Source organism: Ipomoea nil, unplaced genomic scaffold (genome assembly GCF_001879475.1).
Source record: "Ipomoea nil cultivar Tokyo-kokei standard unplaced genomic scaffold, Asagao_1.1 scaffold2516, whole genome shotgun sequence".
NCBI lineage: Eukaryota > Viridiplantae > Streptophyta > Magnoliopsida > Solanales > Convolvulaceae > Ipomoea > Ipomoea nil.
In genome coordinates, this window is record NW_017618944.1 from 444,032 (window position 1) to 498,248 (window position 54,217).

At 36.3% G+C, this 54,217-nt stretch overlaps 9 protein-coding genes and 1 pseudogene across 18 annotated transcripts; 6 read left to right on the forward strand and 4 right to left on the reverse strand.

The window, feature by feature from the left end:
* Positions 1-5,089: 5,089 nt before the first annotated feature.
* LOC109153718 (chorismate mutase 1, chloroplastic) lies at positions 5,090-8,184 on the reverse strand. 2 transcript variants are annotated; one of them, XM_019301610.1, is made up of 6 exons: positions 7,788-8,184; positions 6,703-6,925; positions 6,534-6,620; positions 5,916-6,059; positions 5,701-5,793; positions 5,090-5,584 (listed from the first exon to the last, which is right to left on the reverse strand). In XM_019301610.1, exons 1-6 carry the CDS (start codon positions 7,970-7,972, stop codon positions 5,348-5,350), a joined length of 969 nt encoding a protein of 322 aa, XP_019157155.1. In that variant the 5' UTR covers positions 7,973-8,184; the 3' UTR covers positions 5,090-5,347. The 2 variants fall into 2 exon arrangements, with proteins under 2 accessions (XP_019157155.1, XP_019157156.1); XM_019301611.1 differs by lacking the exon at positions 5,090-5,584 and adding an exon at positions 5,600-5,643 and having other exon boundaries at positions 5,679-5,793.
* Positions 8,185-16,070: 7,886 nt separating this feature from the next.
* On the forward strand, positions 16,071-17,409 carry LOC109153613 (UPF0301 protein Cpha266_0885). The gene is made up of 2 exons (XM_019301467.1): positions 16,071-16,397; positions 16,481-17,409. Exons 1-2 carry the CDS (start codon positions 16,253-16,255, stop codon positions 17,206-17,208), a joined length of 873 nt encoding a protein of 290 aa, XP_019157012.1. The 5' UTR covers positions 16,071-16,252; the 3' UTR covers positions 17,209-17,409.
* Positions 17,410-19,021: 1,612 nt separating this feature from the next.
* LOC109153608 (probable mitochondrial saccharopine dehydrogenase-like oxidoreductase At5g39410) lies at positions 19,022-21,511 on the forward strand. The gene is made up of 2 exons (XM_019301459.1): positions 19,022-19,798; positions 20,708-21,511. The coding sequence occupies exons 1-2, from the start codon at positions 19,139-19,141 to the stop codon at positions 21,389-21,391; spliced, it is 1,344 nt and encodes a 447-aa protein (XP_019157004.1). The 5' UTR covers positions 19,022-19,138; the 3' UTR covers positions 21,392-21,511.
* Positions 21,512-29,121: 7,610 nt separating this feature from the next.
* LOC109153630 (probable mitochondrial saccharopine dehydrogenase-like oxidoreductase At5g39410) lies at positions 29,122-31,116 on the forward strand. Its single transcript, XM_019301484.1, has 2 exons — positions 29,122-29,814; positions 30,279-31,116. Exons 1-2 carry the CDS (start codon positions 29,140-29,142, stop codon positions 30,975-30,977), a joined length of 1,374 nt encoding a protein of 457 aa, XP_019157029.1. The 5' UTR covers positions 29,122-29,139; the 3' UTR covers positions 30,978-31,116.
* Positions 31,117-33,722: 2,606 nt separating this feature from the next.
* On the forward strand, positions 33,723-35,304 carry LOC109153669 (probable mitochondrial saccharopine dehydrogenase-like oxidoreductase At5g39410). Its single transcript, XM_019301539.1, has 2 exons — positions 33,723-34,398; positions 34,494-35,304. The coding sequence occupies exons 1-2, from the start codon at positions 33,733-33,735 to the stop codon at positions 35,187-35,189; spliced, it is 1,362 nt and encodes a 453-aa protein (XP_019157084.1). The 5' UTR covers positions 33,723-33,732; the 3' UTR covers positions 35,190-35,304.
* Positions 35,305-36,116: 812 nt separating this feature from the next.
* On the forward strand, positions 36,117-39,484 carry LOC109153672 (annotated as a pseudogene).
* A 462-nt stretch (positions 39,485-39,946) lies between these two features.
* LOC109153668 (pentatricopeptide repeat-containing protein At3g29290) lies at positions 39,947-43,660 on the reverse strand. 2 transcript variants are annotated; one of them, XM_019301538.1, is made up of 6 exons: positions 43,548-43,641; positions 43,090-43,197; positions 41,587-43,050; positions 41,085-41,349; positions 40,908-40,935; positions 39,947-40,227 (listed from the first exon to the last, which is right to left on the reverse strand). In XM_019301538.1, the coding sequence occupies exons 2-4, from the start codon at positions 43,165-43,167 to the stop codon at positions 41,176-41,178; spliced, it is 1,716 nt and encodes a 571-aa protein (XP_019157083.1). In that variant the 5' UTR covers positions 43,168-43,197; positions 43,548-43,641; the 3' UTR covers positions 39,947-40,227; positions 40,908-40,935; positions 41,085-41,175. The 2 variants fall into 2 exon arrangements, with proteins under 2 accessions (XP_019157083.1, XP_019157082.1); XM_019301537.1 differs by having other exon boundaries at positions 41,587-43,197; positions 43,548-43,660.
* LOC109153670 (EID1-like F-box protein 2) lies at positions 42,666-48,305 on the reverse strand. Of its 5 annotated transcripts, XM_019301543.1 has the most exons (4): positions 48,141-48,305; positions 47,911-48,040; positions 46,437-47,208; positions 42,666-42,700 (listed from the first exon to the last, which is right to left on the reverse strand). In XM_019301543.1, exon 3 carries the CDS (start codon positions 47,197-47,199, stop codon positions 46,444-46,446), a length of 756 nt encoding a protein of 251 aa, XP_019157088.1. In that variant the 5' UTR covers positions 47,200-47,208; positions 47,911-48,040; positions 48,141-48,305; the 3' UTR covers positions 42,666-42,700; positions 46,437-46,443. The 5 variants fall into 5 exon arrangements, 4 of the variants coding, with proteins under 4 accessions (XP_019157088.1, XP_019157085.1, XP_019157087.1 ...); XM_019301540.1 differs by lacking the exon at positions 42,666-42,700 and having other exon boundaries at positions 46,257-47,208; XM_019301542.1 differs by lacking the exon at positions 42,666-42,700 and having other exon boundaries at positions 46,257-47,208; positions 47,911-48,045.
* LOC109153671 lies at positions 43,766-46,311 on the forward strand. 2 transcript variants are annotated; one of them, XR_002049558.1, is made up of 7 exons: positions 43,766-43,858; positions 43,949-44,083; positions 45,098-45,171; positions 45,352-45,431; positions 45,505-45,656; positions 46,061-46,192; positions 46,224-46,311. XR_002049558.1 is itself a non-coding variant. In XM_019301545.1 (6 exons), the coding sequence occupies exons 1-6, from the start codon at positions 43,855-43,857 to the stop codon at positions 46,114-46,116; spliced, it is 501 nt and encodes a 166-aa protein (XP_019157090.1). In that variant the 5' UTR covers positions 43,766-43,854; the 3' UTR covers positions 46,117-46,311. The 2 variants fall into 2 exon arrangements, 1 of the variants encoding a protein (XP_019157090.1); XM_019301545.1 differs by having other exon boundaries at positions 46,061-46,311.
* Positions 48,306-51,219: 2,914 nt separating the features above from the next.
* LOC109153607 lies at positions 51,220-52,842 on the reverse strand. Of its 3 annotated transcripts, none has more exons than XM_019301457.1 (2): positions 52,711-52,842; positions 51,220-52,222 (listed from the first exon to the last, which is right to left on the reverse strand). In XM_019301457.1, the coding sequence occupies exon 2, from the start codon at positions 52,180-52,182 to the stop codon at positions 51,370-51,372; it is 813 nt and encodes a 270-aa protein (XP_019157002.1). In that variant the 5' UTR covers positions 52,183-52,222; positions 52,711-52,842; the 3' UTR covers positions 51,220-51,369. The 3 variants fall into 3 exon arrangements, with proteins under 3 accessions (XP_019157002.1, XP_019157003.1, XP_019157000.1); XM_019301458.1 differs by having other exon boundaries at positions 51,220-52,183; positions 52,711-52,841; XM_019301455.1 differs by having other exon boundaries at positions 51,220-52,410; positions 52,711-52,841.
* Positions 52,843-54,217: the final 1,375 nt, after the last annotated feature.

Sequence of the window (54,217 nt, forward strand, 5' to 3'; positions counted from 1 at the left end):
AGTAGAACTTGTTGCTCATTCAATTGCATAAGCATGTTGGCCATCATCAACTTCATCTCGGGATCTTGATCAAATGGTTGGCATTCTTGTTGAGGTTCTTGATAGAGTGGCTCTTGAGGTTCCCATTGATTATTGGCATATTCTTCCTCACTTGGTCTCATGGGATATCCTTCATCCTCAATGTCAACATCGGGTACAATAGTGACTCCCCAACGCCTAGCCAATGCCAAGGTCTCCTCATCTACTCCAAATTTCCCAACACTTGGTGAATGGATGTGATGATCATATGATGGTTGAGTGTCTTGGGGGTATGGTGTGTAATGAATGGGTGAAGGGTATGGATTTGGAGAGTAATCTTGTGGTGGGAAAGGATGTTGAGGTGGATTGTAGTCTTGTGAACATTGAGGGTATTGATCATAAAAAGCATATTGGGGATCTTGGTATTCTTGAGGATATGGATTATGGTATGGAGGTAGGGAATGATAAGGTAAGTCTTGGTAGGATTGTGGTGGGTAAGGATCTTGAAATTGAGCATCATAGTAGCTATTTTGAGGAGGGGTTTGAGTTGTACAAGGACTAATGGATAGGGCATTGTAGTGTCCTTGTTGAGGCATGTAGTCTCCATAACCCCCATAAGATTGAGAGTTATAATATCCTCCTTGGTCCATCTTGCAAAAATCTCTTTCAATCAAACCAAATGAAGTAAAAATGCGCCTACTGGGTGTCATTAGAAAAGATAAAGTAGCGCAAGAAAAAAAGGGAGAAAAAGAAAAAAAAAATGACAATATATTAAAAAAAATTGAAAAAGTTTCTAAAAATGCGCCTACTGGGTGCACTCCATGCACTCCACACACAGCATTTCACATTTGTTTTCCCTTTTCTTTCACATAGCGGGTCCCACAAAAAACATAACTTGCACGAGAAAAATTTCCCAAAAACCATCTTTCCATTTGTTAAAAACCATCTTTTTTTTTCCTATGCAAAAACTTCATAAAATGCATTGATGTAGTTGATGTAGCAAAAATAAGATGTGAGCTCGGGTGTTATATCGTCCTCAGGGGATTGGGGGATATGGCACGCAATATGCAATCACAATAAACTAGGCACTAGCATAAGGAAATCAACAAGAAGCTAAGCAAACTACAAGTTTAAGGAAATGATAAGACTAACACATATACACAAAGATAAACACAAAATAAAGAAATAGGACTCAAGCTAGGGAGCATTATCATCTAGATGCATAGCACAACCTAAGGATTGGGGAAAATCATACAACCAAGGAATAGAGGGGATGCACGTAGGAATCCTAGTCTATAAGTCACTCACGTGAGCAAATTAGCTAGGATTAGAACAAGGAATTGCCCCACTCTCGTGGTGAATCAACTCCAAGTTCTTCAAGAACACAAAGCATCTAAAACCCCCAATTTCTCCCATTTTCATAGGAAAAATCGGATTTATGCAAGGAGTGGCTTGAAATCTTGACCCAACTCTCATTGAGGCCAATAATCCTCCAAAACATGTCAATGAATGTTGTACACCAAGCATTAACAAAATACAAACACAAATCCTTCATAAACTCAAGAACCCTAGGTAGGCAAAATCCCCTTTATGCAATAATCACAAATCAAGCATCAAGATATATAATACAACCCTAACTCAAGTCCATAAACTAACTACTCATGATTAAATAACATAAAGAACACAAAAGCATAAGTAACAAACATAAATCTTGCAAAAGAAAGGGATAAAAGGAAGGAAAGCTTCTCTATTGAAAATGGATGGTAGAATCTTGAAATCCAAGTGTAGATCCTTCAATACAAGCTTGAAATATGATAAAGAACCTAAATCTACACCTAATCTAATACTAAAATATGAAAAGAAAGAGTAGAAAATAGTTAGGGTTCGAATGGGGTTCAAAACCGAGTACAAATGAGTGAAAACTCAGCTAAAATAGAGCAGAGACGGGGGCTCGACGCGTCGAGCGTAATTCTCGACGCGTCGAGAAATTACAGAATGTAAATCGCGACATTCTGCCAAGATTCGACGCGTCGAGAGTAATTCTCGACGCGTCGAGTGCTGATCTGCAACAGAACTTCGACTTGCAGGCTAATTTTGACCCTTTTGTCTTCAGAATTAGGCTTCGGTGTCTTCATGAAAGTTGTAGATCTTCAAGTCTTCTTTCAAATGGCGCAAGAATCACTTAATTTGGATATTTGTAGCTCGAGATATGGTCCAAAAACTAAGACATCGACGTACAGGTCAGGAATTGCATTTGCATGATCTTTTGCTTCTCTTTTGCTTTGGTTTGCCCAAATGACCAAGACCATTGCAAGCACCACTCTTAGGCTTTCTTGGAAGTGTTTTGCTCATCACCTTAGCTTCTCCTTGGCTCCCATGAACCCTAAATGTATCCATAATGCTCCACTTGACTCCAATGTCCTTCAAAATGCATGAAAATATTCATTTTTGCTTCCAAAGCTTTTCAAACCAAATTCCTTGCAAAATAACACAAATTAGTCCTAATCTAATGAAATTTGGAATGATCAATAAACAAAATGGCTTAGTGAAAGGAGCAAAAATATAGACAAATAAGCACTTATCAGTAGTCATGTAGATGCTTTTTTTTTTTTTTTTTTTTTTTTTTTGGTGAGCTACCTTGTTTGGTTGTAGTCATGTAGATGCTATTAGTACTCGTTACGTACTAATATTTATGTTTGATGGGCAACATTGAAGTTTAAGATTTTAATAGCAATGAAACATATTAATTTAAAATTTTCTTTGAGATAGAAAAATTTTTTAAGGGTCAGTTTAGAAATATGAAAAATATTTTTTGGAAAACATTCTCATCTTTTGGTGTATGAGTGAAAGTTAGAAATATATATATATATATATATATATATATATATATATATATATATATATATATATATATTTACATTTATATTTAACTTGACAATCATAAAAGTGTATTTGTTCTGTTTAATTATTTTCTTTTAAATGAACATAATCTACTGAGAAGTTATTTCTTATAAAATATTACTTTGTAATTATTTTAATGATGATAATAATTATTATTTATATTAAATTAAAATTATAAATTAAAATTTATAATAATTATAAAGATTAATAATAATAATAATAATAATATTATTATTATTATTATTATTATTATTATTATTATTATTATTATTATTTATTATTATAAGAGTTCAGGGTTTTCACCGTATACAGAGTTATAAGAGTGAATGAAGGTTTTTTTTTTTTTTTTGTAGCCTAAGGTTTTCACGTTGAACATAATGATAGAATGAATGAAGGTTGGTATTCTTCATTTATGTCTATTTTTCAGTTACTTTTTTTTTCTTCATACATTGTGGTATAAGAGTTGTGGCATACAATTTATTGAACAAAAATACATCATACCGTTATAACTTCTGTTATCTTTTCCTATTATTATTACCATGTGCATGCATCCACCATATATTTTCTTGTATTCACAAATAATAATAATATATGTAAACATTATATTGGAGTAATATAACAAATAAATTTGATTTTATTTAAATTTTAATTAATATGGATTAGTTTTTTTTTTTTAGATTAGTTAGTTATTTCCTAAAATATAAGTATTAAATTTATAAAAAAATGATTTACATTATTATTATTATTATTATTATTATTATTATTATTATTATTATTATTATTATTATTATTATTATTATTATTATTATATAAATATCTAAAATCTAAATTAAAAAAAAAAATTATAAAAGTAAAGCAATGTTATTACCCATGATTTTATGTATGTATTTTTATGCTTTATATTGAGTTGTACATTGCACTACAAATTTTGTACTATCATTTTTATCAAACAAAATTATCGTACACCGTTAAACTTCATTTAGTATATATTAAATGTTACCATAATTATATTTAATCATTTGTCATATCTAAAATATGTACTTTAACAACACAATCTTAGAATCTGACAACTTCAACTTTTGTTTAGGTTTCCATAAAGTTTCTATTGATTACTCTTATACATGCTTAGTTAGAAATCATTATAAAAGCATTATTTCCTTTATTAGGAACAGGTTAGTTCGTCATGTTAGTTGATTAGCGAACCAGGTTGCTCATACATCAGCAAGGGGCTCATACATCAGCAAGGGCCTCAATTCATATACTAGTTTGAGGGAGTAGGTCTCCATCCCTCCTTGGTGTATTTCTCATATTATTTCTAGTTTCTAGTTAATAGTATTTCATTGTTCCTTTTCAAAAAAAAAATAAATAAATAAATTATACGATAAATTTACCCAATTATACAATATTTTTACCCAAATTATCAACTATACATTTAATATAATGTGAATTTTACAATTATGAATTCTTTTTAAAAAAATCATATACAATTATTTTTAAAAATATTTTAACATAACTAAAATGTTAATATTGAGTATATTATTATTGACACCTATTTTTGCGCATAGAAAATACTAGTTACGTTATTCATAAAATGATTTGTGTTAGTGTGCTAGTATCCCTAATACGAGCTATACAAAAACTCGGTACAATCAATATTAAAAGTTCATAATATACAATTTAAGTCAAGTTCAAAAACAAACCATCATAATGCAACTGAAAACCTAAAAGAAACAAGGATCGAAGGCTTTTATTAAAAATAAAAATTTAAGAATTTCATCTATTCCAAAATTCACTTATTATTTTTTCTATTTCATGACTTTTTTCAAAGAGTACGCGAACACCGACATTAGTGATGAAAGATCCCGATTACTCAACCAAACACGTTCGGTTTTTCTTTGTTTTTGTTTCTGTTTTTTTTTTTTTTTGTGTGTGTGTGTGTGTGTGTGTATGTGTCCTGCCCGAATCAACATCATTGCATTTTATTTGTTTATCACAATTAGTGACCCATTTGTTTTTCGTTTAAATGTTTAATAAAAAAGACTAACATATAATTTCGTCATTTAAGTCTCTTATCCCAATATGTAATTTTCCACTCCCTGTAAAATCTTATAATCAAATGATAAAATTGCATATTAACCCTCTTTATTAATAATGAAATTAAATGGATAACTAGACCAAAGCAAACTAGACCAGGACTACTGAAATTATACACCTCAAGCAGATGATCTGTCTCAAGAAACATATGAACAATAGCACAATTGGTACACATTGTATTTGAAGGTCAGTTTACAAGTAAGCAGTGCCATATTTCAAAACCACAAACAATGTATTATATGGGAAACTAAATACCTCTATGAATACATACCTGATAGCATCAACTACTGTAAGTTCAACAATGGAACTAGTGGCAATGAACATTTACATTTGATTAATCGAGTCTTCTTAATAGGTATTGAACCTGGACTTCCTTGGTCAATGGCATGATCCAATCCCCGTATAGTTCAGCAACTAGGCTTGGGTTTATCTTGTATACCGGATCGCTTTTACTTCCCCCTTCATTGATGGTCACCTCTTGCCCATAAGTTCTCGTTTTCACCTCTACCCGATTTTTGATTGCCTCTTCGACCGTAGGATATGTCAGCAGTTCCATCAGTTTGTTTTTGTCCTGAAACCCGAAAATCATCAGACTTGACAGTTAGTTCTCAAGCCTTTTCACAAATAGCAGCTACTAATATCCACAAAATTGTCTCGAATTAGCGTATGAAAGGAAATGAAAATTACTTGTGCTACAATAGCAGCTTTATAGACTTCTGGTGATGCCTGATATTTTGCTTCTGCTACAAATTTCCCATAATGAATTCTCTTCGAGAGCGCCTGCATACCGGATTGGCAGAATTGTTAAAGCCTATCTTTTATTTTTTACATTTCCTTCGTTTTTTTTTTTTAAGATTAAGATAACAGTTTCAACAAAATAAAAATTTTATGAGCAGTTGTACCTGCAGGCAAAGAGTGTCACAAACTGCAGTTGCTCCACAATTACCGTCATCGCCTTCTTTCACTAACCTAGGAAGAAGATTTTTGAAGTACATATCCCATATTTTGATGTTGATATTAATTGAAGTAGCAACTGGATGCAGAACCTATAACAAGGCTGATGAGGTAAGTAGAAGGAAAAATACAAAGCGAATTGGTAAGATTTCACACAAATTCATGCCTGAATGAATAAACGGGGCAAAAGATAGTACAAAACGCTCAGCATGACATTGAATTACAACATTACCCTTGATTATTATTTTTATTATTATTACGCCAGGGTATTTTAGTCTTTATATCACTTATTCCCTTTATATTCCCAGTATTCTATTCCTGCCTACTAAACAATGTAATTTGAATTCCTACGTTATTCCCACCTTATTCTTTTCCTACGGAATTACAATTCCTTTCCCCCCCAAATTCCTTCCTTCCAACCAAACGCCCGGTAAGGGTTCTAGAAAGGAAAGTGGAAAAATGTTGCATATCAATCATTAAATTTTTCCCAGGACATCAGATATAAAGGAAAGCATTCAATTCAAATGCATTATAAAAAAAAAAAAAAACCCCTCATCTAAAGTTACCTGTGGGTATTGAAGGGGTGGCAACATGGGTTGAGGCACTTCATCTGGGAAGAAAGGATGCTCATCAGGGCTATTATACCTTCCAACCTAGACATCCAACAAATCAAAAAAGTATCTACAAAAACACCCAATTTCCTTACAGAGGAACAAAATCAAGATATATATATACCTTAGCATGAAGCTTCTCAGTTTCTTTAAGAATGTACTCAATCAATGAGCCGTGGAAAGCTTCCATTGGAAAAGCGTCAGGATTATACGTGTCAGGGTTGTAACAATACTGAGCTCTCTCCACAAGGCTAAATATAATACTATCCTCTTGCCGAATTAAGGAACTTCTTATACCATCTAGAGTATAACTCTCTGTCTCATCCACTCTACTTTTCTTTCCCATTCTAAAAAAGGATAAACCAAAAAAGTAAGATGTTAAAACCAAATGCATCTCTCATACTCGTAACCTGCATGCTCAAAGCAGTATAGTATAAAACTCTACCTTTAAACTAACATGTTTATGTTTCATCTGAAGTTGAGAACATCAAAGAATTAGTTCCATGAGTAATTTAAAGCTGCAAGTGTTAACAACCAAATAGCCCAGGTTTCTTGAATTCGCAAGGTATCCTAGGCTTGTATAATATCATTAACGACTTTCTAGATAGCTCACATCATCTAGGTCAGTGGGTTTTCTCTACATGATATCATGGTCTCGTTGCTAGATAGATTCGTCTAAAAATTTAGCTCCTACATTTATTGAGTTGGGTTGATATGTATCAAAAAAGCATATGAAAAATCTTCTACATATTGATTCCAATGACTTCTCAACAAATAACAATTGAAACTCAAAATAATCCTTCATAAACCACCAAGTATATCTATAATAAAAGGTTTCCTCCATAACTGAGTAAACCAAGCAAAAATTATTGATTATTCATTTCTGCATTGTTATAAACTACAAAATTTTCTGGAATATTAGATCAATGAAAAAGTAGGAAATACTTGAAATTGCATTGAATGTTGTTATTGAGCTGTCTTTGAAATTGAAGTTGAATATGCTACTTTCATTAACTTCAAGAATCAAAATTTAGAATATGTATGCCCTCCTTGAGAGCTTGCGAGCAAATTGCTTAAGAAATCAGCTTTTATGCAGAAATCTAGAAGTCATAAAGAGTCAAATATTTTCCTATGCATTAAATACCGATCACCAGACACCAAATCAAAAGCAAAATCGCAATTTTCCCGAAATAAAGAAACGAAAATTACCCGGGAGAAGTAGCAACGGCTTGGACAGAGCGAATGCGATTCTTTAATCCCTTGGAATTGGGGAATCGAAAGCTGCAATCTTTACGGCATCTATGGTGAGAGGCGAGGGTGGTGAGCCTGGAAGAGCGGGAGATATTATGGGTTTGAACGGTAAAGGCGGTGGCCCTAAGCAGCTTTGCCTCCATTGTGGCAGAAGACGGAGGAAGACGATGGGTTTCCGAGAGCAGATAGAAGGTGGGAAAGGAGGAGGGTTGGTGGAACGAACACAGAAGACGCCTAAAGTAAAATTGAAGTTGGAAGTCCGGAGGTGGTTGCGTGGGTGAGTCATTTCCTTTTTGGTGGTAGGTGTTGAAAATGAAGTATTGGGTAGGTTAATGCGATCCACCAAATACCAACGGAGTCACTCTTATGTTGTGGATTCGTGCTATCTTGTCTTATTGTGGAAGACGTTAAGAGCATCTTCATTACGCATAATATTTTAGATATTTTTTAAAAGATTACGATGAGAGTGGAAAGAGAACAAAAAAAAAAAAAAAAAATTAAAAAAAAGTAATTGTTATGCAAAAAAAAAAAAATTAAAAAAATTAAAAACAAAGGTTTTACGCGTCTAGGGGTGCGTGTAGTGCGAAGCTTGCGCTAAACGCACATTTAAAGAGATCAGATTTTTTTTTCTGTGAATCCCATATTTGAAGACAAAAAATCACTCTCTTTATAAGAACCTTTATCTTCTATCCTACACTATCTTTCTTCCACCTAAAGTCTGTTTAGCAGAGCTTATTTTAAGCACTAATAAGCTCTGTTTGGTAATGTATCAAAAATAAGCTCGTAACTTAAAAGTGACCAGAAGAGCGGGTAATGATATTCTCCACACTCGCACTAGCCAGCTGATCTCTCCAACCCACACTTGCCAGTACCTTGTCTAGCCTTTCCTCTATCCAATCCACGGTATCACTACCTCTCTCCCAAGTGAACATGTAACCTCTCAATGGCAGCTAAAACAAGCCACAATCATCCATAGCATCCCGAAAATCACGAAGGAGGCTATCAGGATGGGGTTCCCCCACGCTTCTCGTGCTAAAATAGAAGATCATTGAAATCTCCTACAACAACCCAAGGAAGCAAAGATCTACCAGCTAGGGACCTGAGTAAGTCTCATGATTCCTGTCTTATGTTCTGCTCCGGGAAACGATAATAACATGTCATACGCCAACACGGAAGACTACCTAGACTAACTTCACGTCAACATGATTCTTTGAGTAACTTAAGAGTTTTGCCGTATAGTTCTTCCTCCATAGCAAAGCCAAACATCCAAGCCTACACTATCAACATAAAAGAGACCATCGAAGCCAAGTTTGACGCGGAGACGCTCAGCATGTATCCGCCTCACCTTGGTTTCCATTAAAAAAATAAACTCGGGCAATTAAAGCATGTACTCCATCTCAACTAAAAGCTTAAGCTGATAATTGGATTGTACATTAATGGTTATATGCTCAACACGCACCCTCACGTGTGCAGTGTGTTCCAAGCAACACGTGGACCGTAGTCGCTTATCGAACCCATGACCTTTGGTCTGGCTCTGATACCAAATTAAAGCAGGTGCTCCATCTCAACTAAAAGCTTAAGCTGATAATTAGATTGCACATTAATGGTTATATGCTCAACACGGGCTTCTTACGAGACACCAGGTCCACAATTTCTCGAACTGTGCGTGGTTGCCCAAGCCACGACAGTTCCAACTGATCGTACTCATAATGATGGGCGGGTCTGGGAACCATAACCCGCCAAGAACAAGTTTTTTGAGACCTCTGTCATTGTTACATCACCGCTCACCACCCCTTAACGCTTACTACCAATACTGGAAGCCTCCCTACGCCTTTTTGCCACTGCCACAATGCATGCATCCTCTCCCCGACGACCAACCACTTGAACGACATCATCTGTCATTAGGGGTGTAAACAAATCAAATAAAAAAAAAATCGATTCGTGATTCGAATTCGAATACGAATCTGAATTCGAATACTTTTTTCGGTTCAAATTTTTTTTTTTTCGAATATGAATACGAATTAGAGAGAATTCGATTTGAATAGTATTCGAATATTTTATGCTATTTAGATATAAATTTTTATTACATTTTATATTAATTTATTGGAGAATTTTGTAAAAAATTAAGTTAGGCATTTCGAATTCGAATATTCGAGTAGAATCGAATATATTCGAATAAATTGGTCGAATCGAATACGAATTCAATTTAAGATTCGAATATTAAACGAATACAAATACGAATATTCAAATATATAGTCGAATTCGAATCGAATAGTGAGATATTTGACTCAATTCGATTCGTTTACACCCCTATCTTCCATCACGCTGCCACTCTCAATTGGAGCCGTAACCTCCACTACCCGTCCCTTCCCATCTGACGACACCAACCAGCGGTCCCCAACAGCCCGCGGTCCCTGGTTCACCCCAGCCTGCAAGTCTACCCTGTAAGGGTATTGTTCAATAGGGATAGCCGCATCCATCGCCTTCAAGCAAAACTTGTACGAATGCCCCAATAAACCATAGAAGAAACAGAAGTTATGAAGGCGTTCATACTTGAAATTCACCCAGCAGCTCGACTTATCCCGTTTAATGAGTTTCATGTGACGCTTTAATGGCCTGGCTACCGGGATCAAGACGCGGATACAACAGAAGGTCTTCCATGGCGCCCCCGCGACCTATCGTCAACCTTAACAAACGAACCAATGAAGTTATCGGCCTGTTCAAGAACCGAGTCTGACGTATAGCCCAACGGTAGATCATGAAGCTGAATCCACATGTCCACGGAGTCAAGAGTCATGTCCGTCGGCAAAACCCCATCCCTAACCTGCTTACAGACCAGTGTGTTGTTCTCGAACGATCAAGGGCCTTCCTCCAACACCCTTTGCATATCAGTTCAGTGGTAGAAGACAAATAAAAAAAGGTTTGGCTGGATTTAGGGGTATCTGCACTCCCTTCACAGGCTACCACACAGATGCCATTACTTGCCTCATGAACTCCACCTTTACCAACTTGGTTGTCAAGAACCGCCTAACGAGAACCCAAGTCTCCTCCGAAACAGCAGCAACCACGCCAACATCCTCGCCCACCGGTTCAAACCCCACATCCTCATCCTCAAGAACCATGTCCGCCTAACGGGTAGTAAGCCCAGCTACACCCCTTTTCGTTGTTGACAAAGCCATGCAAACGTAGAGACCAGAGAGAAGCGATGGAGCCAAGAGAAAACCGACGATACTGACCGGAAAGATGAACCAAAATTGTCGAAAATCCAAGGAAATCCTAGGAAGAAGGTCGGAACCCTAGACATAGGCTAGAGAGAAAACACTATAATGGCAAAAATAGAATCTAATATACATTAAACATCATGTACAATTTCCTTAAAACAAGAAAAGACAAACAAAAACTAAAAGTATAATCTACCTACCTTCACATATAAATGGAAAAATTATGTTTTAGCCCCTTAATTATTTTATACTACTCATTTAGTCCAAACAAAAACCAAAATACTTTACTTCATTTTCAAACAAATTGAAGTTATAGTCTTGAAGTAACAAATCATTAAGCTATGTTATAGCTGTACTTAATTGTGACAACCCAAAATTTAATGTTATGAATTCGTTTTTAAGAAATTTCAAAATAGCCATTTTCACTCTATAAATTTTTTTGCGATGAAATCGGTGTTTGAATAAATTATTTTGAGCCACTTTTAAGTAAATTCGACGCCGGGACTTATTTTAAATCTAAAATCCTAGATTTTCGGGTACATCACGTACCAAGCTTTTGATCCAGAAGTCAATCTAAGTGAAACCGGGAGAAATATGAGAAACCTAAACTGAGTGGTTATCTAGAAAGTATTTTTGGAAAAATGCATTTTTGACCCCAAACCTATTTTAAATTATGATTTTAGACTTTGTTCCATGAAGCATGGTTGACCACAAGAATCCATCTATGTTTGATGCTTTATAGAATCAACAAAAAATTACCATTTTGCCACCCACCAATCATGAGAGAATTTCCTAGGATTTTTCACCCCTTTATAAGCTTCATTATCTCATCTGCTCATTCTTGATTCTCTTTTCCTTGCCTCCTCACCAAGTCTGGGCTTTTATTTACAAGAAGAAGCAAAATAACAGTAAGATCCTAAGTTTTCATCTCATCCCTTCATCTCTTTTCCTTAAGGTTTCCATCCATGTTGCCTTCCATCTATGAGGTTTATTAGGCTTGGTTTGTGTTGTTGTTTGAGGTGTCTTGGTGGTGAATGGAGTGGTGTTTGAGCAGAGTGGAGGCTGAAACCCACACAAGAAGGAAGAACAAGAAGAGGTATAATCCATGGACTCCCGAAGCTATTTCTAGACTCTGTGAAGTCTATTTTTGAGTAAAAATGCTAGTTTATTGAAGTGTTTGAGCAATTAAATGATCTATTGTTGAGTTATGAAGTGTTGTTGATATTTTGGATGTGTTGGAATTGCTTGAGGTTTTTATTGCAGATGAAAAGAAGTCCACTGGTGCACAGACAGTGTCACCAGTAAGCATCACGGGCCTAGCCAACGGCCCTCAGTGGAGGCTGTTGACTAGCACCGTGAAGGACCGGCTCTAGGGGACGGCCCTAGGAGAGGGTCGTTGCCCTGAGCCGTGTTTTTGGCGGACCAAGGAGCGGGTCTCGTTAAGCCCCGTTAAGAAGATTTTGTGCAGTGGTCGGGCCCTTGTGGCTCAGCTACGTGTCGTTTTGGACCAGGAGTCGCGGACCCTTGTGGCTCAGAACCTCGGGGCCGTCTTGACACACATTTTGGCTTTGATTTCGTTGAATTTGGAGAAGAAATGAGTTCTTTGTGCTAGATTTTGTAAATGAATTGGTTGCAGTAGTATGTCCCGTGAATGAGATTAAGAGCATATCAGACTTTGATCATCTAAAAGTAGTCCAGAAAATGGCGTGGATAAACAGTGCCGCGCCATATATGACGCGGCACTGTTCATCGACACCAAATTATTTGGTGTTTTGCCGTCCCATTGGAGTCCTTTTTTTGCCGCTTTATGCCAAAATTTTTGACGATTTGGTGATATGACGTCTCCTTGAAAATGGCCTTAGAACAAGAAAAGACAAACAAAAAACCAAAGTATAATCTACCTACCTTCACATATAAAAAGGAAAAATTATGTTTTTAGCCCTTTAATTATCTTATACTACTCATTTAGTCCAAACAAAAACCAAAAATACTTTACTTCATTTTCAAACGAATTGAAGTTTTAGTCTTGAAGTAACAAATCATTAAGCTATGTTATAGCTTTACTTAATACATGAATATCTTTTTTTTTTTTTTAATAAACTCTTTAGTTTCAGTATTTCATATAATCATATGTAAAACAAAAAATTGACAACATCTTTTTCTAAATTTTTTATCTTTAATTATGGTACATCATCTACATTTTCCGCCTTACACAAATCTATTAAAATTAAATTCAATATTTTGTATATAAAATACAAAACCGAAGATGATTATAAATAAGAAATATAAGAAATTATTAAAATACATATATATTAAGTAAATATTAACATTTCAAGACTATGTGGTTTAATGGTACTCGGGTTAGACTTTTATTTGGAAGATTATGAATTCGAGCCTCAGTGGAGGTGTTATTGGTTTTTTGTGTTTCAGTAGGTTGAGAAAGTAGTATTGGTTTTTTGTGTTTCAGTAGGTTGAGAAAGTAGTATTGGTTTTTTGTGTTTCAATAGGTTGAGAAAGTATATGAACAGATACTACAATGTAATGGCCCGTTTGGTTCACGGAATAGGCCGGGAATGGCATAGCATTCCCAGTAATAGGCATATTCCTTTGTTTGGTAACCATTTCTATTACCTCCTGGTAATAGCCTATTACCTCAAACAAGGTAATAGCTATTACTAAGCCCCCTCCCCCCCCCCCCCCCCCCCCGGTATTAGCCTATTACTGAATGCTCAGGAATAGATTTTAGAATCTATTTCCTTTTTTACCCCTTTCTTTAACCTAATTTTTTTTATCATATATATAAATTTATCCTATTTCACCACCGTCGCCGCCGCCACCACCATCACCGCCGTCGCCGTCGCCGCCACCACCACCATCACCATCACCGCTGCTGCCGCCGCCACCACCACCATCGCCACAACCGTCTCCGCCGCCCCGACCACCACCGCCGCCCCCACCACTGCCACCGCCACAACCGTCGCCGCCCCCACCACCACTGCCACAACCGTCACCGTCAACCGTCACTGCCCCCACCACCACTGCCGCCCCCACCACCACTACCACCCCAGCACCACCACCGCCACCACCATCACCACCGCCACCACCACCATCGCCGCCGCCGCCGGCACCAGAACCACCACTCAGCAGTACCACCGCCAACACCACTAGCACCACCGCCACCATCACATATTTTTATAAGGGTATTTATGTCTTTTAAAACATATTTCATTTCTATTCCTTAAATCAACCAAACACTGTAATATAATTCTTAAAGTCTATTCCTTCCGCGAACCAAACAATAGAATACAATTCATATTCTATTCCTTGCCTATTCCATTCCTTATGGAATAGCATTCCTATTATCTCAAAATTCATTCTGTGAACCAAACATGCTGTAATAGAGCCAGACGAAATCTAATAATTTTGTTGTTTTAGAAATTAAAACCACCACTTATTTGAAAAATTAGGAGATATATTAGAATGATAAAAGTTAGAGACTAAAATAACTAATCAAAAATACTTGAAGGATTAAAAATAAAATTTCAAGATACTCTTTAGGGCTCGTTTGGTTCGAGGAAAATATTTTAAGGAAAGTATAATTAAAATTTCATGGAAAAACAATTACTAGGAAGATAAATTTCATTGTTTGGTTGGTGGAAAAAGAATTACTGGGAATACTAATTCTATTGTTTGGTTAGATTTGGAATTGTAAGGAATAACAAGTATAAAGACCTATATGCCCCTACAAATTAATAAGAGTAATATAATTTTTTTTTAAAAAAAAAAAAAGAAAACAAGGATCCATATCACTTTTTCTTCTCATCTCTCATGGAAAACAAAATCCTTGATTAAACAAAAACCTTGGTCCAACCAAAAATTTTGTTCTTCATTTTCCTCCATGAACCAAAAACACCAGAAAACAACATTTTCCTCCACTTTAAAAAAAATATTTTCCTTTAAAAAACATTTTCCATGAACCAAACATCTCCTTAGTCTTTTTGGTATGGAATATTTTTTTTTGAAAATTACTGGCTCTATTACATTGTAGTATCTGTTCATATACTTTCTCAACCTATTGAAACACAAAGAACCAATAACCAATAACGCCTCCACTGAGGCTCAAACTTATAATCTTCCAAATGAAAGTCCAACCCGAATACCATTGGACCACATAGTCCTGGTATGGAATATAATTTTATATAATTCTTCAATTTGCTAAGGCATCGATCAATACGTATTGAAACCTGAGGGTATCCCACTGACTTTATTGAGTTTGAAGGGAAAAAGGTTATGCCACATCATGAATGACTTTAATAAAATATATCCCTATTTTTCAGTGGTTGGAGTATTAACACATCATGAATAAAGCACAAAAGCTTCCAGCCCTGCCAGCTACCACATGTGTAGCCTTAGCGATTGCAACTTCTTATCCATCCAACTAGATTTGAGCATGGTCTATATGGACAGGTCAAGTGATTATAAAAAGTGAAGTTTGTCACATAAAACACGAATTGAGTCTCATTAATAGCAGTGTAGAAATAATCTCTTAAAATGAAAAAAAAAATCTATTATGTGTGGTAAGCAAAAATTTAAACGGTGTTTGGTAAATAGTTGTTAGTTTATAACTGTTAACTAATACTACATGTAACATGGTCAATAATATTTTTTAAAAAAAACTGTTAGTTGATTGGATTAGTGGGTTTGACAAGTTGATAACATTAACTTATTGTAAAAAAAATGTTTGGTAAATTAGCTGTTAGTTGTTAGCAGCTTTTTAAATTTTAGTATTTTAAAGCAATAAGCTGTTATACATAGCTAATTAATTAAATACTCATATTGATTATTTAATCAAGTCAACAGCTAATTATTTAACCAAGTCAAATAAATCAAAATTGACTGATAAATTAATTATGTTACCCAATAGTGCTTAACTTTTATTGATTTGAATCACTATAATTTATCCATCCATAATCCGGTGGGACCGAGGTGTGGGCATCGGTTGGGCTGCAATTTTTGAGTTCCTCCTCTGCTTTTCTGACGTGGAAAGTCATATCCATTGGCCCATACTGCACGTAACTTGTGGTGCACATTCAATCTCACCGCAAACATAAACTTCCTTATATACTACTTGGATAGTGTATTGGTGTCCATTTCAATCTTGGATCAAGTCAAGTTTGGCGACATTAATTCTTCAATTCACTCATGGAGGTTTGCTTTCTCTCTTCAAATTCCTTTGCCAAAACCACAGAAGCCTTCCCTCTGATCCCAGCAAAATTCCCCTCCACAAGAACACGGCCGTTCTCCCATCTCCATTTCAAGAAATCTTCAACCCCGCTGTCTCTAAAATGTAAGTGCTCCTTCCAAATTAAATCTCCGATCTTATGTAGTTTAAAATAAGCTATAAGCTCTAAAATAAGTTCTATCAAACAGGTTGTTTAGGAGATTCGGCAAAAGATGAGGAGAGAGCAAGTGTGGTCGATGGTGATTGGCGAGGTTTTCGTGCGAGATTAGTGGCCGGAGAAGGCGTACTGAGGTCCGATCAAAAAGATCAGGCGCCGATCATCACCATCGGCGAGAAATGGGCACACAAGATCCACGAACCGGAAAAAGGGTGCTTGCTGGTAGCGACGGAGAAGCTGGACGGGGTCCACATCTTCGAACGAACCGTGATTCTGTTACTGTCGGTGGGGGCAGTAGGCCCCATCACAGGGATCATCCTCAACCGCCCCTCCCTCATGTCAATCAAGGAGATGAGGTCATCGGCGTTGGACGTCGCCGGCACGTTCTCCAACCGCCCCTTGTTCTTCGGGGGGCCGTTGGAAGAAGGGGTGTTCTTGGTGGAGGAGGAGGGGGAAGATAACAATGGGGTTGGGAAGAGTGGGGTTTTGGATGAAGTGATGAAAGGATTGTACTATGGGACTAAAGAGACTGTGGGGTGTGCTGCAGAAATGGTGAAGAGGGAAGTTGTTGGGGTGGATAGTTTTAGGTTCTTTGATGGGTATTGTGCATGGGAGAGAGAACAGTTAAGAGATGAGATTCGAGCTGGTTATTGGACAATTGCAGCTTGTAGCCCAGCGGTCATTGGGCTATCTAATATAGGAAGTGTTGGTCTTTGGAAGACCATTGTTGGGCTTATAGGCCGGAGAAAAGTTTGGTAAAATCTGGGAAATTTGAAGACCTTAATCTCATCGTGTTATATATAATATACGAAAAGGGAAGCTATTAAGCTAAGTTCTTTGTAAATGACTCCATTATGGAGAATTGCAATTCTCATGTTTCAATTCTGGTTGTAATGTAGATGTTACATGTACATTGTACCTCCGCTTTTATCTCATTTATAGAAACTAATGAGGCCTTGCAAAATACAAAGGATTGGGGTGGCATTAAAATGAGTAAGAAATGAAAAAGTAATTCTAGTAAATTTCGGATGTAAATGTAATCATATAAAAATGTATTATAACTAAAGTTATTAGAAAATGTTATTTAGAGAAAGTCTAGAATAATGACTAGCATTCATATTTTTTGATAAAAACGAGAAATATTATTAAATTAAACTAGGTATTATTCACCACCATAACATCAAACAAAACAAGGAATGAAACAACATCCATTCGATACGACTTGACCTAGAAATGTCATCCTTAGCAAGAAGTGAGCTAACAATATCCATTCGATACGATCTGATTTAGAAATGACACCCTAACAAGAACTGATTTGCCATTTTCGGAAATCATTTTACGAATAAAAAGCATGTTAATAAAAAACTTAGTTATTTTTTAAATATTTTTAATAATTAAATCAAAGGAAGAAAAATTAGCATCAGATTTTAACCTATCAATCACAAGCTTTGCATCAGATTCCGCTTGAACATTAATCAATATGCTGTCCTTTTAGCCATGCCTCCTAAGCTCAAAGCTTCAGGCATCCATACTTTTTTGTATCACGTACAAGTCAAACAAGTTTAAGAAATTAAAGACTTTTACTTTTGTATTGTGGAAACATTTGGGACAACGTTCTCACAATGGAGTAATGGAGCCTAGGTCAAATGTAAAAATGGTTTTCCTATGTATTACCCCTCAAATCCCAATGTCCAATATGATTACAATAGAGCTTGTGTTACATAAATGAGAAATAAGTATGGTAATGAATATTTGACGAAACATATATAGCGTACATATTTAACAAACGTGACCTCTAAAAAATTCATGAGAATATAAATAAATAAATGTGGACATACTAGAGAAATCATGATAATATATTTTCGTCATTTATACACTTATAATTATATTAAAATTCTGTATATGTATATTGTTGGTTTCACGGCCATGGGGTAGCCGGATGGCGGACCAACAACAGTAAAAATATTTAAGTAAAATTGAGAGAAAATGTAGACAGAGTGATTGCACTAGAACTGAATTTAGAATCCCTACCATGTGACCTCATGGGGATATTTGTACAACATATTTGAGCTTGAAAAAAGGAAAGAAATAAGAAGTTAACAAATTTGAACTTAGAAAAGCTACCTAAACCGCCATATTTCATTCCTAATACTGAAAAAGTAAATCACGCATCAAAGCTGGAAAGAATCTTCGTCAAATCTTCTCTAACGACCTCTGAGTACGGCACCCGGTGGGGACTCCTGCGACGGCCTACACTGGTCGTCTAGTCGAGTCGGCCGTAGAACATGCACTTGGACCGGAACCAGCCTACTGAGATTCACCCTTCTTCCAAAAACATAGTCGAACTATGAACCCTGACTGTGAAAATGTCTATTTGACTGGGTATCCTATCTGAGGGTATCCAACTATCCATCATATATATTGGAGTGAATGATGAATAATATAAGATTGATAATTATCTCTAGCCTTCTCTCAATTCTATTGTATAAAGTAACATTCATTATATTTACAACAAATATAATATTATGATACTTATATTCTCATAAGCCCTTTATGTTGAGATTCTCTTTCAACGAGATCCCACCTATATTTTACTAACCATGTTTGGACTTGAGTCTCGAATCCATCTATATACATATCACTGACCCCTCTCTTCCGTTCTTCGATGTACTGAACAGAAGCGACAAAAATGGAAGGAATACAACAAACTTACGACATTGTCATCTTCGGAGCCTCTGGTTTCACCGGCAAGTACGTTATCCGGGAGGCCCTCAAGTTCTTCAATGTACAGTCCTCTCCATTGAAGTCCCTCGCTTTGGCAGGTCGAAGCCCATCCAAAGTAGCCCAAGCTCTCCAATGGGCATCTCACCCCAACCCTCCGCCAGAAATTCCCATCCTCACTGCAGACATCACCGACCTCGCTTCCCTCCACCGGATCGCCTCCCAGGCCAAGATAATTCTCAATTGCGTCGGCCCTTTCCGTTTCTATGGCGAGCCAGTCGTGGCGGCTTGCGTCGATGCCGGATGCGATTACCTTGATATCTGCGGTGAGCCGGAGTTTATGGAGAGAACGGAGGCGTCTTACCACGAAAAGGCGGCGGGGAAGGGCTCTTTGGTCATTTCCGCTTGTGGGTACGATTCTGTTCCTGCCGAATTGGGCGTGATGTTCAATTCCAGGCAGTGGGTTTCGCCGGCGGCTCCGAATCGTGTGGAGGCGTACCTGAGTTTGGAGTCCGACAAAAGGGTTGTCGGGAACTTTGGAACCTTCGAGTCGGCCGTTCATGGGGTGGCTAATGTTGGCAAATTGCAGGAGCTGCGACGTTCTAGACCTAGAAGACCTCGCCCCGCTGTATGATTCCTGGCCATCTCATTTTTCTCAGCATTGATTTGATTCTTCTTTTTGCTCTCTGGTTATACTTATGGATGATAATTATTTACTTTTTTTTTGGGTAACTTTTATTCTGTGCCAAGTAAATGAAAATTGCATAATCAATTGATGAAGTTGAGCATAACTGGATGCTAGTCTTGAATTGTTCATATTGATACTGTAAGCTGATATTGTACTTGAATAGAGGTACAACTGTGTTTGCTCTTTCTATAATTTTTTCACCTTCTTGTGTTCTTGTGTGTGTATATATATATATATATATATATATATATATATATATATATATATATATATATATAGTTGAGTTCAAATGAGGATAGACTGTGCGGACTGGTGTAGTCGTGTGTCATTAAGCTGTATGTCATGTGCATGGCCTAATTAATCGCGTGCCATAGTTTGTATGTTGTGTGCATAGGTTTGTTAATTAATAGAGCTGGGTTCAAAATCAGAGATTTACATGTATTCTTGTGTGCCATTGTGTATTAAATTGTGTGCATGATACTAATTTGTTGTGTGCCCGTAAATCCGTAATCAGTCAGCACAGTCCTCTATATACTGTGGTCCTCATGTGAACTCAACCCTATATATATATATATATATATATATATATATATATATATATATATATATATATATATATACTGGAAATGTGTCCCCGAGGCATAGCTCAGTGGTCCAAAGCCCGAGTGTGGGTGTAGACGTGTAGTGCCTAGCAATAACCCCGGGTTTGAATCCTCAATGGGGAAAGATCTCAGCCGGGGACAATCCCCAGAGCAGGGGTGATGGCCCTCAGGTTTAGGTTTAAACCTATATATATTGGAAATGTATCTGCTTCTGAAATTGATTTGTACTGGTATATGCTAATGTTAGATTCCTGGTCCACCTCCCAAAGGACCAACATTGGAGCACAAAAAAGAGTTAGGGGTTTGGGCTGTGAAGTTACCATCAGCTGATTCGATTGTAGTTAGGAGAACTCTTACATGGTTGACTGAAAATCCTGGAGGTATACCAGGTGTTGATGAAAGCCCTCAACAAATTGAAAAGCGGGAGGCATTCTGGCGTGTAGTGAAACCAGCTCACTTTGGCGTGAAGATAGCGTCGAAATCTCTGCTGGGTGTGGCTCGTTTCATAACAGTCGGGATGTTTATAGGGCTCTTTGGTAAGTTTTCCTTCGGGAGATGGCTGCTTTTGAAATTCCCTTCTGTGTTTAGCCTTGGGTGGTTCAGGAAGAAGGGTCCAACTGAAGAAGAGGTGGCGAGTGCTTCCTTCAAAATGTGGTTCGTTTCGCATGGATATAGCGACGTTTCTCTTGCATCGCAAGGGAACAAGAAACCCGATATGGAAATTACTACCAGAGTAATGGGACCTGAGATTGGCTATTTGACAACTCCTATCGTTCTCGTTCAATGTGCCCTAGTTCTCTTGACACGCCGTGGTGACTTGCCTAAAGGTGGCGTTTTCCCTCCCGGGATTATATTTGGCCCGACAGATCTCCAACAACGGCTCCAACAGAACGGGATGTCTTTCGATTTCATTTCGAAGAAAGTTCTCTGAGACACCTTTAGTTGTACTCTTAAGACAAACATCAATGTTTCTCTAAGCCACTGTAGGCCTAATAATATCTGCAAATCTTTAGCAGTATTTTTGGTGTTTATTGATATGATTTTTACAGAAGTTGGTTTGTCTCCATCCTTTATGCATAATGGTGAATGCATGTTTGTACAGAGAAGTGGAATTATCTGAATGCGAATACTGCATATAAATCACAGAAAGCCATACTATCCAGTTTATGGGATCCATTTAACATTATGAATGCCCTTTCATTCTGGAAAAGAAAGAATTACTGCTGGGTTTGATTTTCCTCAACGTTTTGAAGGCATTGATATTGACTCCACTAAGATGTAGCCTTACCACTATCTACACTACTAATTCAGAGGCTATAATTTCTGTACTGATAATTCAGAAACTTCAGAAGCTTGTGTCTCTGTGTGTGGATAACAGATGTATTAAAGACCTTTAAGTTTGAGACTACAACAATGACCTGTTTGGTTCACCGCAATTTGGTTGTAGTTGAATTGTAATTCTATGGAAGTCACAATTACACCGTTTGGTTAGAGGGAATTACAATTCCACTGAATTACAATTCCATCCAATTGTTGAATTAGAATTCATACTCCTTCCTAAAGAATTGCAATTCGGTTAATTAGAATTCATATCTCTTGCCAAAGAATTACAATTCGGTGGTGACTTGGGATACAAGAATGGAAAATACTTGGTGTACTCACATTTTATACTTCCAATTTGTACTCCCTCTCACATGTTCTTGATGTAGACATTTTTCTGTAGACCAACATGTTAAAAATAATCAATCTTGGTTTGCCACCTCATGGAGTACAAATGAGGGAGTACAATTTGAGAGTCTATGTAGTAGAACTCTACAAGAATAGACCCAATATTAAATAAAAGATAGCCCCGGGCCGCAAATGCCGTCTTGGTAAGTAATAAAATAATATTAAAATGATGGGCAAGAGATTGAGCCTTGGGATACAAGAATAGGAGTAGTTATGCTGTGCATCCGTATGCACGACATCGTTTTATTAAAAACGCGCGTCTCCTCTTTAAAAAAAATTCAGGTTCGATTCCCAGCAACAGCATTATGTTGTTCATTCATTCTGGAATTTTAGTTCATAGATTATGGAATTTTAGTTCATTGATTCTGGAATTATAGTTCATCGATTCTGAAATTTTAGTTCATAGATTCTGGAATTTTAGTTCATTCATTCTGAAATTTTTAGTTCATAGATTAGATTTTGGAATTATAGTTCATCGATTCTGGAATTTTAGTTCATATGTTGTTGCTGGGAATCGAACCTGAATTTTTTTTTAAGGGGAGACGCCCGTTTTTAATAAAAATGACGTCGTTTTTGCATCCGTATGCACCATGCACAGCATAATTTGCCCAAAAATAGGTCCAATCTTAAATAAAAGATAGCCTTGTTTTGAAGAGAAACCCAATATAAAAGGATTGAATAATTTCAGTGAACTTGATGATGTTTGAAAACATCGAACGACCCCCGTTTATAGGACAAATTATACATTTGGATGATGGTCTAAAACGCCATCATTTTTATGTTAAAATGAAAATTTTTTTTGTTCCACGTGCATGTTAGAATAATAAACATTTTGGAGTATGATAATGTATTTTATGAATTAGAATAATGTAATTTATGTGTTAAAATAATGTATTTTATGTGTTAGAATAATGAAATTTATGGGATAAGATAATGTATTTTATGAGTTAGAATAATGTACTTTATGTTTTAGAATAATGTATTTTATAAGTTAGAGTAATGTATAATATACTTTGTGTTAGAATAATAAAACTCATGGAATAAAATAATATATTTTATAAGTTAGAATAATGTATTTTATAATTTAAAATAATGTACTTTATGTGTTTCTAGACCGTGATTCACACTGATGTGAGCCATGATCTATACAATAATGATTGTGTTTATAGTGTTTGAGGTCCCAGACTCCTAGGCTTCTAGCATGATGAGTGGATCTCATTTTCTCACTCTTCCTCACCGCACACACATTTGAACAATAGGCTACAATAGCCAACCACCACCCTCGGGACGCTTATACCTTGGATTGGGTCCACAGTGGTCTTATATGATATCGTTTTTGAACAACAATTTGTTTAATTTTGACGGAGACCATTTGGTTGTTCAATTCAAGTTACCTAAATCATATTTAAAAATAAGTAAATATATAACATATATATGTGTCTTATATGGTGAGTTCTGTTTCTTGCTTCATGAATTGTGTACCTTAATAGTATGAATTCTATACTTGGAATAGATTAATAGCTGTGTAACACATAACATATTATGTGTCTTATGTTATGAATTTATGTCTAGTGTTGTGAAATTTTGTACCTATAGAACATAAATTCTCTATCTAAATCAGATTTGAAAATAAGTAAATATCATGGTTGAAAAAATCGCTAAGCGCGGGGGAGGGGGGGGGGGTGGGGGTGGGTGTGTGTGTTTTTTTAAGACTTGATAATTATAAACTATTTAATACTTTAATACTTCGCAGTTAATATTAAAATATTAAATATTAACCTAAAAACATATAAGGTTTGAACAATTTATGGTTATTTCGCACAAAAACGACGTCGTTTTAAGCAAAATAACACGTTAAAAAAAAAAGAAAAAAAAAAAGAGAACAATAGCTAATTGGCCAACTAGGCGCCTTAGTCGGCGCCTAGGCGGGCGACCGTCCTCCGCCTAGCACGATTTTTGCAACACTGGTAATATATAACATGTGTATACGTCTTGTGTTGTAATTTTTTGTGTCTTGTGTTATGAAATTCTGTACCTTAAGAGTGAATTATGTACCTGAAATAGATTAGTAGTTGTGTGAAAACATGAGAAATGAGCAAACTGCAGAAGCTGTTAAAATCTAAAGATCAAAACGAAGTCGTTTCAATCCAGGGTTCATGATATAAATTTCCCCTACCCTCTAGCTAGCTTGCATGGCTTGTAGTTAAGCAGCCATGCTCGTGCTCACATCCACAACTGATTAGCCATATATGTGGCCACCTAGTCACGTATGGATAGAAACTGACCTTGCTCAAGGGCAATGTTGCATCAATTGGCCCCACATGGCTACACTAGGTTACGCTATGGTAATCGGTTGTCCGTGAGGTGCCTTGTTGGCTACGACTATGGGAGGGATGCTTTGTCACCCCGCCCTCCTCATTTTGCACCATTACCCCCTTAATTTTAACTCCGCAAATTATGCAGTGGACTCATGTCCACAATGCATTATGGATACGAGTTCAAAATGACGTCGTTTTTAAAGAAAACGCGTCATTTCAATTTTTTTTTTAAAAAAAATTTAGTTGTCTCGCCGTTAACGCCGTTAACGCCATTAACGGCGTTATTCGTTTGTGCCATTATGAATGTACAATTATGGAATTATGAATGTACAGTTATGGAATTATGAATGTAAGTTATAAAATTATGAACACAGAGCTCTGACATTATGAACTTACAATTATGAACATATAGTGATAAAATTATGAACATAGAGCTCTAAAATTGTGAACATCGAACTTTGAAAATTATGATTTTATAGTTATTGAATTACGAATGTACAGTTATGGAATTATGAATGTACAGTTATGCAATTATGAATGTACAGTTATGAAATTATGAACATAGAGCTCTGACATTATGAACTTACAATATGAACATATAGTGATAAAATTATGAACATAGAGCTCTAAAATTGTAAACATAGCTTCGAAAATTATGAAGTTACAGTTATTGAATTATGAATGTACAGTTACGGAATTATGAATGTACAGTTATGAAAGTATGATTGTACAGTTATGGAATTATGAACATAGAGTTCTGACATTATGAACTTACAATTATGAACATATAGTAATAAAATTATGAATATATACTCCTATAACAAAGCAGTCTGAATTTAAAAAAAAAAAAAAAAAAAGATAACAGTGCCTAACGGCATTGTTACCCATGCTGGACACGAGTCCATAGCATAACGATTGTTTTAACTCACTCCTGCCCTAACTCCAAAATATTTGCATCCTTACCCTTGGACTCCAGCCCATGTCTCACTTCATACTCCATCTCCTCAATATTGCATCTTAACCCTTAAATGTCCTACATTGTCCCATTTTGGACCCTTTCCCTCTAACATTTGCACCTCTGCGCCTTTAACTCTGCTGCTCAGCCCAATTAACATTATTCTTTTCCTATTTAGACTCAAAATCCTTGCCAATGGGTTATAATTATTCACTGGACCCAATTAATTGACCTTGAACTCAGGCCCCATTTCTTGGCAAATTATGCTGTGCATCCGTATGCATCATGCATGGTGCATCCGGATGCAAAAACGTCGCCGTTTTACATCAAAACGCGCGTCCTACTTAGAAAAAAATCAGTTTCGATTCTCAGCAACAACATTATGTTATTCATTTTTTAGTTCATTCATTCTGGATTTTTAGTTATGAAATTTTGAATGTATAGTTATGCAATTTTGGATGTATAATTATGCAATTTTGGATGTATAGTTATGAAATTATGGATGTGTAGTTATGCAATTCTGGATTTATAGTTATGAAGTTATGGATGTGTAGTTATGCAATTCTGGATGTATAGTTATGAAGTTATGGATGTGTAGTTATGCAATTCTGGATTTATAGTTATGAAATTATAAATGTGTAGTTATGTAATTCTGGATGTATAGTTATGAAATTATGGATGTGTAATTATGTAATTCTGATTTTTTTTTTTTTAGGTTAGATGTCAAAATGACGTCGTTTTTGCATCCGGATGCACCATACATGCATACGAATGTACAACATAACGATTGTCATTCCTCTATCACGAGTCTCTCACTTCTTCTCGTTGTCTAGACAATTAGAGGAAGTAGTAGACACTGACCTCACCACCTTACGTCTCAATCTCTACACTCACCACCCACAACTGAACTTTCCTTGTTGTTTTGTAGTCATCCTTGATCTTTGTCGTCAACCCAATAAGCTCTAATCACTCTCTAGATCCTTAGAGATTCCAAGTTAGAACTTTCTACCTCACCAAATCTATACCCCATGCCTCTCCATAGCTCTGACGACCTTGCTAGCTATAGGGGTTGGGTTTGCATGGTTTGCTAGGGCAAAACACCCTATGCTACCCGCACTAGGACATGCCCTAGACATTACATGTCTCTTCCTCCACAACTTCTCCCCATGCTATTGATTTTGCCTCACACCTACTCACAATTATTAGGTTTTGGTTAATCGGAGACAAAACATGCTTACTTGAACCAGCACGAATTAGTCACCTGCATGGCTGCATCCATAATAACTGCCTCTAGTTCTACATATGGTCTTAGCCTTTGACCTCTACCCATTTTCATTTCTTTCCATCTTGGAGATAGTATATGTGAATTTCTCTCCCACTGTTGTAAAAATCGGTCTAGGCGCCCCTAGACCGTGGTGATTTTCCCCCTTGGCGCCCGCCTAGGTGACCGGCTGCCTAGGTGTCCGCCTAGCACCTAATTCGGCCGACTTGGCCGCCTAGGCGTCTAACTTAGCCGAGTTAACTTGTCCATTTCAGTCGAGTTAACCCGATCAGCTCGGCCTTGCTAATTTCTTTTCATTATATATGTGTGTGTGCATACATATATACACCCGTAGACTAGTTTGATACTTTGAATCTTTGAATGATTGAAGTATTTGAGTATTTCATATTTGAGTATTTTTAATTTTTAATATTGTTTTGATGTTATGACTTATGAATTATCATTATTTCATTTATTTGGATGTGTTATTTGATTGAATGTTAAAAACAACCTCATTAAAATTGTCAAACTGCAAGTCTGTCACTATTTTTTTGGCACCCGCCTAGCGCCTACTGCAAATCTCTCATTCTCTTTTTTTTTTTTTTTTTTATAATTTTTTTATAATTTTTATTTTTTTTCTTTGAATTTTATGTCTTATATTTTGGAGGACTTTTTAGCTCGCCCGGCTAAAATGGTACTAACTACCTAGAAGCCATAGTGTTTCGTATAATAAAATTAGTATTTTTTTTATCTCATTTCACACATTTATACTCATTTTATGATAAACCTAAATCTCATAAAATTATGAGTTTATTTCACATCATTTCTCTCTCGTGAAATTACAATTTTTTACTCATAAGTTCTGAGCTCACATCTCAATTAGACGCCATATACTGTTTAAGAGTGATTCGCATTGGCCCAAACTTGACTCTATATTATAGAATGTTTTTTTTAAAAAAAAAGGTGGCTCTAGAAAAGTCGGAGAGGCAGCTAGGAAGATGTTTGTCATGCATACATGCACGGAGCCATACGTCGGGACTCGGGATGTAGACATGTGCTGCATTACGATTTTGCCTTATTTTTTAATTTCCACTTTCCAGTACTTAATTATACAATGATAAAAGTTTTGCTTTCGGACACACTACTTTGACTGCATTTGATACCCCGTATATATTTTTTTGAAAGGATACCCCATACATATATATATATATATATATATATATATATATATATATATATATATATATATATATATATATGCGCACCCTCATGCGAACGATCGTCCAAGAGAGAACTGAGAACCATTTAAAGCGCGACATGTAATGTGTTATATCTGTAAGTAGTTAGTGTACCTTTGCAAGTAAAAAGTGCAAGTAAAATTACTTACAACTTACAAGTGCATGTAATTTTGCCTTGTTAACATGATAACATTCATTCATCTGAGTTCGTTCTGTTTGACATCGCTTTTGTTCTGAAGAAGGAGTTCAACGGGTAGTTAGTACCCGTGAAAACCACCTACAAACATTCATGCATGCACCTAGATGCACCTACTTATAACATTAGGTGCACATAGATTTGGACACATGGCGCGCGGGATGATTTTCAGTTCTCTTCTGGGCGGACAGTTTGCACATGAACGCGATATATATATATATATATATATATATATATATATATATATATATATATATATATATATATATATATATATATATATATATATATGCTACTGCTCTCGTGCATCCACTATGTTATAGAGTCTGTGTGGATAGATCTGATCCATTGGATACTTGAGATCAATGACTTAGATTTGGCCAACTGTGCAATTTCGTAACTGTGCCGTATATATAAGTAGTAGTACCAATCATGTGCATTCATATGATAATAGGCGCCATATATTTAGATTGCTTTGATTGTGCATTCATATACCGAAGGTAGTACACTGATAACTCTCTGATTGTACATTTCATTTCGCCAAACTTTTACAAAAACAACCTGAACACATACCTCACTCATACTAGCACAACATGCATAACATTACCCAACAAAATGACCACCTTTACCACTAGCAACACACAACTGTACATTTTAAAAGTGTACGTACACAAGTATACAACATTGTGTAAGTGCACACATTAAACCTCTAATAAAAATATAATCTACCCATTTCTATCCATATCCCTTCTCGAACATGGAGGCTGCTGGCTGCACTTGTTTCCAGAACCTATTTTTCGTTGTCGTACGGCGTAAGTGGAGCTCTACAATTCCACGTTTTAAATATGACACCAATATAATAATGGAAGATATATATATTTATAGTCACTACTATACATCTGATCAGTATATATAATGTTGTTTGGCCTTGGCTTACGAAAAAAGAGATAAACTACTTGAAGAAAGGTTTGATTAGCAATACAATGGCAGAACAACGTGACGCCACCACCTACGACATTATAATCTTCGGAGCCTCTGGTTTCACAGGCAAGTATGTTATCCGGGAGGCACTTAAGTTCTTAAACGTTCCATCCTCTCCATTGAAGTCCCTTGCTTTGGTGGGTCGTAATCCATCTAAAGTAGCTCAAGCTCTTCAATGGGCCTCCCATCCTAACCCACCGCCGCCGCAAATCCCTATCCTCACCGCCGATATCTCGGCCGGCGACCCCTCTTCCCTTCGCCGGATTGCCTCGCAGGCCAAGATCGTTCTCAATTGCGCGGGCCCTTTCCACCTGTACGGCGAGCCCGTCGTGGCGGCTTGTGTCGATGCCGGCTGCGATTACTTGGACATTACCGGCGAAGTGGAGTTTGTGGAAAGAATAGAAGCGTATTACCAGGAGAAAGCCGCGGCGAATAATTCTTTGGTGGTTTGTGCTTGTGGGTACGATGCGCTTGTTGCAGAATTGGCCATGATTTTCAATTCCCGACAGTGGGTTTCGCCGGCGGCTCCGAACCGTGTTGAGGAGTACCTGAGTTTGGAATCTAACAAAAGGGTTGTGTTCAACCAAACAAGCTTCGATTCCTTGGTTCACGAGGTGGCTAACGACGACAATTTGCAGCAGCTCCGTCGTTCCAAACCTACAAGGCCACTCCCCGCGGTAATAATCCTTTTTTTACATCTCTCCTTTCTATTTTCAATTTGCTATCATCTTTCATATACTTGCTTCTGGTTGGGGCAGAGGCCGATAAAATGTCAAGTCTAACAATTGGTGGTGGTTAGAAAAATTGTTAAGTAGAAATTGGTGAAGGACAAATTTAGCAATTTGTCTCTTAAAAATGTGTGGAATACAGTAGTGCATGAAAATAAAGTTAGGTCTTTCCTCTCATTTATAGTTTTTCGCGTAGTAAATGTTTGATCAAGTGATATCATAGTGAAGGGTTCAACTCCCTGCAAGAGCAGTTAAGATTGGTAGTGTTAGGAGGGAGAATTGTTAAGTAAAGACAGGTGAAGGGCTTAATCTCAGAAAATGTGTGTCTAATGGTATAAAGAAATAAAGTTACATCTTTAATATAAACTATAATTTAGTGCTTAATCTTAACTCTTCTATTCTTGTAATGTCAGATTCCTGGCCCTCTTCCCAAAGGACAAATTTTGGAGTACAAAAAGGAGATTGGGCTTTGGGCTGTGAGGTTTCCATCGTCATTGGAAGTCCCTGTTGTCCAGAAAACACTTTGGTTTTTGACTGAAAATCCCAAGGGTGCACCAGGTGTTAATGAAAGTGCTCAACAAATTGAAAAGAAGCAATCATTCTGGTCTACCGTGAAACCAGCTCACTTTGCTACAAATTGGACATCAAAATCTTTTCTGGGTGTAATTCGTTACATAATAATAGGGATGTTGATATGGCTCCTAGGTAGATTTTGTATTGGAAGGTGGCTGCTCATGAGGTTTCGTCCTGTGTTTAGCCTTGGATTGTTCAGTAATGGTGGTCCAACCGAAGAAGAGGTGGCTAGTGTTTCTTTCAAACGGTGGTGTATTGGGCATGGATATAGTGACGCCTCTCTTGCATCAAAAGGCAACACAAAACCCGATATGAAAATTATTACAAGAGTAACGGGACCTGAAATAGGTTATTCAACAACTCCCATTACTCTAATTCAATCGGCTCTTGTATTGTTGAATCAGCGTCATGACTTGCCTAAAGGTGGTGTTTTCACTGGTGGAATTATATTTGGTCACACAGATCTTCAACAGCGACTCCAACAGAATGGAATATCATTTGATGTCATTTCGAAAGAAACTTTCTCAAAGAAAATTTAATTTAGTCCTGGCCTATTACAAATGTTTTTTTTTTTCTTTTACTTTGTTGTTCTTTTAAGTAAGGCGTATTTGATATTCCTAGTTGAATTTTGAAGTAGTATAGATGTCTATGTTTTTAGCTTGGGATTGCAAATAATATCGTTAGATGGAGCTCATTGTGTGTAATGAGCAAAAGTCATTTGTGTAGAGATGTTTGGAGTGAACAATTTTACTTTTTGTTATAAGAGTATTGAGTCTTTGGTTAGTGTATTACTTTTAATCTTCAATAAAAAAATTATAACTTAGAAATTAACTACTCTGTAATTCATATTCTCTGGTCTATTATCTTTTATGATTCACAATAATTAAACTTTGAGGTATTTCCACCACGCAATGAACAAGGCCACGGTTGGAGCGGTCATCCTCGATGGAAATGGGAGGTATGTTTTGGCTTTCGATGCTCCTCTACCGGATTGCTTCTCTCCACTTATGAGACATTCGCATGCAAAGAAGCCTTATCATGGTTAAGGGATCGCAGAGAACGGTCTATAGAGCTACTCACGGATTGTTTAACACTACAATATTATCTATCGTCCGCAATTGCTCTGTTCATTCATATATCGACTATGCTATTGATAGCTGCAGATCTTACATATCCTCTTTTGATTACTGTTTAATCAAGTTTATTCCTAGATCAGACAATTATTTAGCTCATTCTTTATCTTCTACAGTATTTAATCAGACTACTATTATGTATTGGGACTCTGTCATTCCTGACTCTATTTTAGCTTATCTATAATAAATGTTGCATTGGTTGTTTTCAAAAAAAATAAAAATAAAAACTTTGAGGTACTTTATTAAAGAGATGTTTTCATATATTGTATTTTTTTTAAATATCATTTTTTTTATAAAAAATATCATATAATTTAAGAATGTGAAGATGATTCTCATAAGAATGATCAATTTAATCCAAACATTTAAAATTCTGGTGTTGAACATGATATACTAAATTTCATACCTATCTAACTCATCAGATTAACACGTATTTACAACTAAGATTGTGAATAAAATCTACTTATTTTAACATAAAATGTCTTTCGAAATTTTTACTTAAAAATTATAAAGTAAACATATATATATATATATATATATATATATATATATATATATATATATATATATATATATATATTTATAATTGCATGTATGTTACCATGCAAAATAATAAATAAATAATATATATTTATACTTAGACGCATGCAACAGAAACCAAACCAATGAATTGAGAGGTTATAACAAATCGTTACACGCATGCTTAATCTCCACCAATTTGGTGAACCAACCATGCAAAAATTAAAAAATCGTTTAACCAACGACAATTATTCGTTACGCACGAAGTGTATTATCAAATCGTTCAGCAACAATTCGTTTAAGCACAATTTAATACAACCAATTGATTTGATTAAAAATAAGGATTCATTAAAAATTGACGATTCGTTGATACCAACGAATCATAAGAACCAACAAATTGCGCATATCAAACTGAATACTATTCAACCGTACTAAATATTCATATTTTTCAATTTACTTTCTACCAAATTAAAATAATATTTATAACTCTACAACTCCAAATATTATTTAAGCTTTCATGGTAGTCCATCTGAATTATTAATTTCCATTACTATATAAATTTCCAACATATCAAACAATAGAAATCTAGGTCGGACTTAACCACATCCCAAAAATAATTTTTCTTCAATTTATTTAATCAAGAATGATTATATTTATTAATATATGTATTTATTTTTATTGTAATAAGTTATAAGTAAAAAAATTACTTATTTAAATATTTTTTATTAAAATTATTATTAATCTTTGACTATTATCAGTATAAATTTTAAATTGTAATTTTAATTTAATATAAATAATAATTATTATCATTATTAAAATAATTAATATTTTATAAGTTTTTAATAAATTTATGTTTATGTTTTAAAAAATGAATTAAATAAAAATATATAATTTTTATTACTTTTAGCCAAACAAAAAAATATAGTTTTTTTTTTTATTTCAAGCCAAACACCATAAAATTAAAATGTTTTGTAAAAAGTGAATTATTTTTCGAAAATTATAGATGGAGAGAAGAGATTCGATGATTGTTCTTATGATTTAAAGTACATAAATATTATTTTTGTAATTAAAATAAATCCTTAAAATTATAATAATTTATAAATAATTAATGAGGTGACAGCATGCAGTATGATTCGCTATTATATCTTATAAATGTCTTATTAAAGAGGTGACAGCATGCAGTATATGCAGTATGAGGTGCCAGCCTTATATATGTCTTATATCTTTTTCCCAAATATTGAATCTCCCACCACAAGGACCCCACACTCCCGCCAGACAAAACATCTGAAAATGGTAACCCAACTGAATAGCGGCTAGGAATTGAAAATGCTTTTTAGTTTTCAATATAATTTTCAACCACAGAGCAATATATTATATATGTTTGTAGAAATGCAGTTTTCTAGTCTTGATTGAAGGCTCATTTTTGGAAAACACTTTTAAAATGCATGCGGGGCAAGCTAGTTAGGGCGGGCGGCGGGCCGGCGGGCGTCAGCCATGTTTTCAATTTTCTTTAGCATGTGGCGGGCGTGGTTCTGGGCAACAGTTCCACACCCACATGCATATATGGCAGAAGATCAGAGATGTATAAATAAATATCCAAGACTGTATAAAACACACAATTACGAGAATAAAAGATTCACTCTCAATGGAGGAACAACATCGCGCCGCCACCTACGACATCGCTATCTTCGGAGCCTCTGGGTTTACCGGCAAATACGTTGTACGGGAAGCTCTCAAGTTTCTCAATGTTCCGTCATCTCCATTGAAATCCCTCGCTTTAGTAGGCCGATCCCCATCCAAAGTAGCCAAAGCTCTGCAATGGGCCTCCCATCCCAACCCGCCGCCACAAATCCCCATCCTCACCGCCGACACCACCGACCCCTCTTCCCTTCGCCGGGTCGCCTCCCAGGCAAAGATCATTCTCAACTGCGTTGGCCCTTTCCATCTCTACGGCGAGCCCGTCGTGGCGGCTTGTGTCGATGCCGGCTGCGATTACCTAGATATCACCGGAGAAATGGAGTTTGTAGAGAGAATGGAAGCTTCTTACCATGAAAAGGCTGCGAAGAAGGGTTCTCTGATCATTTCTGCCTGTGGGTACGATTCGGTTCCTGCTGTATTAGGCATGATGTTCAATTCAAGGCAGTGGGTTTCACCCGCTGCTCCTAATCGTGTGGAGGCTTACCTAAGTATGGAATCCGACAAAAGACTCGTGCTGAACCTAGGAAGCTACGAGACTTTGGTTCTTGCCATGGCTAACAAGGACAAATTGCAGGAGTTGCAACGTTATAGACCTCAAACACCTCAGCCCATGGTATCATTTTTTTCCCCTTCTTTGTATTTGTGTTACCATTTATATGTATATTGACCATGTAAGCTAATTCAATTCTACTGTTATATTAACATCAGATTCCTGGTCCGCCTCCCAAGGAATCTATTGTGGAACGCCAAAAAGAGATTGGGTTTTGGAGTGTGGTGTTTCCATCATTGGATAAAATTGCAGTTGAGAGAATGGTGTCATGTTTAACTGAGAATCCTGAGGGTATACCGGGGGTCAATGAAACTGCTCAGCAAATTGAAAAGAGGGAGGCATTCTGGTCTACTGTGAAACCCCTTCACTTTGGTATGAATATGGCATCAAAATCAGTGTTGGGTATAATTCGTTTCATAACACTAGGGCTGTTGCTATGGGTCTTTAGTAGATTTTCTATAGGGAGGTGGATGCTCATGAAGTTCTCTGATGCGTTTAGCCTTGGGCTTTACACGAAAAATGGTCCGACTGAAGAGGAGGTGGCAAGTGCTTCCTTCAAACTGTGGTTTGTTGGGCGTGGATATAGTGATGCTGCTCTCGCGTCAAAAGAGGGCAAGAAACCGGATATGGAAATTATTACGAGAGTAACGGGACCTGACATTGGCTATTCCACAACTCCCATCATTCTAATTCAATGTGCTCTAGTCTTGTTGAGCCAGCGTCAAGAGTTGCCTAAAGGCGGAGTTTTTCTTCCCGGGATTATATTTGGTCCGACGGATCTTCAACATCGACTCCAACAAAATGGAATATCTTTTGATTTCATTTCGAAGAAAATGCTCTCGAACAAAATTTAGTCTTACTATATATAAGTTCATTTGTCATTATATATTATTAATGTATTTTTGTGTGAGTTGTATGGTTATATTTCGATCTCTCCTTCAATTTCCAAAGACATGTATAATTTGCGAGTTTTATTGTGTATACTCTCAAATTCTACTCTCTTACTTTTATTTCTTAATGTGACAAACAAGGCGATAGACTATTTTCATCATGTTAGTCCCTAAAAAAGTTTTCACATAAAATATTTGAAAGTGTGAATAGAATTGAAATTGAGAGTAAAAAATGAAAGTCTATACAATAACTTTCATAATTCGTATATTTGGTAAAGTATTTTTATTGTTTAATAAAAATAAATAAGTTTTAATTCTCTTAATAGTCACTTACTATTTAAAATTCTCTTAGAGCATCCCCAATCTATAGATTTTGGATAGGTTTTTGAGAAAAGCAAGAATGGAGAAGAGATGGTGAGGAGAGAAAAAAAAAAATCTTCATGCGAGCATTTGGTTTTTGACAAACTTGTGGGACTCACTGGATGCTCTGATATGATTTTTGCAACTTGGCCAAGTGAAGCGCAGTCCAGAAACTAGTTATATGTAGGCTCTATTTAACAAACCTAACTGAAAAGCTATAAGTTAAGAGCTGAAAGTTAAAAAGCTATAAGTTAGAAGCTGAAAGTTAAAAAACTATAAGCTCGAAGCTGAAAATTGAAGAATTGTTTTTTTTTTTTAATCGTAAGGAGGGGGACCCCGGGAGCAAACTAGTTGACTTCATTGCGCGAAATTTGAAGAGTTGTTAAGCTTACTGTTATTATAATAATAATAATAATAATAATAATATTTGGGATAAGAAAGTGGTGGGTCAGTTTTTTTAATATATAAAAAATAATTATTAAGTGATGATATAGAGATAAGTAGATATGGAATTGATGATAGGATAGGAATGGAAAAGAAGACAAACCACAGTTTTATATTCGGTGTGTTAGACTGCTGGGTATTCTAGAGAAACATTGGTTATATCTTTCATATGCATTGCATTTGCATTTGCATAGGCATCAATAAAATGAAAAGAAAAAAGGAAAATGAAAAACAAAAATGGGAAGAAAATTCTGATTTTACCAGAAACTTGGGAAGACAACCTGAAGGAGAGGGCGACGGGTACAATATTCATTGACCCAACAAGAAGACAAGGAGACTTCCATATACAACACCCTTCTCTGCCGATTTCTTTCATCATTTCTTCATTTTCCCTCATTTTATTTGCAATTTTTTTTTTTTTAAATTCATCAGTTTATTAACTACTTTACATATTCTCAATGCATCAGTTGCCACCACTTCTCTTCTTCAGTTGATCAGTTCCAACCTCTCCGGCGGCTCTCAGATCAGTTCTTCAACAAGTAAGTCTAATCATGCACAAATTTTGGAGTTTTTTTGTTTTTAAATAATTTTTTCCCTGTGAATTAATGTCGTACCTCGTACAGTCGTACTGTGGCAATTTCGATGATGTTTTTGGTTTGAGTCTTTCTTTTTTTGATTGATGCTGGGTGCCCATCTAGAGGGATTTTTCTTTCTTTGAAGTAATCGTTATCTCCTAATTCTGATCTTATTATCCTGTTTTTTTTTTTTTTTTTTTTTTTTTTTTTTTTTTTTTTTTTTTTTGGGGGGGGGGGGGGGTGTTATTTCTATGCCTTTTTTTCAAGAATTCTTGAATACACGCATAGATGCTATTAATATTTTCTGGATTTGATGTTTAGTTAGCGTTTCAATTTAACGATTTCCTTTTCTAAATGATTCCAAGTTTATTATCTTGCAGAGTTGAATTTCTTTTGTTCTGTAAGATTGATCTGTAAATCATTTCGCAGATTCAAGACTTTACTTTTGTGGTTTAGTATCACATAATATCATTTGTAAAATTGGGCTCTGATAAGTTGGTCCAAAACTGAGGTGAAGATCGTCGTAGTAGTTATTAATTATACAAATGTCTGAAGCCAAAGATGATGAGGTAGAGATCAAGTTTAGATTGGCAGATGGATCAGACATAGGGCCTAAATGTTTTCCGGCAGCTACTAGTGTTGCAGTGTTGAGGAGAGCATACTTGCCCAGTGGCCTGAAGGTTCGTTGGATCTTGATGAATATGGTGTTTTTTATATATGTGTACAATTCTGCTTGCTAATATACATTTTGTTATTTGATGTTTTTACCTTCGGACTAAAATGATAAACTAGTTATGTGCTTTCTTTGGTAGCCATAGCCCCAATCATTTCATCTGACTGCTAATTGATAAAATAAGAGAGAACATATGAGTTTATAAGGCTATGTGTTAGACTAGCTAATTGATTAGACTAGCTAATTGATTGGATTCAATCTTTTAGTGTGGTTGGTCAACTAGTTAGAGTTCGGATTCAATTTTTTAGTATGATTATAACACTTTTGGTTTCTCAAAAGTGCATTCTTACATGTTTGTGTGTTTGTGAACAATGAATGCAAATGCAGATTATGTCTCATGCCAAGCTTGTGGGTAGCTCTGAGCAAATCGAAAGCCACAAATGAATAAATCTTCTTAATTTTTTATTTTTACTGCTTTTATATAGTGAGATCACTTTGTTTTGTGTTTGTTTGTCACTACAGTTTCTACAATTAAATCAATTTTCTCAAGCTTTCATTCGGGCCTATCACTTGAAGCAATTGCACTTAAAAGAGCGAAAATAATTACTTACAACATATATAAAACCTCAAAGTTAAGAATTGTGGTCTCTGTTTTATAATAATCTTGACAGTGTTTGTTCTTGGCTTGCTGCTAGCCTTTTAGCTTTACGACTAAATGTTTCTCTTTCTTAACTTTCTATTATCTTTTTTGTTATTTCGGTGAAAATATACATAAATTATATTAGTATCGACTCTTCTGCTTTCAATTTAACATTGACATATTTAGTCTAAGCCTTTCACTTGGGTTATGTGCTTCGATCACTTTTCTTGAGCTTGAAATTCTGTACCTGATATACCATGACATCATTGTTGCTTTACTTTGGTATTTCAGTATCTACTTGGTTCAAATTTGATATTGAGTTTTTAGGGCCAAATGTACATTGCGAAATGTCTGCTGTGATTAGAGGGCCGCACTAAAACAAAGATTTTACTTTTGAATAGAGAAGGAAAATGGTCCAAGAACAGTAAAAGATGTTAAATTGATCAGTGCTGGAAGGATATTAGAGAACGACAGGACATTGGGGGAGTGCAGGAGCCCGTTATGTGATGTTCCGGGAGGAGTCACAACCATGCATGTTGTTGTTCATTTCCCACTTCAGGAGAAAGGTCAGCACAAACACACATTAGTCTGCCGACATTTTTCGAAACCTTATGGGTGAAGTGTGTGCAAGCACTTGGGAGGCCAACTAAGTTGGTCGGACAATTGGCTCGGTAACCACCAGGTTTCATGGGAGCTGCCTATTGGCCTTCTTGGTTTGAGCCAATCAGTTATGGGCAAACCTAAACTGGTTTACCTCCTTGTGGTCCTTTGTCTATTAGGATCACAAGACGGACTTCAACCAGAGTGCACCTTATCAAACTGCAAGCACTTATATTTAGTGAAAGGAAAATGTTACATGTACTCCCATAGTGTACTCCCACACACTAAACCTTGATGTAGACAGTTGTATGGGGACCCACATGAAAAAAATAACTTATCAGAATCCGCCACATCAGGGAATAAAATTTAGGGAGTAAGATTAGGGAGTACATGTAGTAGAACTCTTAGTGAAAATATTGTTTGGTTCATTGGTTGAAACTAATAATTGCTCGTGATGCATGCATTATTGTTTCTTTTGTTAGACCACGAGGTGTCCTGAGTAAGCCCTAACTGTAGGAAACACCTTTAAACCTGTACCATACTCAAACTAATCTATGTTCGCACCGAGTCATCCCAAATAAGGAGCAAAGTGCTGAGCATATTGATTTTTCTATATGAAAGGTGGTTTAAAGTTCGAACTCCCATCTTCTCTAAGGGATGAGAGTGCACGGTCACTCACGCCAACTAAGCTGGTTTCCCTGCATTATTGTTAAGGTGTTAGAAAATCAAGCATTCTCTTCCCTTTGCTTTTTCCGTAACTATCCTTCCTGTGTTATTGGAGCTCGATCTATACCTTTATTCTTCACCATATCATTTATTTTCGTTTGCCTCCTTAACCAGCGTCTAAATGTTTCAAAGTCGGTTATATTTCGCAGAAAAGAAGGCATCAAATGACCCGGCACAGAGTAGATGTCTGTGTGTAATATTATGAATAGCACTTTCTACCTGGAAACACCATTCATTGAAGGTAGGTACTGTTTGTTTCCTATCTTGGCTTCCCATTTGATACAATAATAACTGTTCTCTCTCTGTCTCCAGGTAAAAGCAAGCAAGCAAACAGGAATTTGAATTGAGAAACAGTGTGATGCAGTTGATAGGAATTAGTTGCTACTACCTCACCACTTTAATGTTTGTTTGTTTGTTTGTTTTTTGGTCATTTTTTCCTATGTTTTTGAAAAAGTAGTGATGTGTGTGAATTTTTACAGGCTTAACTGCCTCGGTCTTCTAAGTGTATATATCTGAATTCATACTTTTTGTCATTGGAACTACTGTGACAGCCCATTATATAATGTATATCATGTAAGTTTTTGAATGAATAAATATTTAAATTTTATCTAACAATAACATAGTTTAAAAAATAAATTATACCCTTATTTTTCAGACAAAGCAAGGGATACAGAAACTATACATTTTTTAAGCCCCCATAATCTTTTTTTTTGATACATTTAGTTTTTCTAGCTTAAGATCAATTAGTCTCTGTCTGTACACTTCACTCAGTCTTCATCACGTCTGATCAATTTGAACCTCCACCCTGTCGTTGCAGCAAGACTTACAGGATGAACGCAGTGTTGAAGCAAAAGAATGGATTGGCTCCTGGGATTTTCTCGAAGGCTGGCCTGGATAATACCCGCCTGCTTCAAGCCACTAATGGCTTCCTTTAGCGCCAACCAATGATTAGATAATAAATTGATGAGTATCAAGTTATTCCAACTGTGCAAAAACAATAAAATTTCTCTGTTAATATATGGTTACAGAACCCACCACACTGCTCTATTGCAGCGATTAAGATTAGAATCTAACAACAGGATAAAACCACACAAGAATTTTGAGCAGCTTTAAATCGTTTCTACTTCTCAAAATCATTCCAAGAGGTATTATTTTCTTAAGGGTCGTAAGCTCAATACCCAAAAACTTAGGTGATAATGACTCCTGCTCTCCTCCAAAAACCGGTTGCCCATCAGCCGCTGCAGCAGCCTCAGCTCTGCAGATAGGGAAAGTTGGGTTCTTTTGGGCAACCAATGAAGAAGGCTTGGTAACAAAGACGTGAAATTTCTGAAAACCATTGACAGATAGAGAAAAGGCATCAAGGGGTTTGGGTTTCAAAGCATTTAAACCATTGAGCCTATGCCTTAAGCCTCCATGGGGTTGTGGGTAAAAAGCTTTAAACAGTCAAATACATTAAATGAACTTGAAACTTTAAACTTATGCAATATTAGAGAAAAGAAAAAAAAAAAATCACTAAAAAACTTATTCCAGGTGCTGCACCACTTTGTTTTACATACATGTTACAAACAACTAACTTAACTCCACAATATTAATTTCATATATATATATATATATATATATATATATATAGAGAGAGAGAGAGAGAGAGAGAGAGAGAGAGTTACCTGGTTCGCTGAGGAGGCGCTGTGTATCCTGAAAGATGAAAAGGAAAAGTGATGAAATTGAGATTAAAACGAAAGAGAGAACAGAATAACAAAACCCTAACTAAAACGAAGATGCAATATACGGAGCAAATGAATTTAGAATCCAAGTTTGCCACTGCATTTTTGGCCTGGCCTTACTTAGTGCCAACCATTGATCATCCTTTCAGTTATAGAAATGAGAGGAACAGGATCATAGGGAACTGATTTCCCATGGTCAATCAGGTAACTGTCATCTCCTGAGATCTTTCGGTAAGTTTTGCAGCATCAGAGCCCTTGTTTTCCCATCAGCTTTGAGACCACTCTGATGCATTTTTATGTACACCTTCCTAGCAAGATCAATCCTGCCTGTCAGACACATTCCCTGAATTGCAGCATTGTACAAGGACCCATTCGGTGCAGAATGCTATATGACAAATCGAAAAGTTTAGTGCAACTAAAATCTTTAGTATATTCAACCAAAATAACATTGAACAGCTGCTACATTTATTAAAGTTCCTGAATTCTCAATGTTTAGAACTGTGACTTATTTACTGTATGTTTACTCAAGGCCATTGATTATAGTTTGTCAGAAAAGGGAACTTTAACATCAATGATAGGGGGAAATAGTAACAAAACATTTTGGTAGCATGCCAAGGCTTACATTTAGAATCTCCGCAACTTCATCCCAAAGTGACCCCCAGATGCAACTTCTTATCAGAGACAGCAGAGTGAAAAGATCGGGAGAACATTTTTGGTGAATCATGTGGTTATAAACTTGCAATGCAACCTTCGGCTTTCTTGCAACCTCACAAGCACCAATTACAAGATTATATGAGGACGTTGAAACAGAACATCCAGAAGCCTCCATTTCCCATAGCATTTCCACTGCTTTTTCCCAACGCCCAAGTCTCTGGCAAGATATTAAAATCGTATTGTATATATGCAAGTTTAGGATGTCGTTTTGCTGTTTCCTGATCCTCTGAAACAATCGAATTGCATCAGCATGTTGATTCACCCGGTTCAGGGAACCAAGAAGTGCATTCCATGTGTATGCATCAGGCACATGACCGAGTGACTTCATGAGATCATAAACCTTGAATGCAAGCTTGGGTTTACCGGCTTTCCCAAGTGAGTTGATCACTACATTGCAGGATATCGCATTTGGCTTCAACCCTCTATTTAACATACCTTGCAACATAGAAAACGCCATATCATGGTTCCCCTCCTTCACACACGCTCCAATAATTGCCTGCATTACATCATCATCAGGTGTCAATCCATTTCGAACCATCTCACTATATGCGTCGAGTGCTAGTTCATTCTGCCCACAACGAACAAATAGGCAGATTAATATGCTATAAGTGACCGATGTTCCTACAAGGCTTCTGTTTTGTAAAATCCTCCAAATTTTCTCAGCCTGAACCCAGTTGTTTAGTTTTCCAAAAACCGATATCATTGTGTTATAGACAACAATATCAAATCCTTTGCTAGTGTCACTATTTTTACACATCTCCTCGAACATTTTTAACGCAGCATCATCCCCCCAATCTTTAGCAACTGCCTTTAAAATTAAACTATAAGTGTGAGCAGTGGTCATGTTACCTTCCTTCAAGAACTCAAAGATCTCCAAGGCATCGTCAAGCATTCCATTCCTCAAGATACAGGAAAGAAGGGAATTGCAGGCATGTAAATTAGGTCGAAGACCTGTAAATATCATTGACTTATAAAGTCCTAGTGCACTCCTAACCTTGTTCGATCTGCTAAGTTTCAAGATCCTCTTTGATAATATGTTTTCATTTCTTTCTTCCAAGTAATATACCCTACTTCCACTTAGATTAGCAGCCCCTGCACTACTATTTATATCCTTTTTATGTACCAAATTCTTCAAAAGAGGCAACTTTTCATGCAATCCTTCTTTTTCATCATTAGCAGGAGCATTCTCCTCTTCACAGGATGACTCAAATTCAATGTTAACAGCATTAGATCGTATACTAGATTCTTTGAAACTAATTACACATTTTACTCTTGGAATTGCCAACCACCCATCAGAAATACACATTTCAAGACCACTGTTTCTGAATAAAAACATCTTTCGGGGTCTAGAAGCAACAAGAGAATGTGCATCACTGACAAAACCTTTACTTGGAAGGCTTAAGTGGTGGTCTTTTGAACACAACAATGGGGCACACTTGCCATACCCATGTAATGCAAGCTGACATCTTAGCACTTCTACCATACTCATTCCAACACACAAAAAACCGTACAATTGAAACTGCAATTAAACCAAAAGTTCATCAGACACTTGTGGAACTAAGAAAATATGCATCAGCCATCAGCAATATTTCTTCTTACCAAAAGCTAATTTTCAATCTTAATACCATGTTTTCATCTTTTCATAATATCAGATATAACAATACAGCTCAAAAAGAGATTAAAGTTACAAAACAAGTAGAAATGTAACAAGCTCAGGCATTGAATTTCTCAATTTTCTGGCATTGAATTTCTCAATTTTCTATTATGAAAAGCTCAAATCATCTGATAAAGCATATAGCACAATCTCGTAAATACTAAACCTATTTAGATTATGTATATACAAGAGGGCTTAGGAGAATATGAGCTTACTGCAATACTGTCAGACTCTGGCGGCCGGCCACCGGCTGGAAGAGTGGTTTTGTGAAGCTGTCGCTTGAGATTGAGGCGGCGTTTAAGTTAGACCTCAGATTTTAGGAAAACAGGAATTAGAATTTTATTTTCCTTGGGTTCCAGTAATGGAAGAAGAATACCCGATAAGTGTTGAAAATATCTTTACTAACGACGTCGTTTGAGGGGAAACCATTTCCCGCTAAAACCCTTGCGCTCCAAACCCTGCTCTCTACGAGATTCAAGACAAAGTTCAACGATTTCGGATCGAAGAGGATTTGAAGAAAAAATGGGTAAATATTCTGCACGGATAATGTATTTTATGTAAACATAAAAGTCTTATTTGAAAGAGAAATACCGATTTTGAAACATTGATTGTGCAGAAGAAAAGGAAAATGGTTTGGCGAGGGGGAAGCTGATGGAAGGGATGGCATCCATAGCACTATTACCGAGTGGATCTATATCTGGACACTTCATTCATCTTCCACACTCTATCTGCTATGGCCTTCACGGCACTGGTAAAATTACTCTTCAATATACGTGCTTTCTTGTGTTCACATATTGAGCTCTTACAAATTCCGAGTCAAGCTATCCATTCATACAGCTTTTCTTAAATGAAATGGGTAGTTCAACTGGTCACAGAGCTGAAATTTGTCTTAAGAAACTAATGATCGAGTTTCACCAATGCCAGTGTGAAAGTAACCTCCCAAAATGAGGGGTTCTTTTGCGTAGTGAACAAAAATTTAGCCTCTGTTGATCAGTTGAGTCACCATAGTTTACCCTTCCACAAACTGGCAGCCCAAGGTGTTCGGGCGCATGGGGTAGGCTATTCCACCTTGTGTCACAAGCTTTTCTTAAATGAAATGGGTAGTTCAACTGGTCACAGAGCTGAGATTTGTCTCAAGAAACTAATGATCGAGTTTCATCAATGCCAGTGTGAAAGTAAAACCTCCCAAAATGAGGGGTTCTTTATGCGCAGTGAACAAAAATTTAGCCTCTATTGATCAGTTGAGTCACCATAGTTTACCCTTCCACAAACTGGCAGCCCAAGGTGTTCGGGCGCATGGGGTAGGCTATTCCACCTTTTGTCACAAGCTTTTCTTAAATGAAACCTTTCTTCTTCCACTTAGAATCATAGGATATTGGTGTGCTAGTATATGTTGTGCTCAGATACATTCTTTTGCATACTGTAAATGAATTATATTTCCAAGATTGATCTTTTGGTGCTATTGTCTCCGGTATTGTAGATGTTTAAGTGTATAACTTGCCTAGGTGATTTTGATTGTTTTCTTCTTGTGATATAGTCTAAGTGTGTTCTCTGGTTAATCATGTATGGGATGGTTGGAGCATACAGTTTTGATGAACATGTAGAAGTGTTTTCTATTCTCTGCTGCATTTAGCTATGGGTGGAACTGGAAAGTGAATTTCTGCAAATGAGTTTTGGCATTCTTTAATTTGAATACATTTTGTTAGAGGCTTAGAGCCAATGAGTTGGGGCATTGGATAAAATGTCTCTTTTGCTATGTATAAAGAGTTGGCATGTGAAAGGGAGTGCAGCAGGGGGGAGGATTACCGCTTAATCAAACTTACAATTACAGACTTTAATGTAAGTGATACGAGCTGCAACTTCTATTGATCTCTCTCTCTCTCATTATCTGTCTCTCTTTTTGAACTCTAACCACTGTAAAGGTTAGGAGAGATTCACATTCACCTGTCTATGATAAATAATATCTCATTATATCCTTTTTATTTGCTTTATATGTTTGATGAATTTGGACTGCCATAGACTAGGAGAGAAAGGGATGTCATAGTGGAATGCAAAGGTCATGATGCTGCTAGGCTAAATAACGTTGACCATGCTCATGGGTGAGTCATTCTGGACTTGAAAGCTGCTACCCTTCCCATCTTTCCTCATGGTTTTAATCCTTTTTGCTGGCAGGTGGGACAATGATGTTATGACTTTGCTTGAAGAGAAGCACCAAAAACAAAATATTTTGGTTTCTTTCGAGTGCGAAACACTAAAAGCTGAAAAAGAAGCGGAGGAGCATATCAACAAGTTCATGCCCAAGTTAGCAGGGATGGATGCTGTTGGTGAGTTGTCTATATTCTTTTGCAGAGTGGTTACTGTTGCCAAACACCTCTTATAACCATTTCAGTCTAAAATGAAATTTTGGAACCTGTATTTTAAGGCTCAATGTAATTGGATATGTTTATAAGCTATTTATCTAAACTCAATGTTGTAGAAAGCGCTAGACACTAGTCGGGCAAATAATACTAATAAGAAAAAACACTCGGCCGAGTTCGCCGACTCTGGCGGCTAGACTGCCTAGTCGGCCGACTTATGTCTACCTAAGGGTAAAAATGTAAAATTCTCTCGGCCTAGGGGCGCCTAGAACCATATAGCTTTTACATATTATCATTAATTTAGGTGTTTGTATTCTACTCTATGGAATTAGTTTTGCCAAGTTGCTTATCAAGTAAAGTTCCATGTGCAGTTAACATAGGCAAGATGAGCATCTCTGGGTTAAACTTTGAAGAGGAAACTGAATAAAAGCAACAGAAAAATGCTGGATTTCGTGGATATCGTTCTTCCTCATGGTGGAACCTCAGAAACTTACTATTGTTCAGTTGCACTGCCTTGACTAGCTTATAAAAAGTGTTTTGTTTGATGGCATCTTATCCTCATGTCTATAACCTGAAACAGAAACTTCATTACAATCCAAGTTTTTTTTTGTTTTCCCCTTCAGTTTGGGAGTTGCAGTATGAATTTCATGTGTGTTCAAATTGCAGTATAATCTGCTATGCTCTTGTATGAAAATACCCCCAACAAAATTAAGAGATAATAAGGAACTTAAATGTGTCCAAGATTACTGCACTCTCAAGTGTCACAATCCGATTCGGGTGCTTCCTCTGTATCAGACAAAGGTAAGAGGGTGCAAATCCCGAGCACATGCCCGTTAAGGCACACATAATACTCAACTGCATCTTCATAAGCGACCAACCTGCAGCTGGCACTTGACGGTATCATCTTAGCCTGCAACATGCTCCACAACTTAGCCTTACAGTAAGGACATACCTCCTTTGGGTGTAGCTGTGCCTTTCTCTTAATCAGCATTTTCCGAACTTTTGATGTTGCAAACGATTTAAACAGTCCACGGAAAAAACCAACATCCCCCTCTTCTCCTTGGTCAAGATGCTCGCAAGGGTCAGATACATACAAAACATCCGTCCTGCATTGCGGTAAAAGAAAGCTCTTCCCAGATGTCCTCGAGAAACGGGTTCTGTAAACAAAATGTCCAGGAATATGAATGCTATTGAACAAGCCGCCCTTGGTACAGCCGGAGCAGTAACTCAGAAGCTTCCCGAGGGCTCTCCAGTTCCCATCGACACTGTGACTCCTACTAGACTGCAGATCAAGCATCATCTTCGGTGCTCTTGTCTTACAGAACTCCTTCCAAAGCACCCTCTTGGCTAGATCATCAAACCATTTGCATACACACGACAGAGCGGCAATCATCTTAGGGTTCCAGTTCAAATGCTGGAAAAGTAAGAATATCACTTCTTCACTCAGATGCCCTTTTATGCAAACACAATTTGTCGAGTGCATACATCGGAAGTGCTTGGCCATTGGCATTGTTCTCACCTGTCAATCATTGCAGAAACAAAGAGTAGGTACTCTTAAACATAAGGAACTTTTTTTCTTTAATGAACTGCTAAAATTAATGTAGCTAACATCTTCAGAAGTTCAAGGATAGTTGCATTCTCAGTTAATACAATTCAGGGAGAAGTTAAAATGATAATTGAAACATGTGCTCCATCTCAACTAAAAGCCTAAGCTGATTCAAACCAAGACCTTTAGCATGCGGTGGGCTCTTATACTCAATTGAAGCATGCACTCTATCTCAACTAAAAGCTCCTCAACTAAAAGGCTAAGCTGATAGTTAGACTTCACATTTATATTTATATATTATACATATATATGTTCAACAATGATCACAGCTAGGACAATACCATAGCACTCCAAGAGGGACTTTAACCCTAGAAAACAAATCCATAGATGAACTAACTGAGACACTACTATACTGGAAATAAAAGTGCAGCAATCTTGACCTCAATTTACTGAGTAGCCTTTGTCAAACTCAATTGGAGCTGAAAATGTAAGTCCACATATCTGATAAAAATCTCAAAAAAAATTTCCTTCGCGTGATTTGAGAGACAATTAAACAATCACAGAAAACCGAGAAGCACCTCACAAAGCCCTAATGCACAGCATATTTGGGTAGAAAAAAAAAATTGGGAAGAAAATCAACTTGGATAAAGTACAGCTGATCATACAGATACTTACAGCTTCCTAGCAAAAAAACACGAGAATCAGAGGGTTAGATCGTAACAAGGTAGAAATCGGAGGGAGTCCCAGAATTTTGACCCCAGCTCGCGTGGCCTTAAACATTAGCATACAGAACTCCCTCCAGAAGCTTCACTACGCGAGCAAGAAACAAGAAAGAAGAATTCAAAGTCCAGAAATTTAAGCATAAGATGCTGAGAAAAAATACATAAAATAATCGAAAGCAGTACCTAAACGGTGGAGCGAGCGAGGTAGGAACTAGGAAGGGAAATTACTGAATTCTTGAGGGGTTTTATCGTCCGCTAAAATGCTAATGAAGTATGGCCTCGCACAGTGGAAGGGTGTAGGCAGCAGAACGGCGAGTAAAGACAGACACAGACTGCCTCTGCCATTCCATATCTTAGAAAAGAAAAATGAAAGTCGGTCTTAGCTACCTGGTTTAATATTCTTCCAAAATGTTGAACCTCAACGGGACGTTATGCTATGGAATTGTGTTCACCATTCATGGTGAACACGGTTCCAACGGTGTTAGTACACCGTTATCTTTTTTTTTTTTTTTTTTCTTAATTAATTGCGTGACTTTTCTTTTTTATTTTCACATTTTGCGGTTTCACTTTAATTTGAGGTGAACAAAGATTTCGGACATTCATAAATTATGAATTCATGCCTGCACATTCACTTTGGAACCATGCCTACACATTCCTGTCCGAAATCACGGACATTCATAAATTATGAATCCATGCTTGCACATTCACTTTGGAACCACGCCTACACATTCATTTTGGAACCATGAGATTATGAATTTTCTGTTATAAGATTATGAATTTTCAGTTATGAGATTATGAATTTTCTGTTATGCGATTATGAATTTTCATTACATTCATAATTTCGGACATTCATAAATTATGAATTCATGCCTGCACATTCACTTTGGAACCATGCCTACATATTCCCGTCCGAAATCACGGACATTCATAAATTATGAATCCATGTCTGCACATTCACTTTGGAACCATGCCTACACATTCACTTTGGAACCATGAGATTATGAATTTTCTGTTATAAGATTATGAATTTTCTGTTATGAGATTATGAATTTTCAGTTGTGAGATTATGAATTTTCTGTTATGCGATTATGAATTTTCTGTTATGAGATTATGAATTTTCATAAAATTCATAATCTCATAACAGAAAATTCATAATTTGATCAAACGCGCGCCGTTAACTGCACATTCGCGAATTTTTTTTTTTTTTTGCCTAAAAACGACGTCGTTTTGCCTTGTGTTCACCATTCTCGGTGAACACGATTCCATGGCGTAATTTGCGGAACCTCAACCCTATGGGCCTAACTGGTTTAATATGTAATATTTTAAAAAAGAGACTAAAGTTTAAAATTTAATAGAATTACGGTTAAAGTGAGCAGAATTCTTATATGCACGAACATTTAATGTCTATTGAAATTAAGAAATTAACTTTTTGTGGGAGAGAAGAAAATGCTTACATTTATGAACAAGGGATAACTTCACGGGGGCGTTCACTCACAGCCAAAGGTAAGTGGTCATTCATTGATAGCTGAGTGTTTTGTCGGGCCAGCTTTCGGAATCCTATTGCCCATTGCCTATTCACCACTTGAAAGCAACGTCTCCTCAACGTTCAGACTGAGAAATAAGCAAGTATCAACTTGGTACCAAATCTTGAGCATACGGCTTGGAAAATATTATATTTACTCTTATTCTTTACTTTTAATTTTTAATTTCACACTTAAAATTTTGATATAAACACATTTACAAGATTCACATGAAAAAATAATCTATTAATGTTTGCTATGTAGAGAATAAATTTGAGAGAGTAAAATTTGAGTATATAAGTAATAGAACTCTTTTAATAAACGTGCTCTAGCCAGGAAACAAACGGAGCCACTTCGTCTTCGCCAGAGATGAAGGTAGGGGTGGAGGTTTTTTTTTTTTTTTTTTTAAATTTTAAATAATGGCCTATTTGACCATAATAATAATAATAATAATAATAATAATAATAATAATAATAATAATAATAATAATAATAATAATGATGATGGTGGTAAATTTGTTTTTTTTTTCTTTTTTGCTTTTTCTTCTAGGTGCTATGAATTCCAATTTATGAATTAAGAGAATTGCAATTTCCTCAAAACTAGACAATGTAAATTTCATGGATGCTGATTTTTGTACTCTATTACAATGTAGTATTATTCATAATTATTTTCTCAACCTACTGAAGCACAAAGAGCCAATAGTTCCCCTCAACTGAAACTCGAACCCACAACATTCCACATAGGGGAACAACTTGGTACCAATAGATGCTGAATTTCATTGCCAAAGAATTAAAATCCATGCCAACCAAACACCCCATAAGAGTTCCACAATACAAAGATTAATTAATTTAGCATCTTAGGTAACTATTTTATTAAAAACAAAATCTTTTAAATATAAAATTTATTTATTAACATAAATAAAAATAAAAATAAAATATATATAGCAGGTGATATCAACCTCCCCGTAAGATTATGTAGCTGATTATTAAAGAAAAAAAAAAAAAAAAAGTGGAAGCAAATTCTTATGAATTTTATTAGCATATCTTCTACAGAGGCGTTTCTAGTTCACAGCAAAAGGCTACCGACTAGGTAGGTCTTGACTACAGAACAAGATTAGGAATCTAAAGAACGACAGAACACATGCTTCTTTGATGTGTACAATTGTATTGGAATTAAAAAAAATAACTTCCCACAGAGCACCATGAAAATAAGATTTAGAAGTACATGTAGCAGAATTCAAAATTGAAGAATGCAAAGTCCTCGTACTATTCACGCATAGATACATGTGCATTTGTATATTTACATTTGCATGTTCATAAGCATCAAATGAATTGAATTAATGACTGTTTTGGACCATCGACTATGTTGTAGATTATCAATTTTGACCAATTAAATCCTCAAGTATTGATTTCGTAACCGATTTGATCCTCCGTAATTACCTAATTGGTCCTCGATCAGTTTGACAGATGATCAAATCAATAACGAAATCAATAGTTGAGGATTTAATTGGTCAAAATTGATAGTCGATCACCAAGTTGGTAATTACAGCATAGTTGAATGATCAAAACGGTCATGAACTCAAATGAATTTACATAATAGTATTTATCAACAGGAATATAAAAAGAACTAAGCTAGTACAATAAGTCAATATGCTTCACTAGCCTGCACAAAATTGATTGTATAAACAAAGAACTAGTAGCTTCTTGCTTCCACAATCATCACAAATCTAAGCATATAAATCTAAGCAAAAAAAAAGTCATTCATGTGATATAGCTTTCTCATTCTATGCAAAGTTTTGAGGGAATCAATAGCAGCAGATCACCACAAGATTAAACAGAAGCGGGGCGAACTAGAAGGCTTTGACAATCAAGACAGCAAGAATGAATGAAATCTCAGGTGATTATTTCTCTGACTAGCCAATCCAAACTTGGATATGCAAAGTACAGAATGAGAAAAGATGGTAAGGCAAACACAATAGTGATAACCATGTACAGGGCCAAGATAGCTGCACTGGCCGGTATGGCGGACAAGATGATAAGTAGGAACAAGACCACCAAGGGGAACTTGGCTGTCAGATGAAAGAAGAAAATAAGTAACTTCCTAAGAGAGGAATGCAGCCACTCAATAGCAAGAAACCCCTCCTCCTCTGTGCGACTTCGATCGTGGTGTGGTTCTGATGATTCTGATTGTCGAGTGGATGATCTCCTTCGGAGACTAATCCCACTACCAGAATTCCCCACTAAAGCTGTACCTGAACCCGACAACCAGGATGGCTGATGATTGCCACAAAAGGCAGAACGTAACCTCGTTCTATCGCCATTCATGCTCTCAAGCATCCACAGAAGGAAGAAGTTCTTACGAGGAAACTTTAGGTTTCCCCTATACACGAGACGCAGGGACAATAAGTTGCACCACGGGCAAGCTATAAAGTGTGGAAGCTGGAGTGGTAAGGTAGGAAACTTCACAACTGCCCATTGGAGTCCAAGAATGCAATTTTTACAGAGCGTATGGCCACACCATAAAACATAGGGTACATTTTCAACAATGTTGAAGGACTCCCAGCATATAGGACACTCTAGTCCCTCTTCTCTACTTGTGGTGGAAGAAACTTCATCATCTGAGCAATCTGCATCCTCAGCTCCCTTCAAAGTATCCGTTTTTGGCCCGACTTTCCCAGCTATACAATTGGATGCAAAGCTCCACATCCTTGCTCCAATAAGAAGAGGAACATTTCAATTATAACATCTACAACAACATCCCAAGAGATAAAACCAGAAAATAATCCAGCAATTGGGGAAGTGGAAAGTGGATTACAACATCACAGTAATTCATTATACAATTACACAGGATAGCATCCATTGCTTCAGTATTGCTTTTTCAAATATAAATGGCCATTCATTAAAGCATATCTCGCAATATGTTGGGATTTATACCTATTATGAAAAACAAAAGCTATTTTAATCAAAACTTAAGGGCTTTGAAGGCTAGCATCTAATTAACTAGATGAATAGTGGGTAGAAAGAACAAAAATACGGAGCTACAAAACCGGCTTAAACAAAGCATCAGTTTAAACCCTAGAATTTGAAGATCGAGCGTATCAGTTTAAATTCATAAAATTGTAATTCAGGATCGATCCAAGCAATCGGGATAAAAAGATAGCATCCAAGCCAGAAAACAAAATCAGAATTCGAATTGAAACAGAAGATGGAGAAAATGATGCTGCCAACTCTTACCGGTATGTCTCTTCTCTCTAATAACTGGTATTACTCCGCTTGGGCCAATCCCCAAGTTCTAAAGACAAACCCAAATCAAACCGTACGTTTTTCTTTAAAAATATGTTTTAATGGCGTCAGATCAAACATCATGGATGCTTGGTAATAATATGGAGGGCAATTGACATAAATGTGTATATTTTAAAAATTTCTAACACATGTACTTTTAAATCTTACTCTCTCAATTTTACTTTTTTTTTTTTTATGTGGCAGACACCGATAGGCTAGTTTCTTCAAATAGTTATGCTGTGTAACCGTGTTTACTATGCGCATGGTGAACACGTGATAGATCTATATTTCTAAGCTGTAGATTCATAATTTCTATACTGTAGATTCATAACATCTATAGTGTAGATTTATAATTTCTAGATTCATAATTTCTATACTATAGATTCATAATTTCTGTACTGTGAAGACGAAATAATGCGATTGCGAAAAGAGAAATTTCGTTAACAACAAATGAAAAACAAAATTATGAATCTACAGCATATAAATGATGGATCTACCCCTGTGTTCACCATGCGCATGGTGAACACGTTTCCACAACATAATTTGCGTAGTTTCTTCATGTGGACCCTTGTAAATGTATCTGCACCAAAAATTTAAGTGTAGGAGTAAAAGTTAGGAGTAGAGAATGAGAGTACATATAATATTTTCCATTTTAGAATGAAGCTAATACCATATATATAGGGTCCTCCGAGCAGGGCCGGATTTTAGGCTGTGCAAGCTGGGCTACCGCACAGGGCCCCCAATTTTAGAGGGGCCCCAAATTTTAGAGGTTCAATATTTAATTTTTACACAGTTAGTTTCGAAATAAAAATTAAAAGTTTTCAATTGAATATAAAAGGTTTTATGAAGAGGTGGTGAGAATATGTATTTATTGTATTTTAACTTGTAGGTCAAAGGTTCGAAACTTACATGTATTGGTTTTCAAAATTGTAATTTTGTAGGGCCACATTTATTTACTAGAACAGGGCCACAAAAACTTAAAATACGGCCCTGCCTCCGAGTATAGTTGTTTTTCCACGTTTAGTCCTAAACTTTTTAATTGATCACCGGTGGTCCTTCAACTTTCAAATTGTTACAATACGTAGTCTATGTTAACTATCTATGGTTCTTCAACTGACAAATTTTAACCAGTCATGATCCTTCCAGGAGGACAACTACTGGTTAAATTTTGAAAGAGTTAATACACAAAATGGTCCTCGACTATTATGATTTTTCTCAATTTCGTCTTAAACGACTTTGGTGATCTAATGTAGTCTCAGACTTTTGTATTTTTGTTCAATTTGGTCCTCCGTTTGTTATTCAGTCTATTTAGTGTTAAATATAAGGACAATTCAGTAATTTCAATATTGACATTTCTTTACTCCTAGACTTGCAAAGTGTGAAATTCCTCTTTCTTTTATGAATTATTACTCTCAAACCTGCAAATATAAAATTTGATTCGCATGCTTGGGAGTAATTC

Excerpts from the sequence above, each read along its gene's own strand:
- LOC109153718 (XM_019301610.1), bottom strand. The coding sequence starts at position 7,972 with ATGGAGGCAAAGCTGCTTAGGGCCACCGCCTTTACCGTTCAAACCCAT. Across the intron at positions 6,060-6,533 it reads CACCCCTTCAATACCCACAG|GTTCTGCATCCAGTTGCTAC; the intron begins GTAACTTTAGAT and ends GCCTTGTTATAG. Across the intron at positions 5,794-5,915 it reads GTGACACTCTTTGCCTGCAG|GCGCTCTCGAAGAGAATTCA; the intron begins GTACAACTGCTC and ends TCCGGTATGCAG.
- LOC109153613 (XM_019301467.1), top strand. The coding sequence starts at position 16,253 with ATGGAGGTTTGCTTTCTCTCTTCAAATTCCTTTGCCAAAACCACAGAA. Across the intron at positions 16,398-16,480 it reads AACCCCGCTGTCTCTAAAAT|GTTGTTTAGGAGATTCGGCA; the intron begins GTAAGTGCTCCT and ends TCTATCAAACAG.
- LOC109153608 (XM_019301459.1), top strand. The coding sequence starts at position 19,139 with ATGGAAGGAATACAACAAACTTACGACATTGTCATCTTCGGAGCCTCT. Across the intron at positions 19,799-20,707 it reads CTAGAAGACCTCGCCCCGCT|ATTCCTGGTCCACCTCCCAA; the intron begins GTATGATTCCTG and ends TGCTAATGTTAG.
- LOC109153630 (XM_019301484.1), top strand. The coding sequence starts at position 29,140 with ATGGCAGAACAACGTGACGCCACCACCTACGACATTATAATCTTCGGA. Across the intron at positions 29,815-30,278 it reads CTACAAGGCCACTCCCCGCG|ATTCCTGGCCCTCTTCCCAA; the intron begins GTAATAATCCTT and ends TTGTAATGTCAG.
- LOC109153669 (XM_019301539.1), top strand. The coding sequence starts at position 33,733 with ATGGAGGAACAACATCGCGCCGCCACCTACGACATCGCTATCTTCGGA. Across the intron at positions 34,399-34,493 it reads CTCAAACACCTCAGCCCATG|ATTCCTGGTCCGCCTCCCAA; the intron begins GTATCATTTTTT and ends TATTAACATCAG.
- LOC109153668 (XM_019301537.1), bottom strand. The coding sequence starts at position 43,167 with ATGAGTATGGTAGAAGTGCTAAGATGTCAGCTTGCATTACATGGGTAT. Across the intron at positions 41,350-41,586 it reads AAGTTGCGGAGATTCTAAAT|CATTCTGCACCGAATGGGTC; the intron begins GTAAGCCTTGGC and ends TTTGTCATATAG.
- LOC109153671 (XM_019301545.1), top strand. Across the intron at positions 44,084-45,097 it reads CTATGGCCTTCACGGCACTG|AGTTGGCATGTGAAAGGGAG; the intron begins GTAAAATTACTC and ends CTATGTATAAAG. Across the intron at positions 45,172-45,351 it reads TTACAATTACAGACTTTAAT|ACTAGGAGAGAAAGGGATGT; the intron begins GTAAGTGATACG and ends GGACTGCCATAG.
- LOC109153670 (XM_019301543.1), bottom strand. The coding sequence starts at position 47,199 with ATGCCAATGGCCAAGCACTTCCGATGTATGCACTCGACAAATTGTGTT.
- LOC109153607 (XM_019301457.1), bottom strand. The coding sequence starts at position 52,182 with ATGTGGAGCTTTGCATCCAATTGTATAGCTGGGAAAGTCGGGCCAAAA.